This window comes from Suncus etruscus, chromosome 4 (genome assembly GCF_024139225.1).
Source record: "Suncus etruscus isolate mSunEtr1 chromosome 4, mSunEtr1.pri.cur, whole genome shotgun sequence".
NCBI lineage: Eukaryota > Metazoa > Chordata > Mammalia > Eulipotyphla > Soricidae > Suncus > Suncus etruscus.
In genome coordinates, this window is record NC_064851.1 from 24,178,513 (window position 1) to 24,250,601 (window position 72,089).

Sequence of the window (72,089 nt, forward strand, 5' to 3'; positions counted from 1 at the left end):
AGACAGCGCAGCTTGCGTTTGGTGGGAGGAATTAGAAAAGAAGGTTCCCTGTTTCTTTTTTTTTTTTTCCTTTTTTGTGGGGAGGGGGATTTACACTTGGTGATGCTCAGGGGTTACTCTTGGCTATGCGCTCAGAAATCGCCCCTGGCTTGGGGTACCATCTGGGACGCTGGGGGGATCGAACCACAGTCTGTCCTAGTTAGTGTGTGCAAGGCAGACACCTTACCGCTTGCGCCACCGCTCTGGGAGACACAAATCTAGCTCTAGAATGTACCATAGTTTCTTTAACCACTTATCTGTTTTCAATCACTGGCATTGTTTCCAGATTCTGACTATAGTAAACAGAGTTGCAATGAATATAGGAATGCAGAGGGCTTATGTGCATGATGTGTTTATGCTCCTAGGGTACATTCCTAGGAACAGTATTGCTGGGTCATATGGAAGAAAAAATTAAAATTTATTTTATTTTATTGAAACCATTGTGATTTATAAAGTCCTTCCTAGTTGGGTTTCAGACATACAGTGAATCAGGAATTCATAATATTTTCCAAAAAGGCTAGACCAATTGACATTTCCACCAGCAGTGAATGAAAATCCCTTTCTCTCACAATCTGCTCTAGAATTGGTTGTTCTTTTTCTTTTTGATATGTACCAGTCTTTGTAGTGTGGGATTATATTACATTGTTGTTTTGATTTGCATCTACTTGATGATTAATGATATGGAACTTTTTTTTTCATGTGCTTTTTGGCCATCTTTATTTCTTCGTTGAAAAACCATTTGTTGATGTTTTCTTCCTTTTTAATTTTTTTCTGGATGAAGTTATATTTTTTTCTTATATATTAGCCTCATTAACCCCTTATCAAATGGGTACTAGGTGTATAGTTTCTCACATTCTGTGGGCAGTATTTGTATCCTAGACACCATTTCCTTTAAGGTACAGAAGCTTAGTTTATTATAGTCCTATTTGTTTATCTTTGCTTCCACTTGAGTGGTCAATGGTATTTCATCCTTGATGATGCCTCTAATTTTAATGTCACTAGGCATTATGTTTTCCTCTATGTAACCTATGGCTTCAGGTCTGATATCAAGGTCCTTACTCCATTTTGTTTTGACTTTTGTGCATGGAGTTAATGAGAGATATAAATTCACGTTTTTGCACGTAGCTAACCAGTTTTTCCAAAACCACTTGTTGATGAGGCTTTCTTTGCTCTCCTTTGTATTTCTTTCCCCTTTATCAAAGATTAATTGATCATATACCTTGTGATCAGTCTCGGAATATTCAAGTCTATTCCACTGATCTGAATACTGCTTTATAATAAAGTTTGAAGTTGGGTAAAGTGATGTCTCTCATCTTTTTTCCCCAATTATTGCTTTAACTATTCATGAAGGTTTGTTGTTACATATGAACTTCAGGAGTGTTCAATCTATTTCTTTGAAAAATGTCATAAGGTATCCTTACAGGAATTGCATTAAATCTATACAGTCCTTTGAAAAACATTGACATTTTAATGATGTTAATCTTCTTAGTCTATGAGTAAAGTATGTTCCATTTTATGTGACCTCTTTTATTTCTATAAAGCAGTATTTATAGTTTTCTTTGTATAGGCATTTAACTTTTTTTAAATTAAGTTGATTTCAAAGTGCTTGATTTTTTGAGACACAATTGTGAATGAGATATTTTTTAAAGTATCTCTCTATTCCTTTTTATTATTTGTATTTTTTTAGGATCTTTGCATCTGTGTCCATCAAGGATATCTGCTTGGATTTCTCTTTTTTAGTCATGTCTCTATCTGTTCTTGATAGTAGAGTGAAGCTAGCTTCATAAAAATTGCTTGGAAGTATTTCCCTTTCTTCAATTTCCTGGAAGAGCCTGAAAAAATATTGGCAGTAGGTCATTTTTTAAAGGTTTAAAAGAATTCACTAGTGAATTCATCTGATATGGGCTTTTGTTTGGAGAAAGCCTTTTGATTACTATTTCATTTCTTCTATAGTGATAGGTCTGTTCAGGTATTCCAGAGCATCTAGGTTCAACATTGGGAGGTTATAGGAGTCCAAGAATTTATACATTTCTTCCAAGTTCTCTCAGTTCGTGACATAAAGATTTTTTTTTTTGTTTTTTGGGCCACACCCGTTTGACGCTCAGGGGTTACTCCTGGCTATGCACTCACAAATCGCCCCTGGCTTGGGGGGACCATATGGGACACCGGGGGGGATTGAACCGCGGTCTGTCCTATGCTAACGCTTGCAAGGCATTCACCTTACCTCTAGCGCCACCTTCCCAGCCCCAGACATAAAGATTTTAAAAGTAATCTCTGATTACCATTTAAATTTCAGTAGTATTTTGTGACACCGCCTTTCATTTCTGATTTGGTTTATTAGTGCATTCTTTCTTTTTCTGTGAGTCTTGTTAATGTTTTATAGATCTTGTTTATTTTTTAAAAAACCAACTCTTGCTTTCATTGATTTTTTGGATTTTTTTTTGAGTTTCCAATTTATTAATTTCTTTCTGCCTGCATGCTTTTGGCTAATTCTGTTGGTAATTTTTTTTTTCAATTTTTTTAAGCTGTGCCATAAAATTATTTATGTAGGCCCTTTCTTCCCACCCAGCAGCATTCAGGGGTTACTCCTGGCTCTGTGCACAGAAATCGCTCCTGGTAGACTTGGGAACCATATGGATTGCACAGATTGAACCTGACTCCATCCTGGATTGGCTGTATACAAGGCAAATCACTTACCACTTACTTACACTTACCACTGTGCTACCACTCCAGCCTCTAATTTTTTTTCTTAAAACAACTTTTGTTTTGTCTCACAAATTCTGCTAATTCATGCCTTCATTTTCATTTCTAAAATCAGAGTGCTGTGGTCTTCTGGGGGCACACTAACCTGGGGTAAAAATAGCTCTTCTGTATCAAATAGGACCCCACTGCTGGCTTTTGTCCTGCCTTTTTCTTGGGACTGTGTGTCTGGGTGGAGCTGGAAGACCCTTTCCCTTGTCCTGGTAATTCTCTTTCCCTCAAAGCACATGAAGGATGCTACTGCTGGTCTGTCTGTCTGCCTCCATTTCTTGGGACTGTATGATTTCTAGGTCTAATTAATTTGAGTTAACTATATGAGATCAAAATACCTGGATATATTTGACAGGTGAGACATAAAAGATATGAGAAGTGGCCCTGCCCACTTCTGAAGTTTATCTACAGGACTACATATGCCCCTCTCACAGCTTATTATGGCTCATGTTCCTTGTTCTAACTGTTTTTGGGGTATTCATTATTTCACCATTATATTTACTTGCATCCTGCATATAAGAGAGATCATTCTTTATCTCTCTGACTAACTTTACTCAGCATCATATTCTTCAGAAAATGGTGTGACTTTATCTTTTCTTATGGCCAAATAATATTGTGTATTTACCAGGTGCACCATAGTTTCTTTAACTCGTCATATATTTTTGGATGTTTGCATTGTCTCTATTTTGACTATTGTTGATAGTGCTACATGAAACATAGGGAAACAAATGTTTTTTCTCTATTTTATTTTTGAGCTCTTGGGTATAGTGTTCACCCTTTTATATATGCCAATAATTTGCCTTTGCTCTTATGAACTTTCTATGATCCCCACAGCAGTTCCATGGACCAGGCACATGGCAACCATGAGGAGAAAATACTGAAGAAGACACTGAAGTCATCCTGCCCTGTCCTGTCATCTTCTCTGCTGCTGCTCCAATAAGCTATTCTCATTTCCATCTGCAACTTTAGCAGTGGCTTTTTAACTGTAGTTAGTTCTACAATCACCTTGTACTTGCTCTCTGTCTTCTTTTAAAAAGCACAAATCAATTTTTATCAGTATCCTGAAAATTTTTTATTTTATTTTTGTGTCATACCCAGTGGCACTAAGGGGTTACTCCATGGCTCCGTGTTCAGAAATCATTTCTACCAGGCTTGGGGTGAGGGGGAAATCTATGGGATGCCAGAGATCAAATCCAGGTCAACAACGTGCAAGGCAAACTCCCTACACTATTGCTATTGCTCAGACCCCCTCCCCCAGAATTAATTGTCTAATGTCTTCATATATCACAAAACCCACGATTCTGAATAGATCTTTTGCTTCTTTTGCTCACCTCCTTGGAGGTATCATTTCCTAGCACTCTTTGTAATCCATTGTCCAGTCATTCTCTAGACACCTTTCCCCCTAGTCACTATTCTTCCAATATGTTTACTTGCCATCGGCCTGCTTGGAACTCTGTTTCCCTGATATCAGCAGGTACTTAACCAACTCATTGATTAAGGTTCCTCCTTGAAAGTGTTTTTTATCAGAAGAGCCTGTGGTGATCATAATTCTCCATCCTCTTCTGCTCCCACCTTCTCAGCATCTTCCTTCTGCTTCACTTTTCATTGTGACATTTATTAAATATTTCCTATCTCCCATCCCCAGACAAAAATAAGGCCTGGCAAAGACAAGAACTTTGTACTGTTCTTTATTTTCAGCTTAAAGCACAATGCCTGCCACCCACACTCCAGAAACAATAAAATTTGGTTGAATTCATGAACCCACAATGTGACTTGCTATGGTTATGCTCCAGGTCTATAGCCAAGGTCCTCCTTGTTTCAGAGTATTCTAACTCCAAGTTTTGAAATACCTTATCTTACCACTTAGGAGAAAGGAAAATTTATGCTGGGTAAAGAGGAGAAAAAGTTCCTCTGGAGCTCTAGCACAGTAGTAGGATGTTTGCCTTGCACGAGGCCAACCCAAGACGGAGCCCCATTAAATTCCCAATATCCCCTATGATCCCCTGACCCTGCCAGGGGCAATTTCTCTGTATCGTTGCTATTTTAATATATGTGCTGCCAAAGTGAGCATTTCAGGAGCAATTTTTGAGAGAAGAGCCAGGAGTAATTCCTGAGCACCACCCGTTGTGACCCCAAAACAAAACAAAACAAAAAAAATGAGGATAGTGGGGCTGGAGAGATAGCATAACAGTAGGGCATTTGCTTTGCATGCGACCAATCCAGATGGACCTAGGTTCAATCCCTGGCATTCCCATATGATCCCCAAGCCTGCCAGGAGTGATTTCTGAGCACAGAGCCATGAGTATCCCAAGTGCTGCCGTGTGCCCCCCCCCCAAAAAATGAAGATGGTGAAGAGGGAATTAGGGGGAAAAGACAATGACAAATCTAGAAGACTGTGAAAAGCTGTTTCACAGGATTTCTCTATGGGCACAGATGGAAGGCTTGCAACATAATGTAAAGGTTGTTCTAAACATAATGTTAAGAGGGCCCCCAACAAACACTCAGAGGTGATGTTGAAGATTTAAAGCTTCCTGGAAAGGTAAAATTACATTCTAGAGCCTAGATGTTCCCAGTCTTATTTGCTCTGTTCCCTTTTCAGAAAAATAATCAGCACTTTCTTGGAAATCTGCATTCCTGAGGGTGGAGGGGGCTGAGGGGCTGGAAGGGAGTAGGGGTTGTTCTCAACCTGTCATCAGTTGGACTGGGGCGCCACTAACAAGTTTTGGCAGAGGCTGTGGTGTCTCCAGGTCTGTACCTAGTGATGATCTGCACTATTGGGTATCAAAGAAGGAGTGGCCATATGCAATGCACATGCCTTAATCTTTGTACTATCTTTTGGGTTCCTTGATCACCAAGGTCTTTTGTTGCATAATTATGCTTGTGTCATGGTGATAATTTAATTTCCTTTTGACTTCATATATATATATATATTAAATTGGGATCATTTTCCATAGAATTCATAGTGTTTCTCAGGCCAGCTGGGGGGTCACCAAGGCCAAACCCAGAAGTGCCTGGGGGCTAGGTAGTATCAAGGGTAAAACTCAGGCATGTGCTCTGAATTTGAGTTGTCTCCTGGCCTCACTCCCAGGTATTTCTTATGACCTGGGGACTCACAGAAGTTGGCTTCTTTTCAGGTTAATTTCAGGTTTTCTTTATGATAGATTTGGTTCATTTCTCTTGATACTTATTTTCCAATGAATACTTTCTAAATAATTTCTCTCTAGTTTGACATTATCAGATTCTTCATAGCTTGTCTGTAGTGCATTGAAGAATCCAAAGCAGATTTTAAAAATCTGTTTTACATGTAAGCAGCTTGATTTATATCAGCTATGATTTTCTAGCTGGGTGGTTATGCTAGGTTTCATAATATGCCAAACTCATTCAAACACAAACTATAGACCATTATGTAAACAAGAGCAGAAATATTTTCCATTTTCCATTATGTTTGGTTATAAGACTCTACTTAGAACCCTCTGTGTAAATCAGAACAAGGGCAGGAAAAGGCAGCTTCACATGGGTTTAATCCTGATGACAACAATAAAGTACCAATACTGTTTCTATCTTTCATTCCTGGTTCTGAAGGTAATTGGAGCATGCAGAGCAGTGGGTGTTGACTTTTTGAAAATGAGCAGAACTGTACCATGTACTGGTGAGCAGTATCCTGGCCTTTCTCCAAGCTGAGTTTCCGGGAGGCAGAGAATAACCCCAATAACCCCTTTAATAGAGCAGAAAGCAGAGCAGAGGTGGTTATTTTGTAGAAGAGCCCTTTGGGGCCTGAAGGGCATCATTTATGATCTCAGCATAGCCTTTTATGATCTTAGGCAGCTCCAAAATCTCTGAGAAACCACCACTTAATGGATAAATCACATGCTTCAGGAAAACTACAGAAAAGGGAGAAAGACTCAGGCATACCAAGATGTCTCTCTGAGGCTTGTCCTTTTCCAGTTAACCTCTCAGACTTTCAAATTCATCTAGATTTGGGAAAGATACATCTTCTACTGGCAAAACTTAGGTCTTGTGAGTATTGGGGATATTTACTTTCCTGTTGGAAAGGCAATGAAGTTCAGAGAATGGGGAATGATACTGCTGTTTATCCATCACTGGCTCTGGTGAGAAAGGATCCCTCCCTCTTCCTTGGATACTTCTGCCTTTTCTGACTAGCACTCTTTCACTGTGAACAATAAATTTATAATTTTCTGAAATGTAACTGAGTGGTCCAGAACACTCTGCCAAAGACAGAAGTTTCCTAGGGAATGCAATGTTTGCCATTTGTCAAATTAATCTGATAATAAAGAAAATATCCTCTATGGATTCAGAATGGGAAGAGTAGACCTTAGGCCAGTGCTTCTCAATTATTTTCTGTCATGCCCCCCCTAGGAAGAAGAAAACATTTTAGCGCCCCCCCTGCACGACTGTAAATAGTATCTTTATTTAAAAAAAAACTTTAACCTGCAAAAAATATATGTAAAATAATTTGAGCTGATTTTTTAATCAGAGGTGATGTCTGGATTAATGGCTACAATGAGCACGTTTTGCAATGCATAGCTTTTCCAAGCGGGGTTGGAAGCAGGACACAGCAACTCTCAGCTCCAAGCATACAGAGACATAAACAAGGGGCTTAGCTTGTTATGACAGTGTTTGCTGAGGTCAAACGCTCCCCCCATTACGGAGCCTTGAGTCCCCCTTGGGGGGCATGCCCCACTATTTGAGAACCACTGCCTTAGGCTAATGGAGGAGATCCTAGCACTCTGGGGGTGAGTGTGGTGTAGCAGTACCATATTTATAAAACAAAATGTTGTACTATTTTAAAAATTAAAATAAAAAATTAAAAATTTTTCTTATACTTGTCATCTTATTTTAAATTTCTATTCTACTGAACTACCAGAGGCTGTTCTATGCTAAATGGTCTCTTTATAAGATGCAAATTAACCCCCAAATCTAAACTCAAATGTCCCCAAATAAGTTCTCCATAAAATTATGCTTTATCTTTTTAATTTAGACATTATTTGGCCTCTGCTAATAGTAAGTATAATCATTTGATGTCTCTGTCAGACAAGTTTAGGTTAATGATGCAAAAGCAATCATTTAAAATGTTTTTGTTTATATATTAAGATGAACATGGCTTACTTTTAAAAAATAGTTCAATGCCCAAGTGAAAAAGTAAGAATCATGATACCAAATGCACATTAAATCAGAATAAGTTTCTATTCTAAGCTAGTATGTGATTTTATTTATAAAATTGATATTTTATTTTATGCCCGGAGAGATAGCACAGCGGCGTTTGCTTTGCAAGCAGCCAATCCAGGACCAAAGGTGGTTGGTTCGAATCCCGGTGTCCCATATGGTCCCCTGTGCCTGCCAGGAGCTATTTCTGAGCTGACAGCCAGGAGTGACCCCTGAGCACTGCCGGGTGTGGCCCAAAAACCAAAAAAAATTTTGATATTTTATAATCTTATTGTTGAGATGTTGATAGAAAAAAATCTCTGATGGACTCTTCCTTGAAATAAAGGAACCCACTGAAGGACTAAAACCTTGATATAAAAAAGAAAAATAGGGGCCGGGCGGTGGCGCTAAAGGTAAGGTGCCTGCCTTACCTGCGCTAGCCTAGGAGACGGACCGCGGTTCGATCCCCCGGCGTCCCATATGGTCCCCCAAGCCAGGAGCGACTTCTGAGCGCATAGCCAGGAGTAACCCCTGAGCGTTACCGGGTGTGGCCCAAAAAACAAAAAACAAAAAAAAAAAAAAAAAAAAAAAAAAAAAAAAAAAAAAAGAAAAATAGCAGATCACCAACTTGCTTTTTAGAAACCCCCTTTGCCTGTGAAGACTCCTTCTTCTACTTCTTCTGGCCCAATGTGGTTGGTTTTTTCCTGTTGGAGTTAGTTTACATTTTTCTTAATACCATCTTCCTTTTTTTTAACCCTCACTCCCAAATAGCCTGACCTTTACTGGAGACTTAATTACCAGTGGTATATATTAAGCACACACATGAGTCCTTTATCTTTTCCAGAAACTTCATTTGGTGATTTGATGTTCTACCATTTCACCTCAACACAAAGAAACAATTATTAGTTGGCAGACTGCTGCATGTTGGCCACTAGATAAGGCCCAAGGGAACACTAAGTTGAAGCAATTAGAGACCTTGCATTCAAAAGGTACAGCATGAGGAAGATAACTGGAAGGTTTTCAACATTCAGGCAATCAAGTGCATCTTGTCTTCTAAATTTACTACACTGTGGCATAAGTGTTGCTATAATAATTTTTGCAGTAAGAACACTGAGGTTAGTGGAGGGTAAGTAGTCATCTTAAGAACTGAAAACCAGTAACTGGTAGATTTGAGATTTAAAATGAGCCTTCTAAATTAATCTTTTAACCACTACAAGACTGTCAGAAAAAAAGTAAACTTAAAAAGAAGTAGAATGCAAATGACTCGTGGTACCACTGAACTTGATTAACTGTCCCTCCCAAATTTCCACTATATCTTGATCTAACACTAACACTATGGTTGGCTTCTAGGTCAATGACACTATCACTGTCCTCTTTTCACTATCACCTCCTCTTTTCCTGAAGAGAAACTCTATCTTATCTATGTTTTTACTTTCATCTTTTCTTTTTTCTATTTTTGTTTTGTGCCACACCTAGCAGTGCTCAGGTCTTACTCATGGCTCTGTGCTAAGGTATCACTTCAGGCCATGCTTAGGGGACCATAAGAAATTCTGGATGGGCCCGCGGCGTTTGCCTTGCAAGCAGGCAACCCAGGACCAAAGGTGGTTGGTTCGAATCTCGGTGTCCTATGTGGTCCCCTGTGCCTGCCAGGAGCTACTTCTGAGCAGACAGCCAGGAGTAACCCCTGAGTACAGTCGGGTGTGACCCAAAAACCAAAAAAAAAAAAAGTTCTGGAGATAGAAACCAGATCAGTCATGTGCAAGGCTAGCACCCTACCTACTGTACTATCTCTGCAGCTTCCAGACCTTATTTTTTCTTACTTTAAGAGCCTGTTCTACTCAGATTTTAATAAACTGTTCATGTTGCTACAGGAGATATTATTTTTTATGATTTTTTGCTAATAGTGTTTCAAATACTTTTCTGACGATAAAATTCAAACTCCTTGTTCTGGCATAAACAACTTTACGACTGGCCATTTACCCCCTACTATTTGATTTTGTGTGTGAGATTACCTATAAAACATCCAATATTACATCCAAAGTTCTTATTAATTTTGTTCTTTCATATCTTAAGACATATTTTTTTCATTCCTATTTGGATGTTCTCTCTACTATGTGGCAGCTTTTTCTCATGCTACATATTACTTAAGTTCTCCAATTTAGGCTTCCCAGAAATATTTGTTACCTGATTAAATAAGTGACATTTGGATTTCATGTACATAAAAATCTCAATTCCGTGGCATATGGAAATATATTTGTCTATTCCTAACCTTAAACTATAAGTGACTAGTAGCCAGGAACTAGTAATATGTTCTTATTTAATGAAAGGATAAAGTAATCCAAAAATTATCTTCATTTGAATTTGGAATGCATATCAAATATTCCTTCTGAATGTAAGTACACTCAACCTAAACTGGAGAAGACACCTATGGGCTGATCTGCATATATTGAAAAGAGGTCAGAGAAATGTCATTGAATTTTTGACATGAAATGTGTTCCAGTGCTCTCTATCCTCCTCCTAACTCTCCTTTGTGGGATCTCACTCTCCCTCTTTATCTTTGATTTTTTAAGTTTTATTTCTTGGCCCTTAGTGGGACTTAGGGCTTACTCCTGGTTTTGTGCTCAGGGACCATATAGGAAGGTGTAGTTTAAATCCAGGGCAAGATGTAGGCAACTGTCCTGTTCTCTGTCCTATCTCTCTAGCCCAGAAATTAATCTTAACAGTTAAAGCAAACAAAATGTCCTTCCAGCTTTAAAATATGGCTTATTGAGTGATGCCTGCTGCTATTTCTAGGGGTGTGCTAACAAAGCCGATGCCATAGTACATGCATTTGTGATTGTAGATAAAATGCCCCATGGGGCAAAAGCATGCTTTTAATATTTTTTGCTTGTTTTAGAGCTTGCAAACTTGCATAGCATTCTTTTTTATCTAGCAAAAACAGTCACAAAAATAGCGAGCTCTTTTTTGAAATCTTACTCATAGCCTAAGGAAGGGAAGATTACAAAATTATGCCAATGTAAGATCATCAACAGAGATCCCAAGGGATCTTAACAATGCTTTACAAAGACTTTACATAACCTGGAGAACTAAATAAAAGATATGTTCCAGAAGCTGAAGGATAAAAACATTTGAGACTGCACCTGAAAGAGGAAATGCAAAAATGAATGTGATCTTTACTTTAAAATCTCACTTAGTTATTAAGGCTGAACCTCAAGGAGGCATAGATATTTTGAAAGGGGTTTCTTCTAGGCAAGATATTGTTTTCTTTGTTTTTTGTTGTTGTTGTTTGTTTTGGGGTCACTCCTGGCAGCCTTCAGGGGTGACTCCTGGCTTTGCTCTCAGAAATCGCTCCTGGCAGGCACTGGGGACCATATGGGATGATGGGATGAGAACCAACCTTTATCCTGGATTGGCTGCATGCAAAGCAAACATCCTACCACTGTGCTATCTCTCCAGCCCCTGGTTTTGTATTGATAATGAGTTGTATTTTGGAATTACCATCTTGAAATATGTATTAAATTAAAACATAAATTAAAAAGCTCAGGGGTTGGGGCACATGCCTTGCATACGCAAGGACCCAAATTTGATTCCCCAGAACCATTGGGACTCTTTTGTAGTCTTAGCACCCTAGAGATACCTTAGATGTAGACCTAATGGACCCTAAGCTCCACTGGACTTGAGTAGAATTGCAAGGTTTGGTTGGCTGAACATAAGGAGCAATAGCCATAATCATGAGTATTCAGACTTAATAAATACTCCTCTGGCTCCACTGAAATAAATAATGCTATTTTATTTCTTTTATCTGTAGTTAAGCAATTGGCTACTCAAATGCAGAAGCAAAGTTCCCCATTTGTTTGTATTACTACTGGTTAAAATAGGAGAGTAGAAAAATGTATGCCCCATAGACAAGCAAGGGAGAATACATCATCATTGAAGGTGAGAGAGAAACTGGGGACATTGGTGGCCAGAAATATGCACTGGTTGAAGGTGGTTGTACATTGTATGATTGCATCTCAATTATGAACAACTTTATCTGATATGAAACCAACTGTATTATGAACAACCTTGTAACTATGTGTTTTAATAAAAAATAGTAAAATAAAATAACGTTTTAAGAAATAAAATTGGATCAAGTCTTTCAAGCTCAAGTCTTTAAGATCATCAACTTTCTTATATGAGGGTAGATACACATCCCATATTTATGTTACAAATATCATTTTCATAATATTCCACATAGAGTAAAACCTAGTTTTTCCATGGGACAACAGAAGCCTAGATTCAGAGCTATGAATTTATTTTTTATTAATATCTTTATTTAAACACCTTGATTACAAATATGATTGTACTTGGTGAAGGGAAATGTTCTTTACATGATTATATTTCTAAAGCCAAATAGCCAAGTATATTGTTGGCAGGAGAACAGATTGATACTTTCTCCAGTGGACACCATTTTAGGTCTGTTCTGAGATTATGGAAGAAGAAAGATTTTAGACCTAGGAATTATAGTGTGTATGTACTGGTGTAGGCCTTGGTGTCTATGTAAGCACTTTCCTTTTTATATAATACTGTAGTTTATGAAAGAGACTTTCTCATCAGGAATTTCCCCAATACCTATCTTGTTTAGGGTAGGTGATAAAACTTAGAGAGAAACCACATTTAAATTATGTAGCTCCCTACATTTATGTTATTGCTCAGATAGAAATATAAAGTACCTTTTACATGATTAAAAGTTCTTCCCTGAATTTTCATGACTTTTCCATGAATGGGTAGGTTTTTGATTTACAAGATGTTTGATTATGTCAGGAAATTTTCTTTAAAAACTGCTTCCAAGATGAAACTCTTCAAATGTTCCAGTGAAAAGTATATTTACTTCTAGGAATAAAAGTAATAGGGAAAGTTTATTTGATGGTTGCTTTTCTTTAATTGAAGATTATAAAATGATAGTTTATCTTCCAAATAACTTAAACTAAGTCTCCAAATAACTTAATCTAAGAATTTTATCTTAAAATATGTAAAAAATGACATATTTAAAAATTTAAATATAAACTGATGTTAAATTTTAAATAAAGTTTAAATTTAAATTGAGGTCAACTCAATACATAGAATTTGCCTTAATCTAAGATTAAATTACAAATGTCACAAACTATTTTATTTTGCTATATTAAAAAGTAGCCTTTGGGTGGGGCTGATAAATTTAATTTCTCATGCAGTTATGTGATAATTATTTGTTTATTTTGATTAACACCTGCAAGAAAATAAAGATTAATCCATACCTTACACCTTACACGAAAGTCAACTCAAAATGGATTAAAGATCTTGAAATCAGACCCGAATCAATAAAATTCATTGAGGAAAAATAGGCAGAACACTCCAAGACCTATGTATTAAAAAGCTGTTTGATGATAAAATGCCAATGGCAAGAATTTTTGCATCAAACCTAAATAAATAGGACTACATCAAACTAAAAGTTTCTGCATGTCCAAAGAATCCCTAGTTAAAGCTAGAAAACAGTTAACAGAATGGGAAAAAATCTTTCCATTTAATATATCAGACAGAGGGTTGATATCTAGGGTATACAAAGCACTTAGAAAAGTGAGCTCTAAAAAAATCTAATAAAGCCATAGAGAAATGGGGAGAAGAAATGAATAGACACTTCTTCAAAGAAGACTGAAAGATGGCCAATAAACAAATGAAAACATGCTGACCATCATTCATCATTAGGGAAATTCAAATCAAGACAACAATGAGGTACCACCTTACACCAGTGAGGATGGCACACATAAAAAATAACGGGACCAATCTCTGTTGGCAGGGATGCAGTAAGAAAGAAACCCTCATCCATTGCTGGTGAGAATGCTACCTGGTCCAACCCCTATGGAAAACAGTGTTGAGAGTGCTCAGTAAACTCAGAATTGAGTTGCCATATGGTCCAGCAATCACACTCCTGGTTATCTATCCCCAAGACACAAGGACATTCATCCCAAAGTATGTATGCAGTCCACTATTCATCACAGCACTCAGCCCTATAGCCAATATTTGGAACCAACCTCGATGCCCAAAAATAGATGAGTGGATCATGAAGATGTGGTATTTATACACAAAGGAATACAACATAGCAGTTAGAAATGATACAATCATGATTTTGCAGCAACATGGATGGATCTAGAACATATTATGTTGAATGAAGTAAGCCAGAAGAAGATAAATAAGAATGATAGCACTTATCTGAGGGATCTAGAATCTATACATATAATATTCCATGAACAAATACAATGGTCTAATAGGGTAGAAACTCCAAGCACCATAGTTGCCAGCATTTAGCAAGAAGACATGTTCAAATCAAGTGAAAGAGGGTCAACATAAAGCCTCGACTATCCATTATACCATAAAGAAACCTGCAACAATGGAAATGGCCATAAATGAGGGTGGTGGTGAAAGGAAACTGGAAGCAATGACAGGAAATGTGCACTGGTGAATGGTGTTGTACACTGTATGACTGAAACTCAATAATAAACAACTTTGTAACTGTGGGGGGAAAACAATTGTATTATGAACAACGTTATAAACCACGGTGCTTAAATAAAATAATTTTTCAAAAAGTACATTAAAGTTATTCTTCAATTTTTGAATACTCTTGCTGAGTCCCACCCTACCCCCAGAAATATATATTTAATATACTTCATATAATTAATAAATAATAAATGATATATTAACATACCAGAGCCAGAGATAGATTTTAAAAGTTGTGATAGCCTTAAAGGCTTGGTGATATTAATTACTTTTGAAAATAATTTTTATGCTACTATAAAAAGCCAGTTGTAGTCAAGTTTCTGAGTTGGACACCAAAGTTCAATATTTTACCAATAGTATGTCTTTGTTAATTATTTTATCTCCTTAAAAATGCTTTCTTGGTTTTAATTTATTATTTCTGCAGCATAAATAATGAAAAACTAGAACCCCCAAATAAACCTGGACTCCCCCCAAAAAAAGAATATGAAGGACATGGTGAGTCTTTGACCATCCTTTCATTATTTCTTCTTTTTTTTTTTCCTCATTCAGCTGTGCTAAAGACTTACTCCTGACTCTGGGTTCAGGAGTCATTCCTTCTGGTGCTGGGGGACTATATGCTGGGAATCAAACCCAACTGACCCATTGTAAGGAAAATGCATTATTTACTAGCTCTCTGGTCTTTTTATCTGACTATTAAAATAATTGATAGTGAGTGATATTCCACCTTTTTATATCTCTAGGCAAATCAGTTGTTGGTTGTGAGCAGCAACTCTTACAACTCAAGATTTATGTAGGGAGTATTCTCTAAGGTTAATGTAGTGAGTTCTTCAAAACACTTTATCTCTCCTCTTAAATAGGAGTGATTCTAGAATTCAAGCGACTGTTTTTGATCCTCTATTATTTTCTAATTATGGTTATTTTTTAGTTTAAAAAAGTTTAAACTCATGAGAAACCAATGGAAGAGCCTACTAAAAGCAACATCACTTTGTAAAGAGCATCTGAAGAGCAGAGGTGACATTTGAATTTCAAGCACTACGAAGATATTTCAAATATTCTGTTCTATCCCTGCATTGATATAATAAAAAACGATCTTTTCTTTCACAAAAAAAAAGTCACTGAAATACTTGAGGGAAAGAAAAGCAGAGAATAGGAAAGGAACCAGAATATCTATAAGTTCAAGTACGTATGAAGTGGACATGACTTAGCAATGTAAACTTGTGAGACACCATTGTTTCTCTGGTGTTTGTGGGCTTCTGTTTATGAGAATTCTAGTGTTAAAGATCCAGCTCAGGTAGCAATTGAGGTGAATTCAGCATTAGCCAAAATTTTACTAGTCAAAGTACACCAGTCATTCAATGAGATCTGCTAGTATATGAATAAGTCTTCATCAACTTGGTATAAGACACAGAAATTAAAGCAATGCCATCCATAGTTCATCTGGACTGTTTGTAACTAGGAAAAACTTCCTTTTGCAGTAAATTTTTGCTGTTTAAATATTTTCTTTCTGAAAAGACAATGTTAATAGAATTATTTATTTTAAAATGTTCTTACTTAACTTAATTATTAGTATAACATTGTTATGGGTTGACTTTAGTTCCCTGAAAAGATATTAAGGTCCTAATTCCTGAGACCTCTAAATGTGACCTTATTTGGAAATAGACTTTTTGATGATCAAGTTAGGGTGAGAGCATTAGGGTGGGTCCAAATTTAATGAAACTTCCCTTATAAAGGGGGAATATTGGTCAGAAGGACAGAAATACTTAAAGATGAGGTGAACTCCATCTACCAGCCAAAAAAATGCAAAAAATGACACTGAATAACCAGAAGCTGAGAGAGAGGCTGGGATCAGATTCTTTCATGGGAACCATATGTACCTATACTCTGACCCCAGATGTCCAGCCTCTGCAACTGTGAGACTAAAAATTCCTCTTGTTTTAAGCCTCCTAGTCCTTAGTAATTTGTTACACAGCCTTAGGGAAGAAATGAACATAGTCACCCTAGGTCAATCCCCTATTTTTGCTTTTTATTTTATTTTGTTTTGCTCTTTAAAATTTATTGGGTTTTCAATCCCACAGTCTGGGAATCCTTGTACTAGATGACCTTCAGAATCTACTCAGTCCTGAGCTTTTGTGTTTTATACTGTGAACCATCTTTCCTAAGTTTTCTGATGGTTTTGCTTATTTTAGAAGATTGAACTTTTCTAGATTCACCTTAAACTGGCAGAATATCCACAGGAGAAACATTAGGTGTTTCTCAAATAAACTTGAAAAATTTTATTTCTTCCAGTTCTTCCATAACTTCAAACCCTAAACATGCATGTTCATTTATTTTTAAAGTGATGCTCAGGGTTTCCTAGCTGGTGGTTCAATGGTAGAGGAGCATTATATGGGACTTTGTGGGCCCTCAAAGCTATGCCAGCAGTGATTGGGGGCTGTCTGGGCTACACCCAGTGATGCTAGAAGACTACTCAGTATAGGAGAGAGAACCAGGCTCATCATGAGAGAGTGCATGCAAGGCAGGCACCTTAGTCCCTGTATTATGACACTTGCCTCATATTAGTTTTATCACTCTAGGTTAAGTAGGAGTAAAATTCAGGGTGAGGATACCCCTAATGTGGGAATCACAGCTAAAATGTTACCTTACCCACAAATTTGAAAAGGTATACATTTCTCATAAGATTAGAGCCCGGTGTCCCAAATATGTGGAATCTCTCTCCTTTTTTTTACTTTAGTTTATTAAATAGCCATCATTCTTCATTGGCCCTGGGATCTCATTTGCCAATACTTTCTCCTCCAAAGTAATCCATCTAAGGAGAGAGAGAGAGAGAGAGAGAGAGAGAGAGAGAGAGAGAGAGAGAGAGAGAGAGAGAGAGAGAGTGGTGTTAAGTACTACATTTTTATTGCTCATATAAATTTGAAAGAAAATATAATGGATTTATTCAAACTTTTATTTATGTGTGCATTTATTGGGTACATTTTAAAGAAAGTACAACCAAGCCAGATCACTGATAGGTTCTTGTCAAGCATTTCAGAGTGTGGTCCTTGTTAAAAAAAATAGACACCAAATAACTTTCATCCTTACTATGTGACAAATAGACTCTGCAATTATAAAATGATCATTATGAGACAAGAGAGATAATAATGGATGTAAGGTACTTGTGTTGCATGCAGGTGACCCTCTGCTGCTCCCCACACTACCACAAGTGAGTTCTGAGCATAGATCCAGAAGTAAGCCCTGTGAAATTCCAAGTGAGGCCACCAAACCAAAACACAAACACAACAAAAAAACACTATTTGTTAAGAACTTCAACCGTAGTTGTATAGACATTGAACTAATTAAATTTGTTTTTGATTTCACAGATGATAAATGTAGCGACCCGACCTCCCTTGTGTCTACTTTATCCACTATATTCAAGTGTCTGCTGTATATTCAATCCAATAGCAGTATATTTGCAGTACTAACATTAAGATATGACCCCATTTAAGAGTTCATTTCTGCCCATTTCTCCTTGCCTCCAGCCAAAGTCCATCGCTTCACAAAATCGTGGTTAAAAACTAACCGGCTCCAGTTGACTTCCAGACTTCCTGGTTTCTATCTGTACTCAGTCAACCTGTCTGCATTTAGATTTTAAATTGTGCAATTTCTGTTTGTTTAACATTTATTGAAATGCTGTGCTATCGTTGACATTAGCATTTGTGTATGTAATTTGTTTCTCCCTAAAAGATTGTCACCACTTAAAAAAATACTGTATCTTCCATTTCTAGTACTAAATCCTGGTACTAAAGAATCTTTGCACAAACTTGATTATTCAAAATGTGTCTGATACTCTGTGTCCCTATTGACATAAAAAGACACAGTAGGACATTATGGATATTTCTTATTAGGCACTAGAGTACATTTTTTGTCTTTCTTTTTTTTTTTTTTTGGTTTTTTGGCCACACCCATTTGATGCTCAGGGGTTACTCCTGGCTAAGCGCTCAGAAATTGCCCCTGGCTTGGGGGGACCATATGGGACGCTGGGGGATCGAACCGTGGTCCTGATCCTTGGCTAGCGCTTGCAAGGCAGACACCTTACCTCTAGCGCCACCTCGCCAGCCCCCATTTTTTGTCTTTCAAGTATGACAGTTCTTTGTTGGCTCTGAAAAGAGCCCAGCAGGGATGAGTGTCCTAAGAAGTGTCCTAATAAGTAACCTTATTATTAAGTTTACTTTGGTATTAGAAAATCAGACTTGTCCAACTTCCCTGTTGGGAGAATTAGGCAAACATCATTGATTGTGGATCCAGGCAAACTATACTGTTGTCCAATCTTGCTCTTCCAACTTCTCTCATTCTTTTGAAATTCAGCCTTAAACATGACAAATATGGTCAAGCTTTCTCCACATCCTACTTTACAGATACTGTTTACTCTTCCTAAAATACGTTTATACTTCCTTATCTTATGTATAGGTACTACTTGTGTTTATTTGCGGAACCATATGGATGCTGAGGATTTGTTTGGGTAAGCCATATGCAAGGCATGCACTCAACTTGTACTATCGCTACTTTTTATCTCTATATTCTTTTCTTAATTGAGATTACAATAGTTTAGACAACTGGGTGTATTTTAAGGGTACAGTTCTGTTTCTTCAAAGTATATGTTTCACAACAAACCTCTGCAAAAATATCAATATCTTTCTATATCTGTGTATAACCTGAATAAAAATTATTTTTAGTGCCCATTCCCTTACTTTTTTAAAGGATATAGTAATATTACTCAGTTCCTGGAGTTTTCTTTCATTTAATTTTTGAGAATTGAATGAGTTAATGCATGAAAGCGCACAGACTTGGTGAACAAATTATATATTAACACCATATAATATCATGATGTTACTTTTTTTTTAAATTTTTATTTTGACCAAAGTGGCTTACATATCTTCCACAGTAATATTTTAGGTACATTTTAACATTGAATCAGGGGAATTCCCATCACCAAAGTTGTCCTTCCTCCACCCCATTCCCATCTTGCATCCCATATCCCCCACCCTCACCCCCCAGGCTGCTAGAATAAGTGGTCCCCTCTGTGTTTAGCTTAGTGATCAGACAATTGTTTGGTCTTAGTACCCTCCCTTATTTCCCCCTCTATTTGAGAGGTGGAACTAGATAGTTCAAGTTATGTGGTTTGTTTTGAAGAAAAGAAAAGCAATAAAATGGGGGTAATGATCAAATAAGCCCCAAATGGGTGGAGTTCTTCTAAAAGCTCTCAACCTCAGTTTGAGAGAGGAAAGGGAAAAAGGAAGTGAAACACCACCACAATACAAAAGAAAATATCATGTTGTTACTTTTACATCTAAAATTTCATATTAGGAGAGACCAATTTTATTGACATCAGAATTATGAGTAATAAGATCTTCCTTTATTTCTTTATCTATTTTCCCTTTTATCATCTTTTTCCCATCTCAGCATCCTTTCTTAGACTTGCCTAATACAACAATGCTCACCTGTAACTCTGTCTGATGTTTTGAAATTTTTTCTAAAAATTATATTATTTCTGTGATAAAACACAGGGTTAGTCTTGTAGCTGGAAAAAATGGAAAGACATTTTTCAAGAGCTTGTGGATTTATTCAAGGAATGTTTTTTTAAACATTGACATTTACTTAGTGTGTCAGAAATTCTATAGAATGTCCTTGCCTTAATATATTCTAAATATTTTAAAATTACTTTTATGTTGATTGAATGAAGGGGTTCACATATGTAAGGCAAATACATACTGATGAGTACTCTACTAATGAGATATATCCTGGGTCTACATAGTTTATTATTTAGAGGTAGGTATAGATGATTGTACCTACAATTTATAAATAATGTGATTAGTTGTTATAAAGGGAAGGCATAAGACAAATTTCATACAGAGACATGGAGCTGTACCATGCTTTAAAATAATTGCAAAGAATTATGAGTTTTGAAAGAAATATGCTAACAGACACCAGATTATAAAGGAGTTTCATTCTTTTGTTTTTGTTTTTGTTTTTTGGGCCACACCCAGTGATGCTCAGGGGTTACTCCTGGCTATGCGCTCAGAAGTCGCTCCTGGCTTGGGGTACCATATGGGACGCTGGGGGATTGAGCCGCGGTCTGTCCTAGGCTAGTGCTGGCAAGGCAGACACCTTACCTCTAGCGCCACCACCTTGGCCCCAGGAGTTTCATTCTTAAAACTGGGTTTTGATTTTCAGGCAGTAGAAAGCATTCTAAGAGTTTTGGGCCTGATATTAATAAAAACAGATCTGAATTTTATATTAGTATTAGCCTGAAATACCTTTTAGAGAACTGAAGGTAAAATAGAAAGCCCTTTGTGTAGTTATTGCAATAACTCCCATGTTTTGGGGTGATAGTGAGGAGGAACAGAAGGAAATTAACAGGGGAAGGAAAGACAAATTTGAGAACCTAGGAGAAAAAATATGAAATTTACACCATTATTTTTTTGTGTAAAACTGGCTTACATCTTTAACTTGTATGATATTTTACTCTCAATAATTTAATAGGCATTTTGATGCAATCTCATTAAAACTCCACCCATATGGAGTTAATTCACATTGATATTTGAGTAGTAAGGACTTAAGGTCACCTCACTCAGATCCATTAATAGCAATCTTTCCCATAGAGTGCAAAAATGAAAAATAGCCTAGTGCTACCAATTTCCTCCCAAATTTTCCTTTTTTTTTTTTTTTTGAGAAAAAGCATGTTTCAGATTAACTTCAATTTTATTCCTTATCTAACTGATCACTGTTCCTATACCTCTCTTGGGTCACTACTAAATCCCAAGCTACAATTATGAACTGTTAATATTTCCTTCTCTTCAAAGGCAGGATGCTAGATTTGAGAGGCTGGAGTATTCTCTACTATATATAGTACACAGCTGATCCTGAAGGACAGCAGCTTCACATTTTTCATTCATCCAACTCCTTAACATGCAGAATCTAAGGAATGAATTTTTGTAACTCTGAGTTATAGAAAAAGTAAATTTAAGTACTGGAGACTCCTTAATAAGTTCTTATGTCTATTTGTCGATAATTTTTTATTGTAATTGTGTGTGAATGATGAATTGGAATAGGAAAGAGACTATGAATACAATTTGTTAAGTATTTCTTTCTAAATTAGATATTTTTCCAATTTGAGGTAAAGATATGAAGAATTGCTGCTCAACTCTGGATTTCAATTTGAAGGCGATTTTAAATTTTCTATCTGGGCCATTGCCACATATCGCATGAATAAAGCCAAGATCATTCTGGGAGTTAACTGTAATGCAAAGAACAGATTTATCTTGAGTAAACTTCTCTACTCCAATAAACAAAGTGATGAGATTCTAAAATTGATTGTTTTCGTGCTTAACAATTTATAGCAAACATATATCTTGGTCCTGTGGGAGGAACTGGTGAAAGGAACTTAGACATCCTATAAACTCAGGTATACTTTAGAAATCATGGTTAAGTGAAGCTTGAATGAAGTTCTTTTAGGAGATATAGTGTCATAAACAATGGGACTGTTATGACAAAGCCTTTGGGAGAGTATCTATAAACAAAATTTGTCAGAAAGGTCATTATAACCTTCTTGGAAATCCCTGGAGATCTCATCCTGAACTTAGAATCTTAAGTGCAAGGGCTGAAATCTGTGGTCTAGTGGATGTTGATCTTCAGAGAAGACTTCTTTGAGAGTATTATGGCCTTCTGCCTATTACTAAATTCCCCATAGACCGAAACTGACCATAAATTCCCAAAATAGGATTAGGGAGTTGAAAGAAAATGCATAGTCATTGACTTCACATGTGTATTCAAAAGGAATTATATGATGCATTTTAATTAAGCAAATTTGGATGTTTGTTATATTAAAATATGTTATTTGAGTAATATAAGCATAAAGTTGAGGTACTATTATAGTATGAAGAATATTCAGAGCTATTTATTGTCTACTAAAATGCCAACTCTCTCTCTCTCTCTCTCTCTCTCTATATATATATATATATATGCATTGATGAAAGGTAATAAAACATTTTTTAGGTGCCTGAGATGTGGCGCAAGCAGTAAGGCATCTGCCTTGCCTGCACTAGCCTAGGATGGATCGTGGTTTGATCCCCCAGTGTCCCATATGGTCTCCCAAGCCAGGAGCAATTTCTGAGCGCATAGCCAGGAGTAACCCCTGAATGTCACTGGGTGTGCCTCCAAGCCCCCCCCCAAAAAAAACAAATCCAAAAATCAAAACATTTTTTGGCCAACTATTCTGTGTCATACACTGTACTATAACTATATAGTTACAATGTCACTATTTCAAATGTTACTATTTCAATGTTCCTATTTCTTTGTGTGTGTGTGTGTGTGTGTGTGTGTGTGTGTGTGTGTGTGTATGTGTGTGTGTTTGGGTCATACTGGCAGTGTTCAGGGGAAACTCCTGGCTTCAATGCTCAGAAATTGCTTCTTGCAAGCACGGGGGACCATATGGGAAGCCAGATTCGAACTGATGACCTTCTGCATGAAAGGCAAACACCTTACCTCCATTCTATCTCCCCGGCCCCGTCAATGTTCCTATTTCAAAGACTTTGTCATCATGGAAGAATGTGACGATGGTTAGTCAATCTAAAAGAACCTGTTAAAAATAATAATGTCAAAATAAAATCTTTTAACAAATTATGAAGGCAACTTTCTACTACTACTACTACATATCATCTTGGCAGTGTTTAGGAAATGGGACATCTGATCTTTTTTTAGGTTTAACCAAGTCTTACTTTGGATTTTGAATCTATGTTTGAAAATGATTAAGCCACAAAAGAAATATGCAAAAATGGGTATAGCGAATATATTGAGCTTCAAGAAATTAAAACCTTAATTCACAAAACTGAGATCTAGGAAAAAGAAAGAATGACCCAGTCTCCATTGCATGCCACCCTCCCCTAATTAAAAAAGTTGACTAAAGTTAAAGAAGGTAAAAAATCTCATTGAATAGATTAGTAATATAGTAACATAGATTCTGTAAAATAGACTCAGTATTAGAAAGAAAAGTTCTTCATAGGAGGAAATCCTAGAATATATAGAAGTTACTCACTACAAAAATAAATATTCAATTGAGACAAGAAAGGGGGACTAATGGCAACTTTTCTTGACAATAACAATAAGAAAATGTACAAATAAGGAAAATAAAATAAATACATCATTAGAATTGGTACCACTAAAAGGACAAAATGATTTGAAGGTCTTTATATAAATTGTCCCTACCTGGAAATGAAAGTAAGGAAACTAAAATATATATTGTCATTCCTTTTGCTATCAATTATTCCTTAAGGACACTCTTACCAATTTTGTTCAGAACCTTCCATATGTTTGACAAAGATTAGTGACCTAGTGTACTCTAAGAATATCATAAAAGCAAAGCTTATTTTCCTGGGAAGCTGAACATGTGCTCAGGTATATAAATAAATAAAAGCTCAACTTGTGGTGTTAGAATCCATCAAGCCAATGATTTGGCTTGTTAGGACACCAAGAAATTTGTAAAGAAAAGAAGGAACAGTCTGTTTTGATGACTAGTAAATAATTCATAGAACAGTCTAAAAAATTGTGATGAATTCCCATTAGAGGGAGGAAGTAAGAAATCGGAGTGGAAAACATAAGTAGATTAGAATAGGAAAGTGTAGAAAATATCCAAGATAAAAGCAAATAGTTTTGCAGTTTGGGGAAGATGAAGGGCTGATTTTTTTTTTACTACTGAAGCAATTTGAAACTTAAATATACGGAAGATGTGCCTCAGATTGCTTTTGCTCAATTGGAAGTGAAATTTTATCAAGATGTGACTATTGTGTTACAAATGCAGATCCCAATAAATGCAAACATCAGCTAGACTTGTTTATATTTTAAAAACAGGGTCTCGGGAGTTATAGTTATTCATGTTAGGTGAAACCAAGTGTTTCCTCATTAATCAATGTCATAGGAAAGAACCAGTGTTTCCTGTGCTTAGCCGTTTGAATTAGATTAGAGTCACAAGACAGCATTTTTATGGTCAAGGACATATATGGTCATGGAATGTTAAGCCAACTGTAATGACAAAATGTCACTCTTTCACCAATAATGAGGTATCCAAAAGTATGTAACAAGATGAGGTGAAGGTCACAACTTTTACTATTTTTATTTTAGCTAGGAATACTATCTTCACATTGCAAGGCATTTTAGGGTTCAAATTGGCATTTTACACTTTATTCTCTCAACTGAGACAATCAGAGCAGACACTCTCATGAAGGTGTTTCTTCTCTTTCAGAAACACACAATAATCGCTTGAATATCTTTATAAAAATCTAGAAAATTCTACAATATGTACATCATTGGTATACTTAACAATCTTGAAGGAAAATGCATTTAGTCCATTGATATTGAGGGGGGGTGATTGTCATAAAATTTAATGTCATCTTTGTGTATAAGTTTGGTGTATTTGTTGGTCTGTCTTGTCTTAAAGTAGATCTTTCAGTTTTTCCTTTAAGGCTGGTTTTGCATTTTTGAAGTTTCTGAGCTGTTGATTATCTGTGAAGCTATGTATCTTTCCTTCAAACCTGAACCTGAGTCGGGCTGTGTGTAGAATTTTAGTGAAGCATCCATTTCATTCAGTCTTGTCACAATATCCCACTACTATCTTCTGGCCTTGAGAGTTTCTTGTTACATGTCTGCTGTAAGTCTTAAGGATGTTCCTTTAAATGTAATTTCCCTTTTTTTTCTTTTATTTTTATTTAACCAACTTTATTACATACATGATTGTATTTGGATTTCAGTCATGTAAAGAACACCACCCATCACTAGTGCAACATTCCCATCACCAATGTCCAAAATCTCCCTCCTCCCTTGATCTCGCTACTTTCAGTATTCTATCTGTGGGATTCGTCATTATAACTAGGATGTGTCTTGGGGTGTTTTCCTTCCGGTCTCTTTTGGCTGGTACTCTTCGGGCATGCAGGATTTGATTGCATGCAGTCTTTAGCTGTGGGAGTTTCTCTGTGATGATGTCTTTGAATGTAGATTTTTCCTGGGGATCTCCTTCTGGGCCTCTGGGACTCCAATGATTCTTATGTTGTTTCTGTTGAGTTTATCAAAGACTTCTATTTTTATCTGTTCACATCCCTTGAGTATTTTTTTTCCATTGTCTGATTGTTTGCCTTAAGGCTCTTTTCCAATCTCTTCTGCAGTGTGGAGTTGTTCTTCATTTGTTCTTCCAGTTCACTGATTCTGTCTTCGGCTGCTGTTACCCTGTTGGAAAGGCTTTCCATTGAGTTTTTCAGTTCAGCTACTGTGTTTTTCAGATCTGTTATTTCAGTTTGGAGTTTTCTGATTTCTGTCTTTGTGTTCTGTTCAGCTAGAGCTATGTTTCTTTAATTTCCATGAGGATCCTCCATATTTCTATTCTAAACTCCTTATCTGAGATATTAATCAGATGGTTGGTATTTTTTGAGTCATCAGAGCTATCATCTTCATTCTCTGTGCATGGTGTTTGCCTGCAAGGTTTCCCCCATTGTCACACTTGTAGTGTGATTTTTTTTTCTGTGTGTTGTGGTGGGGTTTATTAGTAAGAAAGAGCGCGCGGCCACAAAGTGGAGTGGAGTTGCCTTGCTTTTCTGGGACCTCTAGGAGACAGTTTTTTTTTTGGGCCCTTCCTGGCCCTCTCAGGAGAGCTTCAGGAGACCAGAAAAGAGAAATTCGCAAAGCCAACAGGTCCCATCAGCTACCCCTAGTTGCCAGTCTCACAGTACCTATATTAATAATCTTACATATCAAATTATCTTGCATATTGTTAATGGGTCATTTCAATAAAATGCCTGAGGCCAGAGCATTAGTATAGCAGGTTGGGGATTTCCCTTGCATATGGCCTATTGGGGTTCAATCTCTGGCATTCCCCCCAAAATCCACTGAATCCACCAGGAGTTATTCTTGAGCACAGAGTCAGAGCACTTCTGGGTGTGGTTTCATCTCCCCCAAATATTAACATTAAGTGCATTTCTGGGTAAATAATCTAGTGATATTGTTGCAGAAGCTGTTGGAATCCTACTTATGATTTCAGGTCTAATATCAATTTAATCCATTTTTATTTGACTTTTGTGCATGGTGTTAGAGAGATCTGAGTTCAGCTTTTGCAGTTTTCCCACCACTACTTTTTAAAGAGGCTTTCCTTGCTCAATATTTAATTTATTTCCCATTTATCAGAGATTAATTGGTAGTATACTGAGGGTCAGTCTCATAATACTCAAGTCTATTCCATTATCTTAGGGTCTGTCATTATTCCAATGCTATGCTGTTTTAATGACTATTGCTTTACAGTACAATTTAAAGTTGGGGGAAAATGTTGCTTCCCATCTTCTTTCTCCCAAAGACTATTTTAGTTATTCGTGGGTATTTATTGTTCCAAATGAACTACAGGAGTATTTAATCCAGTTTTTTGAAAAAATGCCATGGTTATCTTTAGAGGGATTTCATTAAATTTGTACAAGGCTTTGGAGAATAGTGCTATTTTTATTATGTTAATCCTCCCAATCCATGATCAATGTATATGTTTATATTTTATTGTGTCCTCTTTTATTTCTTGAATCAGTTTTCTTTTTTTTTTCTTTTTGTTTTTTTGTGCCAAACCCGTTTGATGCTCAGGGATTACTCCTGGCTAAGTGCTCAGAAATTGCCCCTGTCTTGGGGGGACCATATGGGACACCAGGGAATCGAACCGCAGTCCTTCCTTGGCTAGCACTTGCAAGGTAGACACCTTACCTCTAATGCCACCTCACCGGCCCCGAATCAGTTTTCTTTGCATAGATATTTCACCTCTTTAGTTAAGTTGACTCCAGAGTACTTTTTTTTTCTGATGCACAATTGTGAATGGGTTGTTTTTGTAATGCCTTTTCATCTCTTTCATTATTTTATATAAAAACGCCATGAATGTTAATTTTGTCATCTGCCACTTTGCTATATGAATTATTATTTCTAGAAGCTTTTTGACAGTCTTTAGGGTTTTTTAAATATAGCATCTGCAAACAGTGAGAGCTTGACTTCTTTCTTTCCTTATGGATGCCCTTAATATCTTTTTCTTGCTGAATTGCTATAGCAAGTACTTCCAGTATGATGTTGAATAGAAGTGGCAAGAGGGGTACAACCTTGTCTTGTGCTGGATTTTGAGAAAAGGCTTTTAGGTGTTTTTTTTCTATTGAGGACAGTATTTGCCTTTGCTTGTTGTAAATGGCCTTGACTAAATTGAGAAAAAGAGGTTTATTATCATTAGTAGGTGTTGGACCTTGTCAAATTCTTTCTCTGCATCTATTGATCTGATCATATGGTTTTTATTGTTTCTTTTGTTAATATGTATATTATGTTGATTGAATGCATATGTTAAGCCATCCTTGCATGTCTGGGATGAATCCTTTTTAGTCACAGTGTAAGACCTTCTTGATGAATTCCTATTTACTAGGATTTTCTTGTGGATGTTTGTATCTGTGTTCATCAAGGATATTGATTTGTAGTTCTTTTATTTTGTGGCATCTCTGTTTGTTTTTGGTATCATGGTGATGTTTGCTTCGTAAAAACTATTTGGGGAAATTTCTGTTTCTTCAAGTTTCTGGAAGAGCCTGAAAGAGGGTCCTCTTGAAAGGTTTGAAAGAATTCGCTAGTGAATCCATCTGAGTCCATGGTTTTGTTTTTGGAAAGATTTTTGATTACCATTTTAATTTCTCAATAGTGATAGCTATGTTCAGATATACCAGATCATTCTGGTTTAATTCAGGGAGTTTATAGGAGTCTTAGAATTTATCCATTTGTTTCATGTTCTCTTGTTTTGTGGCATAGATTTTCTGAAAGTAATCTCTGATTGTCATTTGAATATTTATCGTTTCTGTAGTAATTTTCCCCCTTTCATTTCTAATTCAGTTTATTAAGTTTCTCTTTCTAGTCCTGCTAATGATTAATCAATTTTGTTTATTTTTTTAAAGAATCAACTCTTGCCTTCATTGATCTTTCAGATTGCTTTATGGGTTTCCAAGTCATTAATTTCTGCTTTGAGCTTCATTATTTCATTCCATATGCCTATTTTTGGTCCATAATGTTGTTATTTTCTAACTTTTTAGGCTATTCCATTAAGTTATTTCAGTAGGCTCTTTCTTTCCATTGTTATTCCAGTAGGTTCTTTCTTCCTGATGAATGCTTGCAAGTTTGTAAATTTTCCTCTAAATACTACTTTTGCTGTGTCCACAAATTCTGATAATTTGTGTCTTTATTCTTATTTATTTCCAGGAATATTTTTATTTTCTCTTTGATTTCATCTCTAACCTATTTGTTCTTCAGTAGTGAGCTTTTTAACTTCCAGCTGTTAAAGTTTTTTCTCTGTCTGTTTGTAATTCACTTCCAAGTTCGGTGTATGATGATATGAAAAGGTAGCTGATATAATTTGTATCTTCTTGATTTTATGGAGGTATATTTTTGTGGCCAAGCATGAAGACTATCTTGGAGAATGCCCCATGTACATTGGAGAAGAATGTGCATTCAGATTTTTGGTAATATAGAGGCCAGCATATATTTACCAAGCCATCTCTTTCATTTATTCCTTCAGATACAGTGTATCCTTGTTGAGTTTCAGCCTCACTCACCTATCAAGGGGTGATAAGGCAGTGCTGAAGTCTCCCATTATTATTGTGTTGTTGTTGATATCTTTTTTTGAATCTGTCAATAGCTGCTTTAAATATTTTTCTGACCTCCCCCCATTGGGTTGATATGCATTTAGGAATGTACATGTCCCTTGATTATTAAGAAATGTCCATATCTATCTCCTATAACTTTTTAAAGTTTAAAGTATTTGTTGTACATATCCCTTGATTATTAAGAAATGTCTATATATTGGGGCTGGAGCAGCAGCACAATGGTAGGATGTTTGTCTTGCATGCAGCTGACCTAGGATGGACCATGTTTCAGTCCCCCATCTTCCCAGATGGTCCCATAAGCCAGGAGTGATTTCTGAACAAATAACCAGGAGTAACCCCTGAGCGTCACCTGTGTGCCCCCCCCCCAAAAAAAAGAAAGAAAAGAAATGTCCATTTTTATCTCCTATAACCTTTTTAAGCTTAAAGTCTGCTTTCGTTGACAGTAGTATGACCACTCCAGCCATTTTAGGGGAGTTGTTTGCTTGAATGATTGTCCTCCAATCTTTGATTTTGAAACTATCTTTGCTCTAACAATTCAGATGTGTTTCTTGTAAGTCAGCAGAATGTTGGATTCAACATTTTGATACATGCTCTATGTCTTGTAATTGTTGTATTTAGTCCATGACATGATTGTCATGGGCTTAAGTGCCACATTTTTGTAGGAGTTTGTTGAGTTTATTGGGTCTGCCTTGGCTTAGAGTAGACCTTTCAGATCTTCTTTTAAGGTTTTTTTTGAGTCTGTAAAATTTCTGAGCTGTTTTTTATTCATGAAGATGTGTATCCTTCCTTCAAACTGGAATGAAAGTCTGTCTAGGTGAAATATCTTTGGTGAAGAAATCATTTCATTGAATTCTGTCACTATATTCCATCACTGCCTTCAGGCCTTAAGAGTTGTTTGTGCTAAATCTGCTGTAAATATTAAAGATTCCTCTTTTTATATGATTTTTTGTTTTGATCATGCTTCTTTCAGTATTCTATCTCTATCTGTGATTTTCATCATTGTGACTATTATGTGCCATAGGGTGCTTTTCTTTGGATCTCTTTTAGTTGATACTCTTCAGGCATTCAGGAAACAGTTGTATGCACTCTTTAGTTCTCGGAATTTCTCAGGAATTATGTCTCTAATTGTTGATTCTTCATTGGGGTTTTTATCCTGGGTCTCTGGGATCCAATGATTTTATGTTGTTTCTATTGAGCTTATCTTATAGTTTAATTGTCATCTGCTTGTTTTCTTTGACGATATTATCCATCCTCTTCTGTTGTATAGAGGTTTTATGCAGCTCCTCTTCTTTATCATTGATTCTGTCCCCAGTGACTGTTACTCTGATGGTGAGGCTTTCCAGTGAGGTTCTCATTTAACCTACCATATTTTTCAGCTCTGATATTTCATTTTTTTAAAAATAATTTTTATTGTGACCTAAGTGAATTAGGAATCTTTCACAGTAATATTTAAGGTACATAGTGACAATAAAACAGGCCCATTCCCACCACCAGTATTGTCCTTACTTCACCCTGTTCCCAGCATGCATCCCATATATCTTTTATTTGCCTCCTGGACTGCTAGCATAACTGCTCCCCTTTGTGTATCGCTTGTTGTAAATTGGGTAATAATTCTGTTGTTATTGACTTTGAGTTTGGTGTTTGAGTCTGATCATTTTTAATTCCACTCAATGTTAATATGACTGTTTGGTCCTGGTACCCTCTATTTTTTCCCCCTCAATTCATGAGGCAGAACAAGATGATTTAAGTTATGTGGTTCTGTTGGAAAAGACCTGGGAGGATTCTGTCTAGAGGTTATAAATATCAATTTAAAAGTACAAAGGGAAAAAAGAAGAAAAAAAAAAAACCAAAGAAAGTGGCATCTACAAAAAAAGGACTCAGGTACTAAAAACAACCATCATATAATAACCATGAGAACAAAAGAAAATTAAAAAATTAAAATAATAAAAAAGAGGAAAAAGTAAAAAAGATAGAAAAAAGAGAAAAATAAATAAGAAGAAAAATACAAAAAAAAAAAAAAAGGAAGGAGGGCCTGTGTAGCAAGGTTTTATGCTTTTTACCCCCATAGGTATAGTAAGTATTGGGGAAATTAGAAAGAGAATTCCCTAATTCCCTAATTCCTTCACCTAAGAGATACATGTTTTCTTCACTCTTGAAGCATACTGTAATGGGAACAACTACAGTCTCTATACATGCTCATTTTCACACCCCAATGTCTTTTTGTGGTGCCAGAAACTTTCCGTTCAGTTGGGGATGATAACATCAGGTCTCTGTAGCTAGAGATCTTGGTATTTGTGTATGTCATAGGAGGAAGTCAAGGATAGAGTCTTTCTTTACGGTTCTAGAGGTTCGTTCTATCACTGTTGATGTAATCAGTCTTCTGTAATTTAGTGGTCTTGGTTTTTGCTCAGATCCTGGGACAAAGCCTAGGATAGAGTCTTTCATCATGGTTCCAGAAGTTCTGCTCAGTTGCAGTTGTCAAAGTCAGACCTGTGGAATTGGAGATCTTGGTTTTTGTACAAATCCTAGGCCAAAGCCTAAGCTAGAATCTTTCTTATTGGTCCCACGATAGGTTCTACCCAGTCATGTTTGTCAAAGTCAGTCTTCTGTAGTTAGCGATCTTGGTTTTTGTACAGGGCAAAGGATGACATGTCTCCTGATTTCATCATACCTTTAGGTGATCAAGTTGCAATTTTCTCGTTGTCAGGATGTCATATCAATACTGGTGCAAGTTGATGCCAAGGTGGTATTAGGCATTTCTCAGGGAAGAATTTGGTTCCTGGTTCTGTTGCTGGGAACTGTGTTGGTTCTATGTCTGGGATCTGGGGTTCTGGATTGCACGGTTGCTGTTCAATCACATGGATTTAAGTGGGGTCCACATGACACATGCTCAGGGACGTGCCCCTGTATTATAAGTTGTAGCTTGTTTCTGTGCATAAGATTTTATCTTTTTTAGAGTGCCTATGCAAAAGAGAATGGTGCCATATTATTTTGCTGATGCATTTGGTGGTAAGTATGATAGACAACACAATCTCTGTGCCCTGGTTTTAACCTGAGCTTTATTCCCAGGCAAGACTTTTTCTTTTAGGTCTTTATATCAAGCAGAAACAAAGCAAGGGAAGTTATTATATATATATATATATATATATATATATATATATATATATGTTTATAGGAAATAAATAAATAAATTTGAGGAAAGTAATTAAAGAAAATAAGTGATGGAGGAGGCTACCTTTGCATTTGGGAATAAACTCACTAAGAGTTATTATTATAGAGGTATTAAACATACAGAGGAAATATAGAACATCCCCATTAAGTCTTTTGAGATATTCTTATGGGGGGTGAATTACAGGGCACATTTTCATCCCACACCATGGTCTTGTTGAGTTTGAGAAATGTTTTGCAGCAGTAAGGAATCGGGTAGTGTCCTTGATCTGGGGGTCTTCTTAGCTCTGATAATTCTGTTTGAATTTTTCTTATTTCTATTCTCATATCCTCTTGAGCCTTCTGAGATGCTTGTCCCATTGTTTCTCTAAATTTATTGAAAATTCATAGCATTCTATCTTTAAAGTCTTGATCAGAAATGTTATGTAGATTGCAGTTGTTGGTTGGTTCTCCAGAACTAGTTTCTTCAGTCCCAGGGTATGGTGGGGTTTGCATATTTTCCCATTATGAACTTTGATGTATAGTAGTACTCTTATAAAGTTGTGGTACAGCTCCTTGACTGGAAGAAAAATAATCAGCCAAGAAGTGAAGCTTTTCCCATTTTGTTTTACAATGTACTGGCAAGCTTTTCCCATTTTGTTTTACAATGTACTGGCACTGCCAAACAGACTTCCCCTTTTGCCTCAGTCCTTGGTGGTGGGGTATCTTACTTTGTGATGCTCTCTTGGGCATTGCCAAACAGACTCCTTCTTCTTTCATATGATCTTGAAAATTATTTATACACTCTTGTTAAGGATGATACAAATCAGTCTGAATCATAGATGAGTTGATTTAAAACATCATGAGAGCTGGGGTGGGAGGAAGCTGTTGTGGCTAAACAACTGTACTTAGGGGTGGTCATAGAAAAGTGTGGCAAAGTGGAAATTCTTAGTAACGTGGGCTGAATTTTCAGTCAAACAACCTCATGAACTTCTTTGTGTAGGTGGTTCATATAGCAACTGCTGTTGGTACTGTGACAGTATTTTTTTTCTCCCATTTCCTTTAGTCCATACTGTCTCAATTTTCTATTTGCTCTTGTCTTTATTTACTTTTCTGGCCAATAAAACCAACTTTGCTTGCCTATGAAACTGTGAAAAAAATATAGAAAGTAATTCTTTCCAAACACTGGAATATGAGAAAAAGATCAGGGGTATTTTATTAGTTAGTTAGGTTACAGGGAATTATTATCACATCATGTTGATAATATCTGATTGAATGTACTGTTAGCCACCACTAAGGATATTAAAGTTCGTTCCATGTAGTAACTCACTTATCCTTCTTGCAAAAGCCATTAGAGGTTTTACTCTATAGAGAAGCTCATGTTATTTTTCAAACTTGTATCTTTCTTTTCCTCAATTTTCTCTGAGCTTATTTCAATAAAAACTACTTTACTTCATTAAGAAACTATACAATTAGGGGCCAGAGAGATAACATGGAGGTAAGGCATCTGCTTTTCATGCAGAAGGTCGGTGGTTCGATTCCAGGCATCCCAAATGGTCCCCTGAGCCTGCCAGGAGCGATTTCTGAGCATAGAGCCATACCTAAGTGCTGCCGGGTATAACCCAAAAACCAAAAACCAAAACCAAAACCAAAACAAAAACAAAAAAACTATACAATTAAAAAAAAGAAACTATACAATTTTGTTAAATAACTATTTTACTTAAAAGGAAATTATAGCACACAGTGTTAAGTATATTGAAACTATACAGTTTGAATTCAAAAAAAAAAAATAAAAGCTGTAAGAGTTAGTTTCAGAGTCATGACTTAAATCCAGGGACTCTGAATTCAAGGTCCATCTTTTTCTCCACTTTATACAAACATAAAATGAGGATATTTATTATAAAATTGCTTATAAGATCTGCAAACAATTAAATGTCCACCAGTAGGAGGATAGTTTAGTAAATTATAACATATCTCAAATATTTAGTTATTAAGTTGGTAACATTTTTAATAGTACAGAAAATAGCCAAAGTTATTACTAAGAAAGAAGCAAGATGTGGAATGTGTTTGTTGGGTTTCCAAACTAGAGAACCCAAAGAGATAAGCATTCATGTGTGTCCATGGGCTGAAATATATTTCTTTAGTATTGGTCAGTATAGTGAACAGTAGAGTAGACATGATTTCCACTAAAAGCAATTTTATCAATTTTTATTGATTTAACAACAAATCATTTACAATTTTCAAAGCTTTATTCTATTCTGGTTATAGAGATGGCTAAGTAGCATTATAAAATATTTTATTGTTTATTAATAATTATTGAATGTTCATTCAAATTTTTATGCCAATTCACAGAGCGATAACATATGTCTTAACTATGTTAGAATGATTTTCATCACCAGCATTATCAGCCCTTGGAATACCAACAGCAATAACCCTGAAACCTTGAACTTTGATGTGTATCAAGAAGCACTGCATTATTGAACCTAAATGTTGAATTATCCAGTTTGTACAGATAAATGTACATATCTCAGGGTAAGGCTCTAGGACCCTGTGGACACTGGTTGATGATTCACCTAAAAATAAGCTTTGCCCCAAATATTATATAATCATATTGCTAGAATCCAGACTAGAAGACAGACTACACAACTGGAACAAAGCTTAATTCAATCTGTCTACCAAAAGCTCTCATCTCATCTCCCAAAGGAGATGATCCCTACCCAAGGTCATAGAGAAGATTATATAGGGAGGTTCCAACTTTCTGATGATCTTTAAAATGATTGTTATTGTCTAGGGCTACCTTCCTGATGCTCCCTTGTCCTTTCCTGATAGGCTACTTGATATGGCCAACTTGTGGTGGTGTTAATGGAAATAGGCTTGTGGAGACCTAGCATGTGGCTTACACCATGTGGTTCTTACAAAATGTCATCTCTCCCTGCACAGAACCTGAGAAGAAGCTTGTCATGTGACCTTTACAAAATGGCATCCCTCCTTGTTCAGAACCCAGGTCCCAACAATATATCTATGATCAGAGAGGAAAGAGCAATTTATTCTACATGAAAGATTCTCAGAAGATCCCATAAAAGATCCTAATGCGTGTTTAAATAAAGAAGAAATAACTTCTGGAAGAAATATATTTTAAGGTTCAGAAGCTATATTGCAGGAGGTCAATTAACAGTAAAAGTTGGCCTTGTAAGTTTGACAGGAAATAAGAGTAGGAAATCAGATTGAGATCAGATAGTCTGAAGACGTTGATTTTCAGTTCAAATGAAAGAGTTAAGTCTATCAACAGCTACTTGACAAAGATAATTTTGTTATAGAATGTTCAAAATATCTTTGTAATTGAATAAATGTGTGCTATGTAAAGATTATTAAATGAAAAATGAAGTATTAAAATTAAAGAAGGCTTTATAGTAGGATCATTAATCTTTGTTTTCTCAGTTTTTAAAGATGTACAATAATAATGGAGTGTGGAGGCAACCTATGATTCTCTGAGCACCATCATGAGTGATTCCCAAGCTCAAAGCTAAAAGTTGACAATGACATTTTTCAAAATAATTTCAAAAATAATAAAATACGCTAAAAATGATCTCATTTTTTGCTGCTGCACCCGAAATAATACTATCTTCTGAAAATCACATGACTGTCACAGTTGTGGGATTTGTCAACTCATTCCTAACATAGGTTCCAAAGCCTCCATTCTATTTACATCCTAGATACTGAAACAAGGGCTTGAAGTGTTTGTGGTTTGAAATGAAGACTTAAAAACATTTGTAATATCATATGTTTTTATGAAAATACTCTATTCCAAAAGTCATCATACTCAATTCAATGTTTTAAAATGTATTTTAAGTATCTTTTCTTTGTTCAAAGAGTTCATATTTATAAGGAGAAGAAACCGTTTTTTTTTTTTTTTTTTTTTTTGTTCTCTAGAAAAGTTTCTAAACATACATTGGCAAGAAGATCCTAATTTTTCTACCACAACATTCACAATGAAAAGGAAGTCGGTCTTCTAGATGCAAAGTCTTCCACATCTTCAACAACACATGGCATGATCGATTCTCCTTTTTATTTAAAATGACCTAGCACATCACTTTTGGTTTCTTCAGTAGCAAATGGTGGTGTATATTTTGCAGATGCCTATTTCCTTCTATTTTGCCTTAGTGAAATGGTTACTCAAATATTTTATCTAATTTTCTGTTTGTTTTGATTTTGGGGTCACACCCAAAAGGTTAATCCTGGCTCTGCACTCAGATATCACCCCTGGCAGGCTCGTGGGATCAAAATGGATGCTAGGATTTGAACCATCATTCATCCTGAATTGACTGCGTCCAAGGCAAATGCTCTACCACTGTGCTATCTCTCAAGCCCCCAAATATTTTTATCTATTCTATATTAGGGTGCTAGTTTGATTATTGAGCTCTGTATGTTCTTTTGTTGCTATTGTTAATTTACAGTCACAAATCATTTGTCAAGTATATACTTACTTCTAGAGCTTTTCTCTCACGTTTTAGCTTATCTTTTTATTTAATTGACTCTGGAAAAACAAAAGGTTTTAATTTTGATTAAGTCCAATTTATGGATTTTTTAAGGAAATTAGAATGTTCTTTTGTGTTCTATATTAAAAATCATTGTCAGGGGCCCAGATAGCACAGTGGTGTTTGCCTTGCAAGCAGCCAATCCAGAACCAAAGGTGGTTGGTTTGAATCCCGGTATCCCATATGGTTCCCCCGTGCCTGCCAGGAGCTATTTCTGAGCAGACAGCCAGGAGTAACCCCTGAGCACTGCCAGGTGTGATCCAAAAACCAAAAAAAAAAAAAAAAAAAAAAGTGCCAAATCTAAGTGCACTATATTTTCCTATTTACTTTTAGCTCTCACATGCAAAAATTTTGTGATCCAATTTAAATTGAATTTTGCGTGTGAGAAAAGGTAAAAATAAAGAGTTTTTGTTTGATTTCCTCTGCCTGTGGTTATTCTATTGTTCTAGCAACATTGTTGGAAAGTGTATTTTTTCACCATCTAATTGTTCTGGCACCTGTATTGAAAACCAAAGTTTTGGCTTCTATGAAATAATAAACCAAGTATAAAATTGATGAGAAAATGCTAAGAACCTAGAATAGTCAAAATGAATTTTAAAAAGAAACAAAATTCAAAGCAAGAACTCTTCCCAAGACCTTCCTGCCACGATTCTCTTACCAATCTGAAGAAGGTCAGGGTACATTATGAAAAGGCGCTTGGGAACCCATACACCATAAGAAAACCCCAAAAGTCAATGGGGAAACCTATACTTCCATCATAAGTATAAGACCTGCACACAGTACCTCTTTCTCTGATTTTTCTCCAAATATAAGATAGTCTATTGCATCATTTTGTTCCTTTAATTACCTTGTTATTTCATTTTTTATGTATTTATGTGAGCACATATAGTCTTATTTCTATTTTTTATACTTTTGGGGACTGTGACCTGTTCTGTTTTCTTCTCATTTCACCCACAAATGCACCGGCAATATAATGTAGCACCATTCTCCCCTGCAAAGACACACTAAAAAAGGGGGGAAATCTTACGTATAAAAACAAGCTCTTATCTACTAGGGATAAGAACTCATACTTGTTTACAATACAGGGACATCTCCCACCCTGAAAATATGTTACGTGGACCCAACTTTGACCCAGGTGATTAGATATCATCCTTCCAGCCTTGAACCCTGGATCCCAGTCATAGAAATGACACTGTTCTTCACAACAACTACAGGAAACAAATCCCGTCTGGGACATCCTTAATACTGCTGGGACACCATCAAGTGCCAGCTCTAATATGATATCCTGACAATGAGGAAAATGGGAACAATTTGACCTAAGAGCAGGTTATCCTACCACACCAGCTAACGATAAGACAAAACCAGAAGACTTGTCACCCTTTAGTCTGTCCAAAAGCCAATATTGCAATCTACAGATGACTGGCTGATAGAACCATGACCAGACTGTATGTATCCTGGGACCAATAATAAAGCCCTAGTCTAGAGTTTGAGCTATGGCCTGCACAACAACCATGATCTCCAGTTCCAAAGGTTTGTATGAGACAATTGCAACGGAATGGGTCTTCTGGAAACATCATAAGATCAATGCAAAGATCAAGACCACCAACCACAGAAGACGGATTAAAATGACACTGAGGGAGCAGAACTTCTAGAACCACAAAGAAAGACTCCATCATAAGTTCCACTCTTTGACTAGTGTAGATACCGAGATCTTTAGATACAGAGGTCTGATTTTATCACCCAGGACGGAGCAGGAGTCTCCCAAACAGCACGAAAGCACCAAGGGGAGAGAGTAAATGAACCTGTACGGAGTCTATTATTAATCCCATGACAATATACTCCAAGGGTAGAGAAACCCTGTAGCTCTTAGGCCAAGAAAATTCAATTTCGAATGACCCCAATATTTACTGTGCCTGTGCAGGAGGGAAAAAAAAAAGCACAAGACATTTTTTCTTCTTTTATTTTATTTGTCTATCTAACTTTTGTCAATTTCTTTGTTTTGGTGTGGTTATTGAAGTTTTTGTCTCCATTTATATTTATATATTTATTTTCTTCCTTTCTTTTCTTTCTTTATGTGCTCTGCCATGTTTTTATTTCAAGATCATGGCTTTTATGTGGTGCTTACCTTTATTGTTGGAGTGCTCACTGGACGTTTTATTTGACACTTCTTTTTGTACTGTTGGGGTGATTCACCTTTTTCCTTCGTCTCTCAAACAGATGATGAGAGCCTCTAGTTTTCTGCATATTTGATTTTTACCCCAGTTTATTACTTTTCTCTTCTTCAAACAAAACCATGTAACTTGATCTATCTAGTCTCGCCTCCCAGTTACAGGAGGAAATAAGGGAGCTACCAAGACCACTAAGTAGCAAGTTAGGCACAGAGGAGAACATGTATTCTTGCAGCCCCGGGGTGAGGGAAGAAAATACGGGAGGTAGGATGGGAAGGGAGGGGTAGGGAATCCCCCTGATATTAAGTTAACATGTACCTAAAATATTATTGTCAACAAAAGCTTGCTTTACATGCAAAAATTGGAGGTGGTGGGAGGACAACTTTGGTGGTGGAATGTATATACTTAAAATGTTACTGTGAAAGATATGTAAACCACTTTGGTCAAAATAAAAATTATTATTAAAAGAAAAGGTCCAACTCCAAAACTTGACCTAAAAATATGAAATAATCTGGAAATTTTTTTAGTCTGGAAAAAATTAAAATCTGTTTGATAAAATCAATTTGATGTGACCCAAATCAGATGTACTTTGATGTATTGAAGAAACAGTGTTTTCACTTATGTGAGAAAATAAAATTTTCATTTATCCCCAAGGAAAAAAAAAAAGAAACAAAATTGGAGCCTGAACAGTGGCACGTGGCTGACCTAGGACGGACCGCAGTTCAATCCCCCAGCGTCCATATATGGTCCCCCAAGCCAGGAGCGATTCCTGAGCGCATAGCCAGGAGTAACCCCTGAGCATCACCAGAGTAAGCCCTGACCTCTGGCAGGTGTTGTCCCAACCCCATCTCCCCACCAAAATAATCAGCAGGCCTTAAAGAGATGATGACTAGTATAGAATAACTTAGAGGGGAAAAAAATGAGTACACTCATGCAGCACACTTAATTAACATTTAATGTTTAAGAACATTAAATTTGGGGTCAGAGTGTAACAGCTTAAAAAAAATAGAGACTCTGAGTATACCTTTTGCAAATTCAATAACAATCTCTACAAGTCAGAATATACGAGAAAGTTTTTATATTCTAAATGTTAGCAGTTTAAAAACTTAAATATTATAATTTTTTGATTAATTTCTGTCAAAGACAGCCTAATCTGGAAGCTTTTTATCTTAGTCCAGAAAGAATTTGTCTTTTTACAAATTGAGCACTTTTATTACACAATAATTCTATACTTAAGACATAGGTACTAGGGATTAGACTCAAATCTAAACCTCACTGAACTTAATCTTATTTTAGCAACAGGCTAATCTTCACTACAAAGGACCTCTCCTAAGAAGAGGGCAACATATGCATGAATAATCCTGTAGCATTAGAATTCAAAACAGCAGTAGCATGCTGATTATTTGCAAATAAATGGGTTCTCAACTTTACCACACTTCTGATTATAATTCCTACAGTAAACACTTGTAGGTTTATTGTTCTTACATTTAAAATACAAATGAGACAAAACCACAAGAAAAATAAGACAATTTACCCTTAAGCTTGCCATATTCATAGAGAAGAAACAGACATCCATGGCCTCTTGAATGTTTATTCACAATTATACAAATTGTTTTTCAGTAAAAGGAGTACTAGAAATAGTGAAGAACTTGGTACTGCTTCCTGGACTAATCTGGAAAGACATGACATATTGCTCAAGTAAGCCTAGATTTTATATCCATATTTTCATCTCCCTATTCTTGCTAGGCCCATAATTTATTTCTCAAAATTTTTGTTTTATTTTATTTTTATTGGAGACACAATGATCTATAATACCATTTTAATGGTAGGGTTTCATGCATTTGATGTTCTAATACCACACCCACTAACAGAGTGTCTGCTTTCTCCACCATTTTGAACTACAATATTAGCTCTGTTCTATAAATCAGTCTGAGTGATTCTAAATTATGAAATGGTTACAAAAAGAATATTTTTCCAATTCTTCTTTATTGTTAAATGGAAATTTCTATACTAATATAGAAATATGTTTATATATATAGATCTTTTGCTCTATCTTTTAATTTGTTCAGAAAACATAGTGAAATACCTTAATTTTACAGTGTTAGCATCTAAAATTTAGAATTAACTGTAACCTAAATGTTGATATTAGAATATGGTGAGCCTTTGCTTAGAGATAACAGTGCTTTGGCTTCTATACTCTGCTTACTTAAGGAAGTTAACTGCTGTAAACCTGGGACTTTGCTGTGAGCCTAAATGCAGCCATGACAGGCTGCAGTTTTAAGGTAGAAAGACTAGGCCCAGAGAACAGTCAGTTCCTGGAACCAGACCCTAGGGGTAAATGCCAGGAAATACATCCATATAAGGCTAAACAGCAGCTGACAGACAACCAGATAACAACCCCACCCTGGGTCTACAGCAATAGACAGTCAGATGACACCACACCCTGGATCTGAGGGCACACAGCTAGCGCTCTGTTTATTGCTACATTTGAACTACAACCAATCCTTGCCCAACCTGTACTAAGGACCAATCATTTTAAAGATCAACTACCCAGAGGTAGAAGTCCCCTAGATTGAGTCCTAGGTGCCCTTAAAATTTGACATGTGAGCCATTCTCGGGGTCCTCATTTCTTAGGAGATATTGGACCCTGACATGCTGGAATAAACTCCCTTGCATTTACATTACTGCCTGTCTCCCTGGTATTCTTTTGGGTGGTGGATCCTGAGTTCCAGACTTAACAATAGTAAACTAAAAGGACTTAAGATACTTGAACTTAAGATACAGTACCATGTGGGGTGCTGGGGATCAAACCCAGTTGGCTGCATGCAAGGCAAATGCCCTACCTGCTGTGCTATCGCTCCGACCCGAACCCGAACCCTTAAGAGCAGTGATGGTAAAAACTATTTACCACCACCCATCAATGGTAGAGTTGAGTAGTTGTAAAATGTGCTGGAAAATTTGGGGGATCACAAGAGGCATGGTGGCAACCAAGAAATGACATGTAGGTCTCCCATGGAAGAGCTTTTAAAAATTTTTTAAATTATGGAGCCAGAGTGATGGCGCAGCAGTAGGGCATTTGCCTTGCAACAGACAACATGGGACCAACCTGGGTTTGATCCTCGGCATCCCATATGGTGATGCCATATGCCTGCCAGGGGTGATTTTTGAGCACAGAGCCAGGAGTAACCCCGGAGTGCTCCGGGTGTGGCCCAAAAAGAAAGAAAAAAAAATATATATATATATATGTTTTCATTAAATGTCTTTATTTAAAAAAAATGATACTTGAACGGAGAGATAGCACAGCGGTGTTTGCCTTGCAAGTTGCCGATCCAGGACCTAAGGTGGTTGGTTCAAATCCCGGTGTCCCATATGGTCCCCCGTGCCTGCCAGGAGCTATTTCTGAGCAGACGGACAGGAGTAACCCCTGAGCACCGCGGGATGTGGCCCCAAAACCAAAAACCAAAAACCAAAAAAATAAAAATAAAAAGATACTTGACAATACATAGTGATCTTGTACAGCATATTTTTCCAAATAGAACACCTTTGAGATCTTGAGCATCTATCTGGTAACTTTTTGCATTTAAATGGCTAGATGGTATTTCAGTTCAGACAGAAAATATTTAAACATTTATAATATTTATGGTGAGTAAAATTCTGGAAGTTATTTGTAATTTCTGCTTTTATTGAAGATAAACACTTGCTTAGTTTTAGGGCTGCCTTCATTGGGCATAAAAGACAAAAACAGGAAATTGCTACTGCCTGGTGAATCTGCATTTCAGGGAAATGCCATTTTTTTCTGGGTATTGTAGAGAAGAGAACAATTAGAAGCCAGGGGAATTTTACAGAAAGTTTCAGCCAGAATACACAGGGCTGTTTTCACAGTCACAAAGTACTCATTAAACATCATACGCAAAGTTGGGATTCCTATCTGCTTGTAGTAATTAAGTGTGTGGACCGCATGATGATGATACCATGGGGCTTGATGGGGCAAGACTAGCCCACATTTACCGTCTTCTATTTTTGTTGGTAATCTGTTAATTATGGGAAATCCTGGGTTTTAGACTTGTGGGACTGAATAATCATGACATTGCCTCCATTTATCTATCATGTATATTTAAAAGAAGAAGAGTTGCTACAAAAACAGAATATTTAGGAAAGACTCAAGGTCTTTTTTTTTTATTCTCTACTTTAAATTTTATTAAAACAATTGTGATCTACAGAATCCTTCTTAGTTGAATTTCAGATATACTATGAGTCCGGGTTCTTCCCACCATCAGTGTCAACCTTGCTCCACCAATGGACCCAGATATTCAAGGTCTTTAGAGAAAACTTTACAAGTTATGGACTAATTATTTTGAGTTTCACATGAAGAGTTATTCATGCCTATTGGTTTCCTTTGTCTTTTCAATAACAGCTTTCCCAATGGGAGGGAGAAAATTGATTACTGAAGCAATTTATACCTCTAATGTATCCTGGCTTTCTGAATTCCGTTTGGTAATTCTGTTCTGTTTGGTCAGGGCTTCAAAATTGATCAAGGTTTCATTTTCTTAGGTCACTGATTGCTAAAAAAAAATTTCAATTTATGCGAGGTGTTAATGATTAATTGTGGTCTACTTTATTTCTATCCTAGATTCTGTTTGCATGTTGACATAAGTATCGGTGGTCATAGTCCAAAGTATAAGTAATATGGGAATTTTAGATAAATATGCAAGCAAGTAATTCATTGGTTTTGATTTTGAAAGTGTTTCTGAATAACCAGACTTAAGAGGGATAGACAAATACATCAAAAAAAATGAGATCAGAAGAGGATGAAATGTTGCTATTTATTAGTAAAAAGAAATTAGCTTCTTTAAAGATGTAAAATGGGGTAATCTACTATATCAACAATTGTTTTAAGAACTAAATGGCATATCTGCTGCACCATCTACCTACAACCACAGCTTTTGCTCTTGGGCCAGCTTCACCATTCAACCACAGAGATTGCAGAGATTCTAAACTGACCAAAACTCCAGGTATGCTGGTATTTGGACTGACATCTCCATGTCTTTTTCTGGAGTGATTTTGAGCATCCTGCTCCACCTACTCATACTTCTGGAAGTCCAGGCAGTCATACATATATGGCCATACAACAACTCTATTTTCTTTCTTTACTAGAAGGTAGAAAATATTATATAGAGAAGAAAGGAAAAGAAACTCTCTATAAGGGGAAGAATTTAGCATAGAATTAAGTCCAGTTCCAATTTTTTATTACTATTTTTATTTAAACACCTTGAATACAAATATGATTGTACTTGGGTTTCAGTCATGTAAAGATCACCCCATTTCACCAGTGCAGCATTCCCATCACCAATGTCCGGATTCTTCCTCCTCCCCACCTCACCCCTGCCTGTACTCTAAACAGGCTTTCTACTTCCTTCATTCATTCACTTTGCTATGATAGTTCTCAATGTAATTATTTCTTTAACTGCACTCATTACTCTGTGGTGCCAGCTTCAATTTTTACCTATACTGCAATCCTAGTAGGTAGGAACACACCAATTTAGACATCAACATGTATTCAAAGTCATCAAATGTTCATAAAACAAAACAAGTATCAAAAAAATCAACTGGCAACGAATCACTTAGCAACCATTATAATAATGTTGTAATGATCTTACTGGAGGTATATTAATTTTAACAAATTTTATTCTTACTATACCTTAAAAATAAGTATTTCCACTTACCTGTAAACAAGCATTATAAAATATAATAATCCGTGCCTGACAAGAGGGTAAACGAGAATGGGTGGAAATCCAGGGACAATGGTGAAAAGAATTTTACACTGGTGGTGGGATTGTTCTTGAAACAAATATATTATGAGTACCTATGTAATTCGTGGTCTTTAAATAATTTAATCTATTTAAAAATAATTAAATGATATAGTATGTGAAAGAACATAATACATTCCAAAACAAAATAAATACTCTTTTCTGTTTTATTTTTCTATAAAGAATGACCTTAAATTTGGTATCTGTTGTTTATATTTTAATACTGGCCTTTAATTATATTTAGGGGTAGGACAAGTAAAAAAGGAGAAATTGAGAATCCTGACAACTTTTTCATGTAACTAAATGCATATATTCTATACTAGACTCATAAATAAACTGGAGATAGATAAGACATTTCATAAAGCTACACACAATTATTCACTCACTGAAGAATAAGTGAAATATGTATATTTCTAAAACTATGTCATAAGTAATATGCTGTAAGTAAGTAATATGCTAATATGAATTAAAAAATAGACAAGTTTTGGGCCAGTGATACAGTGTAGCAGTTAAGGCATTTATCTTGTATGTGGCAAATCCAGATTTGATTGCATCCTTTGCAGTCTTCTTATTCTCACTCCAATCACTACTGGCCTTGGTATTTCCAGACACTGCAGGTCTTTCCTGGCACCACATTCTCAAGTTTCTAGTATTAAACCACTTGCCCTTTGGCTGAGAATTGCCAGGAGTATCCCCAGAGTTGCTTGAGTACCATTTTAGACCCCAACCAAAGGAGAAGTCTTGCCCTTGAGGAGATTTCAATCCAGAGGTTAAAATACAAATACAGAAAAATAAGAAAGTTCTCTGAACATTCACAGAAGGAAGTGTTTAAGTTTGTGTTTCAGCAATACACTTGCCCAGCTATTCCATTTGGTGACCCTCCAGAAATGTGGCTTTGTCACCAAATCTGGGTCATCATTTCTTTTATTTGGTTTCATCTAGCAATAACAAATTGCTGACCTTACCAATAGAACCTGCCTAGTTTTTAAATTCAAGTTCTTGCCCAAATGTCTAGATTCTTCCTATCAAGTACATATTTGGACAGAGGACATCTATAGCCAAAACTTCTGCACCCCTTTGCTTCTCAAAACAAAACAAAACAAACATTTGCTAAATGTAGAAAATGGGGTTTTGAAAGGTAATATGATAATATAAGTATCGGTACCTCATGTTAAATCCTAAACCAAGTTCGAATCCATGCCCCCCCCCACAAAAATAAATATAGGAAATTTGTGGAAAGAAACGAGCTGTGAAATTAGAAAGTTCAAAATGAAAAATTTTCAAGGAGCATTCCTTTAGTGCATATATAAAATGCAGTTTATCACTGGAAGAATATTTCTTTTAGAGGAAAAGTATGGTGAACATTGGGTTACACCCAGATGTTTTCAGGGCTTACTCTGCACTCTGATATCTCTCTTGCTGGTGCTGGGGGCCATATGCGGTACTAGAGATACAATCTAGGTCAGCCACACTAGAGGCAATTTTCTTACCTGCTATACTATCTCTCTTATCCAAGAATATTTTTCTGATGTTCCAATATAAATGTATGTTTACTGTCATGCAGAGTTGCAGTGGGTGGTCATTTTAAGACACAAGGGCCTGTGTTGAAACATTCATGTATACTTGAAAGCCTTCTATATATTTAGACTACCATTTTTTTTTGTAAATCAATGTTACGTCCACATTCATGCCTTTGATGTTTTCCACTAGTTTTGCTGAGAAACTGCAAGTATTAATCATTAAGAACAATGTCCTGGGGCTGGCGCGGTGGTGCTAGAGATAAAGTGTCTGCCTTGCCAGCGCTAGCCTAGGACGGACTGCGGTTTGATCCCCCAGCGTTCCATATGGTCCCCCAAGCCAGGAGCGACTTCTGAACCCAAAACCCAAACCCCCCCCCCAAAAAAAAAAAAAAAAAAAAAGAACAATGTCCTCTAGGGGCCGGAGTGATAGCACAGCGGTAGAGCATTTGTCTTGTCTTGCACGCCGCTGACCCAGCAAAGACCTGGGTTCAATCTCTGGCATCCCATATGGTCCCCCGAGCCAGATAGCCAGGAGAAATCCCTGATCGTCACTGGATGTGGCTCCAAAACAAACAAAAATACCAAAAGAACAATGTCCTTTAATCTATTGTACCACTTCCCAGTAAAGGAACCCTGAGAAAACTTTGGGAATGAAAGCTTTAAGTACTCTAACTCTATGACAATTCTTCTAAACAATCCCAATTAAAAATGATATATATGCTATGTAAGTGCAAAATTTAAAAACAAACTATGCTATGTAAATGCAAACCAGAAAAGTAAAACAAACAAACAAAAAACAAGGCAAACCAAACAAGCTAGCCCTAGTGATCTGCTGGCTCCTCTATCTTGGAATTATCTCCTTTCATTTCCGGCTCTGTGGAACTTCCTGTAGCCACACTGTAATTACAGCGTAGGATGTGACTATAAAGCACAGCAAGTACATCTACATCACAGGGTAACTGTGAAGATTAAGTAAATTAGTATGGATTTATTTAGTTATTGACACACATCAATTACTCAGAGAAGTCCATTATATTCTAAAAAGTCATCATAATTGCTGTTCTTATTGACATCAGAGTACTTGCAAATTAAAATGTTTTGGTCACACCTGTTAATTAATCCAATAAAATGATTCCGGCTCCAAAGTCCTTTGTAATCTATTCCACTTCACCATTTCTCATTATTTTCTTTCTCATCTCCTACCATCTGTCATAATAGCTGACTTTTCATTGACCACATCTCATATATTTTAACTCTCTGTGTCATTCCCAATTCTCTGTATTTCTTTAATATTGTCTTTATCCCACCAATAACATTGAGTCATATTAGATTTCAATGGCATTTTTCTTTTGAAGTTTTTCCTGTTTCTATCCCTACCTCTTTCACACTTCAGGGAAAAAAAGTCATCATTGTGTTGCTGTCACTTGTAAATATTTGTCTCTTTTTCTTCCTTTCTTTCTTCTTTCCTTTTTTCCTTTCTTCCTCTTTCCCTCTTTTCTTTCCTTCCTCACTTCCTTTTTCATTTATTCACTTGTTTGTTCATGCTTTCATTCCTTCCATCCTTCCTTCTTTTCTTCTTTCCTTCCTATACTCTGGGTGGCAAGGACCACTTCTAGCCAATTTTTGCAAGTCATGCAGTGGTTCAATGTCAGGATTCATGAATGCTTTGTGGTGCCAGGGTTCAAATACCAGTCTAGATATATAAGGAATGTGTTCTGATCCCCATACTATCTCCTCAGCCACTAGTGATTTCTTTACTATTCCAGGTGCTGGCTAAGTAAGATATCTTCATTCTGGTTCTTTTCTGTTGTTGTTGTTGTTACTATAGACCAAGTCTTTATCCAATTATATTTATGTTCTAACATAACCACATCCTGAGACTACTAAAATATAGGTTAGAGAGCAGATTTCCTACTGTACCACTGCATCTAAGGTGATGAAAAGGAAAGCTTAGAATTTGACATTCTTGATTAATTCTAAACTAAAACAAGTTTTTAGTTTAGAATTAAAGAATTCCAGTTGATTAAGTGTATCAACAACTATCATGAAACAGTAGTACCTTGAATTAAACAATTTACTCCCAGAATATCAAGATTTTTCTTATGATATCCATTTATTATTTTAGCTATTTAAAGTGGTACTATTACCATTTTATATTAATCCACTTATAAATATTTACCTTTGATTTACTACATGCTACCATTATGCTTAATATTAGAGATACCAAATGAGGTGAAACTGAAACTGCTCTTAATTTATTAAATGCAGCTGAGGAGTCTAAGATAAAATATACTGCAATCACTCAATCTGATAAGCATGATGACAGTGATACATACACTGAAATCTCCTGGCAGTAGAGCATAAGAGACTTGATAAAGAAAATTAGAAATAAAAAAGAAAATTTGGAGCTGGGGCAGAAAGTTATGTTTTATCATATAACTCAGTGGTCTGCCTAAATATTTGACTACATGTTCTTATAAAAATTACTTTTTGACACTTATATATCTCTTTAACAAATATTTTTTCTTTGACAAATTTTAAAATAAATTTTAGACCTACACAATAGTGTATTTTGGATTTTTGCCTACTTTGTGATAAATAATTCCTCTGATATGTATATGTATCAAGTTTTTATATGTATAACAAGAGGGTATAAATACTATCTATATTATATTAATCATTCATTAGTATACATTAATAAATTAAAACTTCATAAAAATTTAGAAATGAATCTTTAAATACAAGAGTTAGTAACTTATAAGAAAAAGTACAGCATGCTGTTTTTTAATTTATTTTAATTAATTGAGTTTTGTTTATTTTTGTTTGTTTTTGGTTTTTGTATCACAGCTGGTGGTGGTCAGGAGTTATTCCTGGCTCTCCACTTGGGAATCACTCTTGGCAGTGCTCAAGAGATTATATGGGATTCCGGGAATCAAACTCTGGTCAACCTCATGCAAGTCAAGTGTCATACCTGCTGTACTATTGCTCTGGCCCTTCATAATACTTCTTAAAAGTTCAAAAACTTTCAGTTCCTCAATAAAAATAGTTTAAAAAAAAAGAAAAAAATAGAAGCTTTAGAACAAACAACATATAATCTCTAAAAAATGCAAATGATGTAATATATAAAAGTACAAGGAAATTATAAAATTGAAGTTGTATTATCAGAGAGTTATAAGCATCTATCTATATAATACTAAAATAAGATTGTCTAGTGGTGGTTGGAAAGACTTCTGGGACTCAGGAGTATGATGATTTCTGTAGATAAAACCCCTTTGTCTACAACAAACTGGCAACACACAAAGAGTTGCTCATTAAAACAAAATAAGCACCTCAAACACAAAAGTGAAAAAAAAAATCATATCAGATTTCTAGAATCGAGTCCCATGAAAAAAACGCAAAGACATCTTCCAGAATTATAGAGGAAAACCAGGCTAAAAATGGCAAAGCAAAATTACTAGTGATGTAAAGAGTCGCCAGATAATCCAGGTGAAATGGAAATTATAATTGCAAAAGAGAAACTAGGATAAAATTCAAAGCTTCATACTACATATATTATTCTTATATCTACAAATCTCAAATTGAGTGCCAAGAATGTGAAATAATTTTTTCTACCAGTCACTTGTAAAGTTCTGCTTTCTCTGCTGAAGTTTATGGTTTCAAAATAATTATGAAATATTTTCTGTTAATATTGAAGGAACCAATTTAATTATCATTATAAGTATATGTATGCATTTATGGATGTGTTAGATCTCTATATGTGATATTGTCTGAAATACTTGGTAATAGAACGATAATATCTCACCTTGCTTTAAGAAACATGCAGCATTCAACTAGGAAAAAAATCCCACAGTAATTAATTACAAGTTTATTTTATGGAACAAAAATGACTTCCAGAAGAAGTGACATTGAAGCTGAGACCAGCCTAAAGCATGGAAATACTGTAATTTTCATAAAAGGTTTAATTTAGAAACAAAAAATGTGTTCTTCTCTAAAAATAATTAAAAACCACTGCATTACACAGAGAGCCCAAGCTATAGATCATGTTTCCAATGTTAAAAATATCTAACAAACTGCAATTAGTAGTGAAGCCTGGTGTTATTTTATTAAACCTGATACTTGCTGTTCTCAGGAAGGAAAGAATTGAAAGCATGCAAAATTATAACATTTTCTTCTCTCTCTCTCTCTCTCTCTCTCTCTCTCTCTCTCTCTCTCTCTCTCTCTCTCTGAGTGCATCTTGAAATATTAAGATTAAGATTAATTATAAATTAAGCAACTGTGTTGGGGGCTGGAGATAGTAATGCCTAAGAGCTCTTACCTAACTCCACAGACCCCAGAGGCCTGACAGAAGTGATCCCTGAGGGCAGAGCCAATAGTAAGTCTCAGGCACTGCAGAAAGTATTCCCCTCCTCTCAAAATAAATAAATATATAAGTAAAACAACCCGGCATAAAAATGTTTAGAAATTCAAGGTGCTGTGCTGATTTATTTTAAATCTTAGGAATTTACAGGAACTGTATTTTTAAACCCATATGGTCACACATTGTGTAACCTGAATACTTAGGGTGTTCAAATCTAAAATTTAGTTTAAGCAACATGTTACTGGTTTCTTTGAACTGATACAATACCAAATAATTAACTTTATAGAGTTCCATTTCACAGCAGAGCTATAAACCAAACTTTGTAAATTGGCCTTGTATCTAAAATACTCTTCTCTGTTGTAGAAAGCATATGACTCTACTGGAATTTTTAATGATTAATCCAAAGTTATGAAATAAAGCAGCAATAAAGACTAAAAGATGAAGCAGTGTCTTGATTCACTGCATATAAAATTTATTTTTAAAGACTTTTTCTCCATTTACAGTCAAACTGTAAAAGTTGTGTGGTTCTTTTCTCTTATGTTTTGCCACATACAATTTATCACATACAATTTGCCACAATACAAATTTATCAAAATCCAATTTGAAATAAAAAGACTTGACAAGGTTAAAAAACAGTCTTTTTTTGAAGGTCTTTTTCATTGCAAAAATATGCCTTAATAAAATGGGATTACTTGTAGGTGTCTGATAAAATGCAAATTAATCTTTTGACTAAATTGTACCTTACAATTTAAGTAACATTTATATACATTATCAGTTTGTATAGAAAAATAGGATAGAAAAAATGTATTAATTAAAAGTTAAATGCATAGCAAGGTGGGTCCCTTGGAAGCAAGGTGGGTCCCTTGGAGGAGCTTATGGGGTACCCTAAGCTTTCCCCACTCCCAAGCCAGCTCCAGAGGGAGGCTTAGGGTGCAGGCTTTGAACTTCCGGCCTTCTGGCTCGGGAAGGATCTCCTTCCTTCCTGGGAGCTGGGAGTCTCTGCCAGCATGCGTTTCGGCAGACCTCCGTTGTGCCAAAGGCCTTTTTAACCAGGTCTAGGGTTGGGGTGCAGGACTTGGGTCACCCCAGCACCCCTCTACCTCCTTCCTCTGGAGCTCCAGGGCTTCCCCTGGGCCACATGCCTGGGCAAGCCAGCAAGGTGGGTCCCTTGGAGGAGCTTATGGGGTACCCTAGGCTTTCCCCACTCCCAAGCCTGCTCCAGAGGGAGGCTTAGGGTGCGGGCTTTGAACTTCCGGCCTTCCGGCTTGGGAAAGATCTCCTTCCTTCCTGGGAGCTGGGAGTCTCTGCCAGCATGGGTTTCAGCAGACCTCTGTTGTGCCAAAGGCCTTTGTTACACTTGGAGGAGCTTAACTGGGGGTGGCTGATAGATGCTCGGCTGTACTAAGGCAGTGTCACTGGTAATTTCATACCAGTCTACATGTTCCAAACCATTCCAAACAATATATATTAATAGTACTCCATATCCTTAGATATGTTTTTATGTATGCAGAATGTCCATTTTGTATTCTGCTCTATCACACCCCTACAAAACTCATTTTTACTCTTTAACTCTCTCACCCCAAACAATCATTACCCCACATTTACCCTTTTTAACTTCAGTACTGCATCATCCAAAATCACAGACCAATGTGGTGCACTGGATTTAACATCCATCCAACTATTTCAAAAGCATAAAACAGACAAGTATGCCTTTTGAATATTTTATATCTATTTTCTTTGACAGCTATATCTCTTACTAAATATTCTCTTATATAGTGACGAGTTCCCCTTTTTATCTTTTCTTCTCTTTGTGAACTGATCAATAAGGAATTTGGTGAAAGATTCCCTCAGTTTATCGCTTATGTATGAACCAAGTCCCGGGATTTGTTGGATTTCTTCTTGCAGCCCCCATATGTACTAATAATGCCATGTGGCATTATTCCTTGTTTACATAGCACATTAAAATGGTGAAATTCTATACATACAAATAAGTTCTTATCTAATAGAGATGGGAACACACAAAACTTGTAGTGCAATTGGACCTTACACCCTGAACATTGACATAATGATCTGCGCAGGCCTCAGAAGAATGGCATTCTCCATTCACCCCTGAACTAGGGAAGCCACCTACAAAACATCCAACATTGTCTATAACATCACCTGGAAGCAATTCTCTACCAGGGAAGACCCTACTGCTGCTCTGACATTGACCTACTCAAAAGAGACTTCCCTTAAAACTGAGAAGACTTAACAACAATAATGTCCTGCTTACTGGACAGGGCTCTCTGCATTGCCCTTTAATTGTGAGGCTCGACACTAGCCTGACTTCAATGTAGGATGTGCAGATTCCAGGATCTTTTGCCAACAACAGAGACTGTTTGAAAAATAAAACTGTATTGGCACTACAGACAAGGACTTGGATTAGACAAACTATTTTGCCAAAGCCTAGAGCTGGTCTTATGTCAGGAAACTTCAGGGGTAGGGTCTCCTTGTATTTAGGCCAAGGCTTTTCCTTTCCATATCACCCATATTTTGGTGGCCTATGCAAACAATAATTGCCACTCTAACACCATTTTTACTTTGCTCCTTTGACTCTAAACCTTAAATTAAAAAAAACCTAAACTTTTGAGGGTAACATAAACTAATATGCATATGCATGGAAATGTAAAAAATACTATGCCTTCAATGTTTAAGGAGTTACACAAATATCATGGCTTTAAATTGCTTTGTGTACCACTAAGAAATGTTATAATGTACATCTGGAGACTTGAGGGACAAAGTAATTGTACATGGGTTCTGTTTTATTTTTTCTTAATATTCCTTGACTGTATGTTCAAAATTAAGGTGTCAGCAAGGAGATTTTCTTCTGAGAACTTTGTTTATTGGTGATTGTCCTTCCACAGTAACTTTACCTTGTCCTCTTCCTTTGCATCATTGTTCTCATAATTAAAACAAAAAAAAGTTAAATGCATAAAAACTAAAAACCCTGGTAAAATATTGACCACATAATTAACTTTGTCTTTGGCAACCTTGGTTAATCAAATACTTTGTGGCTCATGTCACTCTACAAAATGACATTGCTTTCACCCTAAATCAGGTTTCACTGAGTAGTGTTCATATCAAAGTGGTGAGCTGGAAAACTGGTGAAAATAATAATAAATACTTTAACGAATTCCCAAAAATGTCATTTAAAAGGCTGATCTCTATTGCTCCTTAAATTACTGGTAACTCAGTGGAAAAATTAACAATACAATTAACTTGCAATTTTTCTCCAATGATTAATCATCTTCAAATAAACCCAAGATAAAAGAAAAGATTAAAAGTATTTGCAATATTTCCTCTAGTGGGGTAGATTTGTAAAGTAAATGAATACATAAAATATGAATAAATATAATAGTCCAAAAACAAAGGAAGTTATCAAATTTAAGGAACTTGGGGCCGGCACGGTGGTGCTAGAGGTAAGGTGTCTGCCTTGCCAGCGCTAGCCTAGGACAGACCGCGGTTTGATCCCCCGGCGTCCCATATGGTCCCCCCAAGCCAGGAGCGACTTCTGAGGGCATAGCCAGGAGTAACCCCTGAGCGTCATCGGGTGTGGCCCAAAAACCCCCCCAAAAAAAGAAAAAAAAAAGAAACTCAAATGAAGGATACGAGTTTTGAATATTAATCAACAAATACAAAACCTGTTATCAGTTTGAAAAATTCTCCTACTTACATAGAAGTTTCTTTTTGTTTTTGTTTTTGTTTTTGGGCCACACCCGGCGTTGCTCAGGGGTTACTCCTGGCTGTCTGCTCAGAAATAGCTCCTGGCAGGCTCGGGGGACCATATGGGACACCGGGATTCCAACCAACCACCTTTGGTCCTGGATCGGCTGCTTGCAAGGCAAACGCCGCTGTGCTATCTCTCCAGGCCCACATAGAAGTTTCTTATATATATTTTGAGTTTGACTTGAATCTCAACATTTATAGCTCAAAAAGAATCTAGCAGTTTTGAATTGAGAAAAGTATTACTTTATATACTTCTATTATTTTGACAATACCAGTATATTTTTATTTTTTTATTTCTGAAATTGAGGACATATGTTTGCAATATAGTTAGCAGGAGTAGGCAGAAGGGATGGATAGAGTTGATACCAGAATGCAGTATGTTTCCTCAGACTCACTCCTGGTGAGTTAAGCCTGAGTTAACCACAGTGATTCTTTGTAGTTTAGACAAAGGCATTTTATGAGAATTCATTTTATGAGCTATTTAGCTCTATAATATCTAAACAAAATTCATTCTTATTTCCTTCTAGCTCTGACTCCCCTATTACCCCACTATTCTCCAGACACTTATTATTTTTTTTTTACAGAGTTCTCAAAAGAATTTATTTTCCTTTTCTCACTTGGTTAAGCTTCAGTGCTCTCAACCCTCAGAAGATTGGTAAAATTTTCTGGAGTGTGAGTGACTCTTCCTCAAGATTAACTCAAATGATTCTTTAGAGAAGGTTTTCTAGATCCTCTTCCATATATACATACCAATACAAAAACATGCACATGGTTATAGACCTAATAATAGAATTATTAGAATAGGGACACTCCCTGAGTTATATTATAAGAACATATAGAATAATAACCATGTTTTAAGGCCTTAATTAGTTTGTACCATAATTATTTATGTATATGTCTGTATATTCGATGACCACATCATGAGATACTGAAAAGAAGTGCTGAATCTTTGTGTCTCAGATAATACAAAGGCTGCAGAATCATCAACAATGAGAATCAATTTGTCTTCTCTGGTTCTCAAAACACTGAAATTGTTCCTTGTTTGTGGTCTCTAAGACTAAGTTTCCTGGAATTTAATTGTATCTTTTGATCCTATTTACTTTTATTTGAATAAGCAGGCACTGAAAAGATGAAAGGAGAGTATGGCTACTTGAGGAGCCAAAGCCCTTTATTTTCTTCATGAGTTGGCAACAATCTGGTCTCTGAGAAAACAATGGGGATGAGAACAGTTATAAGCACTCAGTTTTAATAGCAAGATTCACTGTGTACTTTTTCTTTCAGTATTAGGTATCCTTGGAAATAATGACTTTGCAAGGGAGAAAGGCTACTTTTTAACGTAGAAGTCAGGGAAGCAAATCACTTTTTGATTCTCTGCCATATCCCCTCAAATGGTGGTAACTTGTAAGCAGTTAAAAATAGATGAGCAATCATGGTTGCTGAGCAGGAAGGTGCATTATGTTCTAAACCCTAAAATCAACAGACACGTGGAAGAATAGGATAATTCTGGTCACTGAGAATAATCTCTTCCAAGGTCTCAGTGTTCTGAAAATTATAATAATGGATCTTGAAATGTACCTGTCATCTTTGGGCTAATTAACAATCTCCTCTCTAGACCCTTGTGTAATTTTCTTAACAATTCTGTAGATCAGGTATCACTAGTCCCTTTAGTTTAGGGAAAAACTTAATCCAAGAAATGTTGATCAATTTTTGGACATTAATTTGGTACTGTATATTAACACTGGATGTATTTCAAGTCTGAGTATAAATCAGGATGGAGAAAAAACTATATTTGGCTTTCTTGCAGGAACTTATGTGTCTGTATATGACTCATAAGTATTTTGAGACTTAAGAACTAAATAGTCAAGCTACACAGTCAACAACATGAAATCACGAGACCCATACTTTAACAACCAAATTTATAAAGGTGTCTTATATAATGGAAGGCTGGGACTGGGAAGTGGTGGTATGGGATGGTCTCTGGGAGCATTCAAGGAGGGATGTTGACATTAGTGGTGGGAATGGTGCTGAAACATTGTACCTCTAAAACTTAATTGTGAAAAATTTGTAAATCACAATACTTTAAATAAAAAATTAAAAATAAATAAAAACAAACACCTTAAATTTTAAATGAGAAAATAACCAAATTTTATTATCCTAATTCATCGTAAGAACATATAAAAATGAGACAAAAAAGTATTGGACAAGGAGACAGATTTAAGTAAATGCTTAACTATTCATAAGTCATCTTCCCCACCATCAACTTTTCCTAATTAATGAAATTAGTCTTTTGAAATTTTTTTTCCTTTGTTTGGGGCTGTGGGTTGGGCCACACCTGGAAGTGCTCAGGGATTATTCCTGGTTTTGTTCTCAGAAATCACGCCTGGCAGGCATGGGGACCATCTGAGATTTTGAGGATTGAATACAAGTCAGCTGCTTGCAAGACAAATGCCTCATCCACTGTGCAATAACCCTTGAATTTTGTTCCTTTTTTTCCCCCTTTCGTGTTGTCATCAGACTTGTGCATAAGCAATAGCTATCACTGAAAATGTTGCCCCATAAATAAAATTCATATTTCAAAGGGACTGGTTCTACTTCAAGAATTCTTCTTCTAAAGAAAGGCAGTTGGCAAAGTTGAATTTTTTTTAACAACCTCTGACTCTTTACCCTATTACTCAATTTATACTTAGGAAAGATACTCCTGCATAGTTTCATATTACCAAGAGGGACCTGGCCCAACTGTAAAAATATTAAACTCTGAAAATGATCATGCCCTCAATTGTAAAGAAAATCATATGTCTCCAGAGATATATGGATAAAGACAAACCATGCAATATTATAACCTAGAGAATTTGCCTACAACAATGTGAAGATATAAATAAATATAATAGTTGCATAAGATGATTTATAATTTGACTTGTAAAAAGCATGCTTTCTAAAACACTCTCCAGATCTCCTTTCCTGACAGAAGCAACCATAACAACAAAAACATAAGATTTTCACAACAAACAGTTGGTCAAACTTCTTATTAGTCACAATGTTAACTGTCAAAATGATTACTTCCTCAAATTGACCTTTTCTAACCAAGCAGCTCTAAACTTTCTCTTCTTGGCTCTTTGAGATATATTTTGATTACCACATCTAAACAAAACCATCTTGTACAAAATGCCATTGAGACTAAAAGAGGTTTATACTTTAAATTGTGAATAAAAGGAGAATGCTATGGCCATAGTGAAATCACCAGGATACTTCGTTCTAAAGTGTAAAAAAGGATTTAGTCAATCTGAGGAAGTAATACAATGTTTGGAAAGAAGAATATTAAAAAGCACTGATGGCTTATAAGAAGAGGTACTGAGAACTAATGTAAGACATTTTTTTCTCTTTTTAAATAATTTTTATTGTGACCAATGTGAATTACAAGTCTTTTACAATTTTAAGAAATTTCTTATTTTAGATGGTATCAAATGATCTTTCTATTCTTTCTGGTTTTATTTTTCTTTGATTTTGGTTTTGGGGCCACACGTGGTGGTGCTCAGGGCTTACTCTGGCACTCTCTGGTTAGGAATTACTTCTAAAATATTTAAAGGGGGGGGCGGGCGAGGTGGCTCTAGAGGTAAGGTGTCTGCCTTGCAAGCGCTAGCTAAGGAAGGACAGCGGTTCGATCCCCCGGCGTCCCATATGGTCCTCCCAAGCCAGGGGCAATTTCTGAGTGCTTAGCCAGGAGTAACCCCTGAGTATCAAACGGGTGTGGCCCGAAAAACCAAAACTAAAAAGCTAAAAAAATATAATAAAATATTTAAAGGGGCTGGCATACATATAAAGCTGGAGGACATATACAGTGCCATGAACTGAACCTGGGGCAGCCACATACAAGGTGAATGCCCTACCCACTGACTGTACTAATGCACCAGCCCCGTTAGATATTTTTCTACTTATATTTATAATGTACAAGACCATTTAAAATTTCCCTTTCTAATTTTTACCTTGGAGCCCTACTTTAAACTAAGAGGGCACATATATTTTATTTTATGCCTGCATCTTTTCAATTTTATTCTAATTATAAATAAAAATATTATTTTGTTATTTTGCATGCTATGTTATTTAATTTAGATATTAATATAACCAGCAATTTTTTCCAAATGAAATAGATTTTTTAATGTTGCACATTTCAGTATAGAACTACTTAGAGCACATTCCTTTTATTCTACATACATCATATACATCATGTTGTTTGGTTTTATTATGTGTTTTATTTTATATAACAAAATATTTACAAATGAATTGGGGGTATTTCTAAAATACTGGTAGTATGGGACTAGTTTGATATTAAGCATACCATTAACCTGCTTTTGGCATTTTAGAAATGCATTTGGAACATACATTAATATTTCAATAACATGAAAAAGTTCGGTCTCCACATAAGCAAATAAATTGAGTGTGAAGTAGCAACTATTAAGAAATTAAACAGACTACAGAAAAAGGGACATTAGAACAAAATGTTAGAATTTACCAGATTGAAAATGATGGAATATGCTAGGAAAGAAAAAAAAATATAAAGCTGAAGTTGCAGAGGCACTTTTTGCAAGGGTAAAATAAAAGAATTCCTTTTTGCATTAATTAGAAAGTGAAAGAAGTCATCAAACTAATAGCAAATAGGCCAAAGCTAATAAGTCCATAGAAATTTAAATATCTATTTTAAGAAGACTTAAATATGATAAGTGTCAATATGGATTTAAATCATTTGATTTTCAGAAATAATGTGAAAATCAAGGAAGTCTCAGAAAATCCCAAGCTCTAGATTAATGTTCTTAAATTGTTACAACTCTTGGGAAACTGGAAGAAATGTATGGCTCCATACCATACCCACCAACATAACAATATTTTTTCACACAGTTCTAGATATTTTCTTGCATTGATAAATTCAATTATTTAGTCAGAATTCAAGGATTTGTTTTGTTTTGATTTGATAATTTCCCTGACTTTTTAGATCTTATGTTTGAGTGAAATCATAGGCATTTTATTTCTTTTTTTTTTTTTTTTTTTGGTTTTTGGGCCACACCCAGTAACGCTCAGGGGTTACTCCTGGCTATGTGCTCAGAAGTTGCTCCTGGCTTGGGGGACCATATGGGACACCGGGGGATCGAACCACGGTCCGTCCAAGGTTAGCGCAGGCAAGGCAGGCACCTTACCTTTAGCGCCACCGCCCGGCCCCGGCATTTTATTTCTTTATATCCTATATATGAGTGAAATTATGGGGTATTTGTATCCTTCTATCTTATTTGGCTTTGGCTCTATCTAATTTTATATATTATATATATATATGTTGTTGATGAAAATATATAAAACTCTTTGCTTTTCACATTTTTGCTACATATTCTATTCTTTTATAGTCTATCCTGCTCAGTTCAATATATTTATAAGCCATGCTCACTCACATCTGCCGAGACTTTTAAACAGTTTATATAAAAGTATACATACCACATATAGTGAGACCCAAAATGAAAAGAAAACATCAGCATCATCAGCAATCTGGTAGAGAAAGAACTAGTCTTATTAGGGCCAAAGAGATAGACAGTAAACATATGCCTTGCATGTGGCTGATTTTTGTTAAATCTTTGGTACAACATACTCCTATAGGTTTTAATCAATGTGACCATGACTGTTCCCCAGCACTGCTAAAGTGGTCCAGATAAGTCCTGATAGTTCTGACTCCAACAGCACCACATTCTTGGACTTACACATTTAACTACCAGTTGGTGTGACTGAAGAATCCTGAGATGGGGTTCCCAAGATTCCAAAACACTGCTTTGAAGGCTCCTTAAAATAGATACAATTTTATAAAAATCGTACATTATTATTAAAAATTAAAAAAACAGAGGTCTTTAGTATAAAGCTTACCACAACGTGGAAAATGATTAAGTCAGAGAGAGAATCACTATGACAGTGATAGTAGGAAGTCATAAATCTGAACAAGAACTGGACATTTAAAGGAAGTAAAGTGAGATGCATGATACCCTTTCAGAAACAGTATTGCAAAGCACAGTGCTGAAAAAGAAAAAGAAAAAAAATGTATCTTCTTTAGGAACAGGCTGGGGGACAGGAGTAGAACTGGGGACATTGGCGGAAGGAAGTGGACACAGGTGAAAGGATGGGAGTTGTTTTAATTATAAAATATAAAGTTTAATGGCCACGTATCTGAGTGAGGCCTTTCTCGGCATAGCACCTCTAGGCCCTTCAGCTGGCGGATCTGAGAAATAATCACAAGCAGTCGGTTAAAGTTTCATTTAAGTTTCATCAACTCGGTTTATTCTATGATCCTATCTGCCAGGTGCATTTCCTCAGATGACTTCTATTCTCAGCTTATTCCAAGCAGCTTCCTCTCTGTTGCTTCATCTCTGCTCCTTTCTCTTCTCTCAGGAGGTCTCTGTCTCCCTTTCAGCTGCTCTCCATGCTTCCTTGCTTCCCTTCCTTGCCCTCATGGAACATCTTTTATTCTTTGTTCAAAACCGCAGACCCCTCCCAGGTGTGGATGGGTCTGACCATTCAGGGCATTGGGGAGGGGTACCCCACAGAAGGGTGCTCAAACATCCTATGACTGAAAATCATAAAGGACATTGTAACTTTGTATTTCATTAGATTCAATAAATAAAAAAATTAAAATTACTCTGGTGTTTCAATTATAGTTATCAATTTACAAATTTAAGTAATCCTTGCTGGCATAATATTTGCAGCCAATGATCATTTTGGGTATTTACACCTCTATGTAAATTTGACGGATTTTTATTCATTGATATCCATTTGTACTCAATGTCTAGTTAGCATCTATTCAATAAATTAATATTAGCAGTGTCTATTTTATTTCAGGGAATATGCCAGACACGAGGACACAAGTCTTCTGAAGACTAAGATCCTTTTATTTTATCACTACAGATCAAGATTTTTAAAGTCAGTTTGAGTGGGACTTTTGTTCTGTGCCTATTTGCACTTAAATATCCAGATAAACATATTTACAACATTCTTTATAAATTGAATTGATAAAGTTGTATTAAATATGCCTAGTGTTGCATTAAATAATTAACGATGGTGCTGGATAGTGAAGGATGGATGGAGGGATCTTTCTCTGCCACCCCAGGCCACGTGGCTCCGCAATCCCCATTCAGCTGGCAGGTCCCAGGTTTAGGTGAACGGCGGAATCAGACTCATCCAGAAACAGGCATCAGGAAGCATCAGCTTTATTCATGCCCAATCCACCACATGTGTGGCCTATATCATAACCTTTTAAGCATTTGCTATTCTTAGCTAGCCCTGCATCTTAACTCCTATCAGCCATCTTCCCTTTGACCTCCATGCTGGCCAAAGACCAAAAAGGGTCAGAGACCTAATCCTCTGAGTCAAAGGCTTTATCTACCTTTTCCAAGACCCCTCCCAGGAATGGGCGGGGTCTTGCAGGTAAGGTCAAGTTACGTAGGAAGAAAGGAGGGATGAGGCTTCATCTCCCCCTTCACTGAAATATAAAAAAACCTTTTGTAATCCTGACTCCACCTTTAGCCAGAGGCGGGTTAATAGTTTCATGCAACAATGTAATAAAGTGAAAATTAACATACTAGCCTTTTTCAAAAACATATGTTGCAAGTCAGCCCCTGAAGAGGTTGACTGATGGAGGGATGGAGGATGAGGTCTTTCCCCTCCAGCTCGGAGCACGTATCTGCCACCCTGTTCAGCCTGCCGTTCTGAGGTGAAACTGCAGGTAAACTAAGACTGAAGTGCTAAGACTCAGCCTCAGTTCCAGCAAAAAGCCTCCCGCCTTCCACAGACCCTTGTTTTTATCCCCCAGAATCAGGTACCACCCAATGGTGGGATCAAATACCTACCAATGGTGGAAGCAGAATCAGGTACTACCCTAGGGTGGAGGCAGAATGCCAAGTCACACCCTAGGGTAGGGCACAATCACCCATCAGGGTAGGGTCAGTAACATAATAATCCCCTAAAATATTTACATACACAACACCTAGCACTCTATATGAAGTATGGTGTATGCTTTTTGTTTATTTTTTGTTGGTTCTAAATGAAGAAATTAAATACTGCTTACGATGTCATTTTTAAATGTGTACTTTTCTTTTTTTTGGTTTTTGGGCCACACACGGCAGCACTCAGGGATCACTTCCTGGCTCTATGCTCAGAAATAGCTCTTGGCGGGCTTGGGGGACCATATGGGATGCCGGAATTCAAACCACCATCCTACTGCAAGCAAGGCAAATGCCTTACCGCTGTGCTTCTCTTCTGCCCTAAATGTGTCCTTTTAGAGCCTACTTCTTCATTAAAATATTTTGCATATTGGAGACGAGTGATAAATCAGTGAAAAGGGCATTTGTTTTGCATGTGCTGACTTGGGACCTACTTGGGTTTGATTCCTGGCATCCCATATGGCCCCAGGAGCTTCCTGGAAGAGAATCATGAGTGTAGAGCCAGGAGTAACCCTTGAGCACCACAAGCTGTGGCCCTCAAATCCCCCCCCCAAAAGTAAAATATTTGCATACCAGTACTCTATCATTAGTGGGTTTTAGGCAGAGAAGTTGAACAAAAAGGATTGCCATTTGTGTCCTCTTGCTACCTTCTCTTACCATAACTCATTACAGTTGTCTTCCAAACTCCAATCTTGAGCATTTTTTTCTTCTTCATATCATCATTTTAAAGTGAGAATGTACAGTTTAAATAAAATCTCCTGATTGGCCTCAATATTTCAAGATTCTTTCATTTTCTAATCATTTTAATATAATTCAGTGAAAGATTTCTTTCCTTTTTTTTTTTTTTTTGGTTTTTCGGGCCTCACCCTTTTGATGCTCAGGGGTTACTCCTGACTAAGCGCTCAGAAATTGCCCCTGGCGTGGGGGAACCATATGGGACACTAGGGGATCGAACCGCGGTTCCCTCCTTGGCTAGTGCTTGTAAGGCAGACACCTTACCTCTAGCCCCACCACACCAGCCCAGAATTATATATTTATAATACTGAATTATGATTGTGATTGTTACCAAATTACAGATTAATATATGTACAGATATATGAACAGATATATATGTACAGATAATATATGTATATGAAGATTAAAACTGTCCTTTATACGTAAACATGGAAATTTCTATAAAAATTAAGGTGGCACTATTATAGGTACTTTATTTTTATTTATTTATTTATTTATTTTTGGGGGGTGGGTCACACCTGGCAGCTCTCAGGGGTTACTCCTGGCTCTATGCTCAGAAATCGCTTGGGGAACCATATGGGATGCTGGGATTTGAACCACTGACCTTCTGCATGCAAGGCAAACACTTTACCTCCATGCTATCTCTCCGGCCCCTATAAGTACTTTTAAAAAATAGCAATAAGCTCTTTAAAACAATATTAATCATATTCATGGTACTCTACTTTATTTAATTTAACTTTTATATTATTTTTAATGAATTTTTGCAGTTGAGAAATCCAAAGATCAGAGAGCTTAAATAAATTCACTAAAGCCAGATAGCTAGCGGCTGAGTATATATTCATAAAAATAATTCCTAACAAAAAGGTCTTTACTTATTTCCCTATAGCATATCCCTATAATGTAATTCTTAAGTGTTTCTGGTAAATAAAAAAGCAAAATCTTAAACTCTTAAATATGGGTCCAAATTTTTTGGTGAAATTGGTAGTAGAGAGACACAAAAGCCAGTGGAAGAAAATATATCCCCAACACCTTGCTGCATATCTGTCATTAATGTCCTTACAGTTAAGGTTTGTTTTGTTGTTGTTTATTGTATTTTTGTTTTGTTTAGTTTTATAAGTAAAAACACAGTTTTTATTTAGAGTACTGATGAAAGGGAGGGAGAGGATAGGAAAGAGAGAGTAATAACTAACTTACTCAAGAGAGAACATGGGCTTCTCCAAAAGTGGAGAGAGTCTTGGTTCACAGACCATCGTGAAACTAGCAAAGTACACATCTCAAGGGTAGAGAAGCAGGTGACATGTGTTTCGGTACATAGTACCTAAAGGTGTTTTTTGAAAAGTAACACATGGGAGATTTTGTTCTCAGAACAGTGGAATGTTGCCTTTGCACTACAAAATACCTGTTCTTAAATTCAGACTGCATCTCTACCCACCTGGTATGTGTCTATGCATATGAAATCCAGAGAAAGTGACTTCACTATACCAAAATTAGGATGCTTTGCAAGGACTCTGAGTCATGGGACAATAGATCTTAAAAAACCTGCTCTTGAGTTTCAGTTAACCCATATATTACCATGATCACTTTAAGTAATTTACTTAGTGTGCTACTTTATCAAACATTTGCCTTACCCAGACATTGTTTGAGACTACTTATAGTCTTAAAACAGCAAAAGATGCATAATATTTTTATGTTTTGGCATGGTTTAAATAATATTTTACAAGTATGGTGCATTCTGATGTTGACTAAAAAGATCCATCTGTGCATTGTAATTATTTAGTTCCCATCAATTAAAAAAAGGTAAAAATTGTGAAGCATATTTCTTCTTGTGGCAAAGACTATCTCTATCAGCTCCTTAGGGAGGGGCTGGGTGGGGGCCCTGAACTTCCTGCCTCTCAGGTTCTTGAAGCAGTCACTGATAATCTCTTACCAATCTATATTTTCAAAACCATGCGGGGACGATCCATTAATAGTATTTACTATCATTAAATTATGTTTTTATGTATGCAGAATGTCCATTTTGTGCTCTGCCCTTTCACACACACCTACAAAAATCATTTTTCTCTTTAACTCTCTCACCCCCTATCATCATTACTCCACATCTACCCTTTTTAACTTAAGTACTGTAGAGTTCTGAGTCACAGACCAAGTGGTGCCCTCGATTTAACACCCCCCCCCAACTATTTCAAAAGGTATAAAAAGGACATGCATGTCTTTTCAGCATTTTATGTGTGTTTTCTTTGATGGCTATAACTCTTGCTGAATATTTTCTTATACAGTGATGATCCCCCCCCCCCACCTTTTTTATCTTTTCTTCTCTTTGTGCACTGTTTAATAGGGAAGTTGGTGAAAGAGTCCTTCAATTTAATGCTTATGTTTGAACCAAGTTATGGGTATTGTTGGACGTGTTCTTACGCCCCCATATACTCTGATATGCCACGTGGCTTTATTTCTTGTTTGCATAAGCACATTAAAATGGGAAAATACTATACATACAAATAAGTTCTTATCTAATAAATATGGGAACACACAAATCTTGTAGTGAAATGGAACCTTACACCCTGAACATTGACATAAAGACCTGGCACAGCCTCAGAAGAATGTGCATTCTCCATCCACCCCTGATCTAGGGAAGACATCTACAAAACATCCAAGGTTGTCTATAACATCACCTAGAGGCAATCCTCTACCAGGGGAGACCCTACCGCTGCTCTGACATCAGCCTACTCAAAAGAGACTTCCCTTAACACAGAGAAGACTTAACAACAACAAAGACCTGCTTACGGGACAGGTCTTTCTGTATTGCCCCTTAATTGTGAGGTGAAACTAGAGGATACGCCACACCAGCCTGACTTCAATGTATGATGTGCAGATTCCAGGATCTTTAATACACAAACCTGATGCCAACAATAGAGACTGTGTGAAAAATAAAACTGTATTGGCACTACAGACAATGACTTGGAATGAATAAACTAGTTTGCCTGGAGCCTAGAATTGGTCTTATGCCAGGAAACTTCAGGGGTAGGGTCTCCTGTATTTAGACCAAGACTTTTTCTTTCCATGTCCCCCATATTTTGGTGGGCCTATGCAAACAATATTTGCCACTTTAACACCGTTTTTACTGTGTTCTTTTGACTCTAATCCTTAAAAAAACCTTAATCTTTGATGTTAACTTAAACTAATACGCATGTGCATGAAAATATAAAAAAAATACTATGCCTTCAATGTTTAAGGAGTCACATAAATCTCATGGCTTTAGATTGCTTTGTGTACTGCTAAGAAATGTTTTAATGTACTACAATAGGGGGACTTGTGGACAAAGTAATTGTACATGGGTTCTGCCTTATTTTTCTTAATGTTCTTTGACTGTAAGTTCAATGTTTAGGCGTCAGCAAGGGGATTTCTTTTGAGAACTCTGTTTATGGGCGATTGTCCTTCCACTGTAACTTTACCTTCTCCTCTTTGCATCATTGTTCTCATAATTAAAAATAAAAAAATTAAAATTTTTTTTAGTTAAGTGCATCAAGAAAACATGTTTGAGTTCTTGTAGCTTGCATTTTCAATGTAAATATGAGGCATATGTGCTTTTCTTTTTATGGGGAACTGCCAAACAGGGTTTAAGATTCTTGTAGCCTCTGTACTATTTATCTAATTCCATGTTTTTTGGTTTTATTTTGTTTTTTATCATAGAGAAGTGCGGGGTCCTGCAAGCCCCCCGGAGGGGCCCGGCCAGCAGGAATCAGTCGAGAGGCTCACGGACAACCGCACCTTTATTTAGCAGGGCTAGAAGAACAACCACACCTGTAAAAAATCTAAGAGAGGTTAATAATAATGACCTTTGGCGATCAGACCGTTCAAAGGTGACTTTATTGGGGTCCTGCATCTCTTATATAGAGAAGGAGAAGGGGGCAGGTAAAAGATGGTGTCAATCATACATTTTGGCGCGAAAGCCATGAAACAAAGGCAGTAAATCATTTTCCAGAAGGGAGGGAGAAGCAGTGACAATTTTACAATCATTCCTAAGTCAGCAGTTTTCAAGGAATTGCCCTATGACCCTAAAGTAGGGTTTGCAGACCACTTTCCCGGAACTCTCAGCAGGTTTTATGGTGGGGCAAGTTCTGTTACATAGGGCGATGAGGTTTAGCTATTAACTCAGGAATGTAAGTTAAGGGGAGACTTGGCTCCATGGTATCAGGCAGTGTCTTCCTCCCCTAGGCTGAGAAGTTACTTATTACTTGAAGGTTGCCTTTTTCCTGTTGGTATATGGGCTTATAGCAAACAGCACTTAGCACTGAAAAAATGGCAGGGAGTTTTGCAAAAGTAACCACTGAGTCAGTCAAGGTAGCCAACATCTCCCCCTTTCTTCTCTAATAGAAGAAGGGAAGTCGTGAGTGGGTGGAAGAGCCTGTCTTAGGCCACAGGGTTTGACCAGATTGGACATAGCAATAAGCCGCGAATTAAAAGTGGCTATAGGCAGAGTGGGAGTAGCGCTAGGTTCGAATAGTTTGCCATAGCCGTTTGAAGCTATATCCTAGCTGGGACCCTGCTAATCCCGTCATAGGCGTCTCCACAGCCGAGAGCACAAGGACCGGAGCGATTTCCGTTTGTTAGCAATGCGCTCAATCTCCTGGAAACTTAAAGGCTGGAAGGGCGGCTTAGTGTTGATAGCCAAGTTTGTACAGGAGTCACGTATAGAGCTGTTGGAAGTGAACCTGAACAGAGTTTTTTGCAACCTCGCTTGCCTGATTTTTAACAAAGGCAGTGAGTTTGCGAAAAGCCCATGGGCCAAAGAAAAGGAGCAGCATAAGGCTGAGAAAAGGACCCAAAATAGAGGGCAAAAATGTAGTGAGCCAAGGGGAGGAGGAAAACCAGGTCTGGTACCAGTATGGTTCTTGGTTAAAACATTACTGAAATTCCTGTATTCCATTACCAATACGCTGAACACTATTTCTTACTAACCCAGTTTTGTCTTTGAATACACAACATTGTTCCTTGAGGGCTACACAGATTCCCCCTTCCTTAAAAAAAAAGAAACCAAATTAAACCACAGTGGTTTAGCTGCACTATTTTTGCTAGGGATACAACAGTGTGCTTTAAGTAGTGTAGACTTATTGTAAGTTTGAAACATTTGTAACAACAGTTATACTTAAGGCAGTAACAGATTTTAGAGTATGAACCAATGAATAAATTACTGTGTTTACACCGGTAGTACCCAGGCCTATGAATAAGGCTAGGGTGAGAGCAGTGACTGGTTTGACAGGCAAGTTAGGCATTAAAACAATGAAAACACAGTAGTTTTTAGACTGAAGAAACAAATATGAAACAATGTAGGGAGATAAACCAGTGAAACAGGCAAAAAACGTTAAATTGGGGGCAATTATGAACTGAAAGGAGAAATTTAGGACAAGAATTTGATTACAATTTGCAATAGGGGAAATTATATTGGGCACCAAAAGGCAAAGTTCAAGTTTTACCACTAGTTTTAAAGTTATGCCATGGTTGTTGAGGCTCCATACCACATAGCAGAAGGTTGGTATCGTTGGTGAAGTGAGGCAGTTTGAACGGTGGGATGGGTGAGTAGCAGGTACTGGAGGAGGCTTTGACCATGACGACGATGAGCTGCGAAGAGGAGGGAGGTCCGGAGGACAGCGTGGGCTGGAAGGGTGGGGAAGCAGGCAGAGATTTGAAGAGCTCAGGGCATGGGAGAGGTTGAGCTGACATTGCCAGGGGAGTTGGCTATGTTTTCGGTACCATAAAAGGGGAAGGGAAGGAACCAGAGGTGTTGTTATTGTTTTGCAAGGGAGAGTCAGGTGGAGCAGACAAAGTGCGACGGAGGTTTGTAGTGGCAGTGGTGGGCATTTAGAGCAGCCAGGCAGAGTCAGTTTTAGCATTGTTCTTAGGCAGAGTTAGCAACAGGTTCAGCAGGAATGGTGGGCTAGCAGGAGGGGTGACAGGTTGTATTGAAGTGGATGAAGAGAGGACTGCAAGAGGCTAAGGAAACTGCTTGGCAGGCAGCAAAATGGTTATTTTTGAATGCCACGGGAATGCCTCCTGACTACTGTTAGACTTCAGCACTAAAAAAAAATTTTTTTGTTTATAAGTAACAATCGCCAATGTTTTAAAAACTTTTAAACTGAACCTAAATGATTTTTCTTAAACTTTTTAGTTATTATTTTAAAGCTAGATGCTTCTTTTTCTAGCCACATTTGGCCTTACACTTTTGGCCTTAACTTACACACAGCAGAAAGTTGGGTGATTGTAAAGTTCAGAAATTCTCCAGGAAAAAAGTATTCCTGATGGCCATTTGAGAAATTTGGGGTTTACCATTCCCTACTTTTTCTGCCATGCTGATAGGACAAAGCTAGCTTAGCACAGGATTTTTAGCAGGATTTCATAGTTTGTTAGATGACCAGACAAGCCAGGTTTAAAAAAAAAATTTAATTGAAATTTTAAAAATGGATAAGGCTTTAAAAATTGTATTTATTATGAAATGCAAAAATAACAAATAAACAGACAGAACAAAAACAACATGACACACAACATTGTGGCCACTGTTACTTATAACACGCACACATGAACAAACAAAAGGATTGAATGAAAACTTGCATTAGAAAAATTGACAAGGGCTTTTAAAGTATTTAGCCGGCATGTTTGTGAGAGAAAAAAAATTATTTTAATGTAGCTGGGGTGGAGCTTTGCTGAAAATAAATTTTAATGCTTAGCTTTAACAAAAAACATTTTTAAAACAATTGTAACAGGAAGTTGAAAACATGAAGTAAAATATTAGCAGTTAAAAAAATTTTTTTTGTTAAGTAAAAAGGTTAGTGAGCACGGAAGAAGGAGTTTTTACTTTGAAGCATGATATTATTTGCTGTAAATGAACAGGTTTGTGATAAACTGGTTTTACATTAGAATAGCAAGACAGCTGTAATACAGTGTTAAAATTTTTGTGATTGAACGCAAGAGCATGAATTATGATTATTAAAGGTATAAAAAACTGACTTTAAAAAACAAACAACTGTTTTTACTATGAAGACTTTAAGTGAATAATTTGTAAAAAATATTAGGTACCAAATTAACAAGATGTTTAGACAGTATAAAATATAGTTAAAGGCATTTGATGCATTTCCACACCTAGAGCTGAAGACCAAAATTATTTTTAACATTTGTTAATTTGCTTATAAGATTTAATTATTTTTATAATACTAATTAACAATATTATTTTAAAAAGGGCTAACCACAACATGAACAGAGACAATTGAAGATTAAACTTGGAAAATGCAAAATTATTTTTACTTACCTTTGAGTTTGAAATTAGGCTTGAAATTAAGAAAAAGGATAAAGCTACTTAAGGTTTAAATTTATGAACATTAATTTATGAACAAATTTATTTAATTAGTTATTATATTATTTTTGTTTTTAGAATGGCTTTTATGCCACTGTTTGAACTGCTTAACTGCCTATAAGGTTCAGATTATATGGTTCAAGTGTTTTAAATGGCAATGCTATTTTTCTATATTATTATGCATTTAAAAGAGCTTAGGCCTAGCTCAGAGTTTTGGAATGTTTAGACATTATTGTTAAGGAAAGCTGACCAACTTATTTTGCTGACATGTATTATTTTAGTTGTTAAAAAAATTAACTTTCTAAACATGTGCAGTAATTTTAACAAAGGAGTTTTGCTTTTTTATTTTTTTATGTTTGCACCTTAGCTACACAGAAATTTACAGTTTTAAAAACAGATACAAAGTGTGCCACATATATGCCACCTTTGCATAGGTTAAAGGACTTATTATGACATTTTTTAATACATGTAAGACTTTTTAATTTTACCAACTGTGGCCTTTATCTTTAGAAAAACATTTTAACTCAGGCATTTTGACTTTGGAGAAAGGAACGCTTGTAACAACAGAGAGACAGCCATAAAAACCTAAGGGAAGGTAGGGCTGCATTTTTATCCTAAGGGATGGGGGGGGGGGGAACCGTTCTGCTCGCTGAAATCTTTTCTATTTATGGGTTTGTTACGCAGGAGCAATTCCTGCAGCACCTTACCCCTGGTTGATTCAGCGCCGCTGGGTAGAGCATTCTCTCTTTCTGAATCAGAGCTGGAATCTGGAGCAGCGGCGGAGGTAGAACCGGCTGCAGCGTCCATAGCCTGCAGCTACGTGTGCTTTTCGCTCGCACTGCACTCTGCCCCGCGGGGGGCTGTGGGGGGTGCAGGCGTATGAGAAGGGAGTGGCGGCGGGGGTTAGCAGAAGTTAGTTGCCGCGTGTGGAGGAGCTGTAACACAGACTTTGGAGAGCGACTTTTAGGTACAGAGCTGCTGACAAGCTGGGATCTGGAAAATGTGTGTTGCGCCTTTAAGAGCTTAGAGATTAGAATTTTCGCCCGTCCGCCGGCAAGAGTTTTACAGCGTAGGAAAAAAAAGCGGCGGGCTTTTATTTTTTTGGATTAGCACAGAGGTTGCAGCAGCAGAAGTGAAGATGAAGGGTTAAAGGAGGGAGGAAACAGAGATTTAAAGCGATAGGGAGCCCGGAACACTAGATTTCTGGCAAACATCATGAACAAAACATTAAGAAATTACAAATATCTTTTTTGGTAACCTCTATGTCTGTGTTTCAATTCAGACTGTATATCTTAAATGAATTTAAGCTCAGTACTCAACATAGCACCCATTGTAGCGAATCCAATGGGTGAATACTCAATGCGGCACCCATGGTAGCGAATCCTATGGGTGAAGCCCCAAAAGCCAATCAGGGGCAGCGGGGGGAACGACTTGAAAAACTGCAGTTTATATTTGTTAAGGCTGACTCGTTTCTACGCTTACCCTGATGAGGTATTCCTGCGTTTTACGAAACAGTTCTGGACACGCCGCTCTGTAGTCGTTCGAGTGTGGTGGTGGTCTTCGGGCCCCACGTTGGGCGCCAAAATGCGGGGTCCTGCAAGCCCCCCGGAGGGGCCC